The 72,089-nt window shown below is 30.3% G+C and overlaps 6 protein-coding genes across 19 annotated transcripts in view; 4 read left to right on the top strand and 2 right to left on the bottom strand.

Moving 5' to 3' along the window:
* The first annotated feature begins 12,817 nt into the window (after nucleotides 1-12,817).
* On the top strand, nucleotides 12,818-15,273 carry LOC137836903 (gibberellin-regulated protein 6-like). The gene is made up of 4 exons (XM_068645683.1): nucleotides 12,818-13,008; nucleotides 13,144-13,188; nucleotides 13,342-13,375; nucleotides 14,929-15,273. Exons 1-4 carry the CDS (start codon nucleotides 12,937-12,939, stop codon nucleotides 15,108-15,110), a joined length of 333 nt encoding a protein of 110 aa, XP_068501784.1. The 5' UTR covers nucleotides 12,818-12,936; the 3' UTR covers nucleotides 15,111-15,273.
* A 2,111-nt stretch (nucleotides 15,274-17,384) lies between these two features.
* LOC137836905 (TMV resistance protein N-like) lies at nucleotides 17,385-21,479 on the bottom strand. Its single transcript, XM_068645684.1, has 5 exons — nucleotides 20,829-21,479; nucleotides 19,521-20,634; nucleotides 19,044-19,334; nucleotides 18,154-18,954; nucleotides 17,385-18,062 (listed from the first exon to the last, which is right to left on the bottom strand). Exons 1-5 carry the CDS (start codon nucleotides 21,323-21,325, stop codon nucleotides 17,535-17,537), a joined length of 3,231 nt encoding a protein of 1,076 aa, XP_068501785.1. The 5' UTR covers nucleotides 21,326-21,479; the 3' UTR covers nucleotides 17,385-17,534.
* A 2,709-nt stretch (nucleotides 21,480-24,188) lies between these two features.
* LOC137836906 (structural maintenance of chromosomes protein 4) lies at nucleotides 24,189-36,999 on the top strand. The gene is made up of 28 exons (XM_068645685.1): nucleotides 24,189-24,447; nucleotides 24,951-25,040; nucleotides 25,168-25,269; nucleotides 26,336-26,512; nucleotides 26,604-26,734; nucleotides 27,188-27,266; nucleotides 27,334-27,491; nucleotides 27,585-27,660; nucleotides 27,771-27,899; nucleotides 27,980-28,124; nucleotides 28,721-28,851; nucleotides 30,152-30,304; nucleotides 30,394-30,583; nucleotides 31,513-31,646; nucleotides 32,179-32,337; nucleotides 32,681-32,989; nucleotides 33,083-33,259; nucleotides 33,409-33,492; nucleotides 33,574-33,783; nucleotides 33,929-34,018; nucleotides 34,087-34,208; nucleotides 34,285-34,440; nucleotides 34,533-34,640; nucleotides 34,730-34,790; nucleotides 35,450-35,584; nucleotides 35,830-35,917; nucleotides 36,013-36,085; nucleotides 36,614-36,999. The coding sequence occupies exons 1-28, from the start codon at nucleotides 24,310-24,312 to the stop codon at nucleotides 36,732-36,734; spliced, it is 3,726 nt and encodes a 1,241-aa protein (XP_068501786.1). The 5' UTR covers nucleotides 24,189-24,309; the 3' UTR covers nucleotides 36,735-36,999.
* A 3,084-nt stretch (nucleotides 37,000-40,083) lies between these two features.
* LOC137836907 (granule-bound starch synthase 2, chloroplastic/amyloplastic-like) lies at nucleotides 40,084-48,584 on the top strand. Its single transcript, XM_068645686.1, has 8 exons — nucleotides 40,084-40,841; nucleotides 42,121-42,628; nucleotides 42,992-43,056; nucleotides 44,627-44,704; nucleotides 44,792-44,902; nucleotides 45,251-45,295; nucleotides 46,005-46,178; nucleotides 47,348-48,584. Exons 1-8 carry the CDS (start codon nucleotides 40,506-40,508, stop codon nucleotides 48,302-48,304), a joined length of 2,274 nt encoding a protein of 757 aa, XP_068501787.1. The 5' UTR covers nucleotides 40,084-40,505; the 3' UTR covers nucleotides 48,305-48,584.
* Nucleotides 48,585-57,084: 8,500 nt separating this feature from the next.
* LOC137836908 (uncharacterized protein At5g19025-like) lies at nucleotides 57,085-58,572 on the bottom strand. Its single transcript, XM_068645688.1, has one exon. It carries the CDS (start codon nucleotides 58,030-58,032, stop codon nucleotides 57,304-57,306), a length of 729 nt encoding a protein of 242 aa, XP_068501789.1. The 5' UTR covers nucleotides 58,033-58,572; the 3' UTR covers nucleotides 57,085-57,303.
* Nucleotides 58,573-66,551: 7,979 nt separating this feature from the next.
* Nucleotides 66,552-72,089, top strand: part of LOC137836909 (putative B3 domain-containing protein At4g03170) — a 6,808-nt gene continuing 1,270 nt past the window's right edge. Inside the window, exons 1-6 of one of the 14 annotated variants that reach the window (XM_068645693.1) lie at nucleotides 66,552-67,032; nucleotides 69,062-69,292; nucleotides 69,383-69,591; nucleotides 69,702-69,883; nucleotides 70,002-70,154; nucleotides 70,292-72,089. The exon at nucleotides 70,292-72,089 is cut by the window's right edge and continues 1,270 nt beyond it. In XM_068645693.1, coding sequence (XP_068501794.1) covers nucleotides 66,617-67,032; nucleotides 69,062-69,146 — 501 coding nt within the window. In that variant the 5' untranslated portion in view covers nucleotides 66,552-66,616 and the 3' untranslated portion in view covers nucleotides 69,147-69,292; nucleotides 69,383-69,591; nucleotides 69,702-69,883; nucleotides 70,002-70,154; nucleotides 70,292-72,089. Of the gene's footprint in view, nucleotides 67,033-68,679; nucleotides 68,980-69,061; nucleotides 69,293-69,382; nucleotides 69,596-69,701; nucleotides 70,155-70,249 lie in introns of those variants that run through there. The other 13 variants (XM_068645699.1, XM_068645701.1, XM_068645692.1 and 10 more) reach the window with 13 other exon arrangements.

The following is a 72,089-nucleotide window of genomic DNA, read 5'->3' on the forward strand; positions in this document are numbered from 1 at the left end:
CCACATTAGGCACCAAATATTGAGAAGGCTATGATATAATCTTACATTGCCACGTTCAAAGATTTCTTTAGCTTTAAGGGAAATTATAAATAGGTCTGAGCAATGAGCTTTCATTGCATTTGGTTTACAATAACAATCAATTCTTCCACCACATATAGCACATGTATGAGGAAAACTAGTTAAGGAGTTAAGGAGCATGTTTAATGCAAAGAGTTAATGATGAATAGTGAATGGTCATTCTCATTTTTTATTGATAGATTTGGAGGATTCATGAAAGAATTAGACAACACTGTTGCTCAGAAAATTTGTCAAACTGACAACAGCAACCACTTCTGTCTCCCTCTGCTCAAAATAATTCAAATTTCTCTCATCTTAATTGATGCAAGTAATCTCATCATTCATCATCATGTGGAATGTTGCACTCTCTTCCACACTCATTAACACCCTCCAACTTCCCTCTCTACCTAAGAACATGATTATTATTTGGTAATGTCATTCTCAACTTCTTACAAAACTAACCACTTAACCATAAAACTTTTCCTTCTTAATCTTATAAAACCATAAAATCAGTCATAAAATAAGGTTTACACCCAGTTATATATTATAAAATAGCTTATTCTTTAGTATCTGTGAGATCTTTAACAAGTTTTCTTACGTTGAGACTGACAACTCGTGCCTAAGACTATACATTCATGTATAGTATTACAACGGTCCAGTAACGGGTGATTAATAAGTCTAATAAACTCTTTGTCAATGAAAATCCAACACTTCTTCTAGAATTAAAACAGCACATGTGTGTCACATGATTATTTTGAGTGCAGAAAACCAGTTAGCAAGCACCAGATACAGTGTTCCAAAGAACCAAATATTCCCACTTGATGAGTGAAAAACAGTGGTTACAACAAGTGATTGAGAGGTGAGAAGGTTGTGAAAATGATGGGCCATGAGTTGAAAATGATTTCATTGAAAGAGGTCCAAGAACAGGTAGACTGGGCTCTAGCACACTGCAACACTTCACATATATCCTTATTATGGCATCTGACAAATCCACCAACTAGTCTCTTTCAGCTCTGCAATTCTCAAACTCTGAGTTAATAAACAATAACACCCTCTCAAAGTGACAATTGTGCTCCAAAGATCACAGCTATTAGTGAGAGTTCATTGCATTGGTGCAACAAAGTCCATGCCCCTCTTGGACCCTACTTGCCTCTCTCAACCACTGCACCATTTAGTGAAACTACTCAATTAATTAACACTCATAATCCAGCCAGCAAAGGGTTTAGTGTCATAACATAGGGTGCAATGTCACTTCCACAACTGGCAAATTTGTTCCTGTGCTTCCAATCATTGATGCAGATGTGTAGTAGAGGTTGTTTATCCAAAGGTGTCAACCCTAATAGGGTTTGTGTTGTGCCTTAACTAGCTCAACTATTCTCCCCCACATAACAACACCCTTGTAAACAACCAACCAGAATTCAGATAACACAAACAAGAGATTCACCATGTTAGACCTACATCTTTATAAAAAAATATATGATTTTTTTCCTACAAAGTTTAAAATTAGTTTAGATATAAGTTAAAAATAATTTCTTTTTTAAAAAAAAAGTTACACGAGAATGTTTTTTATAAATTAGTTTATCAAAAAGTACTTTTAATTTATAAAAAAGTCAATTACATATATTAAAAAAATTATTACAGATAAACTAGTCTAAACTTTAATGAAAGTCGAAATTTTATTCTTGAGAAGACTATATATTAAGATAGTAATAAACTAATAATTTAGCACTTGTTCAATATAATAAGTATTTATTTTTATGTAATTTACTATGTTTTAATTACAAAATATAAGAAATAAATATTTTGAAGAGATTCTTGTTTGTATATATTGTCATCGTAAAGAAATATGCTTTCAACTAATAAAAACTGATGGCTGACAAGAATGTAAAGTGATTATTGAAAATTTGATATTTTTTAATCACCAAACAAGTGGAATATAGTTTTTTTTCCTTATGATAATAAAAAATAAAAAATAAATTTATTAAGAAATATGTTCATGTAAAACAATTATAAAATAAATAATTTTATTTAGATAGCTTTTTATAATGAGTAGTTAGTTAAATTTTAAAAAAATGATTACAAAATTTAAAGGATAAAATGGTAAGATCAATGTAAACTAAAAAAACAGTTAAAAATAAAAATCTCTTTATTAATATTATAGATAAATATAATTAAAAAAATAAATAATATAATAATTATTAAAATAAAATTATTATAAATAATTTTTTGTTATTAGTTTTAAAATATTATAATTAGGTAGTATTTGAAGATAATTATTATTTATTATAGATAATTTTTATAATTAATAAAAAGAGTTATAATAAAAATAAAATTAATAATAAATTGTGCACACTAAAAATATTTAAAAAGTTCTCTTTATTAGTAATAATAGATTAGCAAATCTTAAAATCAATGGATTGATAATGGGTGTGTTTTGGGGATCAAAGTTTTTGAGTAGTGATTGGATTTGGTCTGAATGCATATTTGAAAATTTGTAGCTTGAATCCATGTTTAGGTATGACACAATCATGTGAGCACTGAAACTGCAAAAGAGAGTTAGGTTACTGCTCCTCAACAGGAAACAGTGCATGAGGGAGAACATCATGCTCTATTATTTATCTTCAAATTTTGGCCATTTCTTCAGACAAAAAAAAAAATATACTTAACTTATTAATCAATTTAGTGATTGCTTGCTTGAAATTTTGAAAAGCTTGACACATACTTCAAGCAAAAATAAAGCACTCAATGAAATTGTTTTCATCATCAATTTTTAAAATGGATTGTAATTTGTGGAATCCTTGTACAATCTAGAATGTATTTTCAATAAGGAAAAAATGGTCATTTTACACTCCATGGAGGTGAAAGTTGAAATCCTGATAATGAAGGAAGAAAGGGCCTAGAATATATGGATGATGGCCCAAAAACAAAAGATATACAATAGGTATCTCCACAAACAAACAAAATTTAGATCAATAGTTTTTTTCTTTTCAAAATTAATCTAAACCGACATGATCATCTCAAAGAAAAATAATCTATGTAAGAGGGTATTACCATTTCCTTTCATTTTCTCTTTTAGTAGTACTTTGGTTCCTCCCTTTCTCAAACCTTTTTCTCTTCCATTTTTTATACTTCTTTTCTATAAGTTCCTTTCACCCTTCTCATTTCAACTAGATCTATAATTTTGGTTCATGCTATCAATTTGGTCCATTTGAGTTTTTTTTAATGTGAAAAGATCTAATTTTATGTAGTAATACCTTATAAAATAATTCTTTAATCGTGGATTAAGAATAACTGATAAGTGTCATAATTTAATAATGTTTCATACAAAATGATAGACACTTATGGACTTTAATTCATAAATAGTTATAATTTAACCTCTAATTTAGGAATTTAAATTTTTTTACATACTTTTAGATTATAAGATGAATATGAACGATTTATTCCCAAATTTGTGTTAATTTCAGGAATTTAGGGGAAAATGGAGATAAAAGGGCTCAAGGATAATGGACAAGTTGAAGACAAGATGAAAAGAAAAATTTAGAACATTGAAACTCGCTCAAGGCTTGCTTAAGCGAGTTCACTTCATTTAAGTTGAGTTTTTTCTCGTAAAACTCGCTTAAGCAAGTAATAATTCGCTTAAGGAATATATCACTTAGTCCAAGCCCAATTAGATTAAATAGAAGGCGTGATGCATAATCCTAGACATCATTGGGGGAACCAAAGGAAGGAAACTTTAAAGGAGGCAGTCATCAAGGAGAAACACTTTGAATCTTCTTTTCTTGTTGTCCATGCTTGTAATAGCCACCATGAGTGGCTAATTCTTTTCTTTGGGATTAAGAGTAATTTGTTCAAACTCTTTTGTATTGAGGTGAAATTTATCTATAATATTAAGTTCTTAATTGATGATTGGTATTATAATTTTATTCTTAAAACTTGAAATGATTTTGATCCTTAGATTTGATGACTAGAAAGTACTTCTAAGCACCTGACCTAAATGATAATGTTTAACATATTTGAATGCTAGGAATAGATTTAAAATGTTAATTGCTTTATAACATCTATTTGTAATGATAGTTTTTATCGATATGCGACGAATCGATATTTAGGAGACTCTTGTGAGGAATCGATATGAATGATTTTATATGTGCATCAATGTCGATCAAGATGGAATGATATATGTTTTAAACTACAGACGAGTGAGAAGGATTAACCCTTTTTCCAATTTTCTTAATTGAATTATTTGACTCATTTATTTTGTTTTCATTTAACTTTCACACAAACTATTGTCAATATCAAATCAAATCAAATTATTGCACATATTCTTATACTTATTAAATGCTACTATTAGAATTTTAAATAATCGTTCTTTGTGGGTTCAACAATCGTCCTTAGATACAAATTATTACTTCTGACTTAGTACACTTATATTAAAAAAGTCATTAGTAACTCCAAAAGCTAACCTAATATTATACTCCTTTCAATATTTTTGAAACTTCTATTTCCTATTCTATGTCATTTATTTTAGAGTGATATATTCATTAACAAATTATCTTCTATGATAAACCAAATTTTCTAAACTTGCATAAATATCATGTTTTTTTTATCTCAAAATGATTATAGGAATTGACATATTTTCTCTATTTTGTTTCATTCCTAGTAGATGAAAAAAAAATATAATTTTTATTTACCACTTTGAGAATTCAAAAAGATTTCTTATATTTTATTGCACTTACAAGTATCAAATAAGTATAATTACATCACTACAAGAAAATCATGAAATAGAAACCAATTTTTAGAGACCAAAATAATTAGTTACAATAGGAACTAAAATAGAGACCATTTTAGAAACTAAAAAAAAATTGGTTTCTAAATTAGTTACTATTATTTTCTATTATTGTTAAATAATTTCTAAATTGATATCTAATTAGCAACTAAGGTTTTAACTACCAATTATTTAGTTTCTAAATTTGGTAGCAAAAACCTTGGTTGCTAATTAGATACCAATTTAGAAACTATTTAACAATAATAGAAAATAATATAAACTAATTTAGAAACCAAATTTCTTTTTAGTTTCTAAAATGGTCTCTAATTTAGTTACTATTGCAACTAATTATTTTGGTTTCTACAAATTGATTTCTATTTCATGATTTTCTTGTAGTACATCTTGTAGTGACATCAAATCTCAAACCAAAGCTCATATGTATGCATGTATCATGACATATTTTTTGAATTTAAGAGATCATGACATATTCTTTGAATTTAAGAGTTCTTCCAGAGAATTTATTTTTTTATCAATACCTTATTTCTTTATGCAATTAAATATTCTAAACCAACACCCGTGTGTGTGGTGGTTTCATTTGACAAAAATTAAAAATCCTACTTGTCAATATCCATTTCTTAAGCAAATATAACCTTGGTAACATAGATTTGGTGCTTGAGCGTTAAAAGTTGGTGTTGAGTGGATTTAAGATAAAGAGCACCCAAAAAATTGCACCTCATTTCACTTGAGTGTAGATTTTGCGTTGAGCGCATAGAGCTGTTGCTTAAGTGAAACTAGAGGCAAAAAGCACTCCACAAGTGAAAGATAGCCTAAATATATAACGTATTGATTTTTATATACAAGTATATCTCATTTAAACCACAATTTGACAAATAAATCCAAGACTTCAACTTTGAAATACACTTCACAATCAAACTAAATAGTTAATCACTTTTCAAATTGTTTAAACTGCAAACCATTTTTATCAAATAACATCTATTTCACTTAACAAACAAACACTTCAGGAGAAATTTGAAACTTATGACCATGTCACCTTCACATGTGGATCATCTAACTTATGGTACTATTAAAAAGTAAAATATAGTTTCCCCTACCTGCAATTTCTTATTCTAGTGAAAGTTCCTAGTACTCGAAGAGAAATTTGAAACTTATGGTCATGTCACCTTCACATGCAAATCCTCTAACCTATGGTATTATTGAAAATCAAATTTAGCTTCCCTTATCTATAATTTTTTATTCTAATGAAATTTCTGCTCAAGCAGTGGAACCACTCCAAAGCTTAGAGACTCGAAGTAAGGTATCCAAACATCACCAAATTTTAATATGAATCAAGTTGAATGGAATTTTTTTTTCAACTAACTTCATTTATATTGATGATAAAATCATAAGAAAAATGAGAAAAAAAAGATATTTAAAATAAATAGAAACTTAATCTATTTAAATTTTGATTAGATAAGATTGATCCAGATTTCCACATAGTGCAGATAGATTTTGAAATAGATAGAGATAAAGAGTGAACCAAATTAGAAAGAAAAAAATTGGAATGAGAGAGAAGGGAACCATGTGTTTTGTTTTACGGCTATCATTAAATAATTTTTAATATTATTTTTTATTGCATAAACTCTTCCAGAGTTTATATATATTTATCCATCTTTAATTAATAAATTGTTCCATTTAATAGTTTTTGCTTTAGTGTATACTACGGAGAAAGCTACCATCAATTAAATAAAATCTCAATATTAAATTTTGGTTTATAACTCTGAGGCAAATACTTTTAATATTAAGAGTCTGTATCTAAGTCACTGGGTACAATCCTTAAAAAATGTCACTGGGCACAACAATTTAGGACTTAATCACAAATAAAAAACACATGATTCATAATGGTTCTTGCCTCCTTCAATTTCAATTTAAAGTCTGTTTTCAGAAGTTAACTTAAACACTTTCATAATAAAATAATTAAAATAAGTTTGTACATAAACTAAGTTTAGTTTATACATAAGTCAATTTGTAAATTATTTTTATACAAACTTTTTAGACTTTTTTCTTCATAAACTCTTCTAAAAAATAAATAAAATTAATTTTTATAAGCTAAAATTTGTGTGTGTGTGTATATAAGTTAAAATTAACTTATTACAAATTGAAATAGAAAATAAAATAAAACTATAAGAAATAATTCCTATAAATTAATTTATAAAGAAACTATTTTTTCTCTAATAAAAGGATCTTACGGAGAAACTTATTTATACAAGTTTATAGTTATCAAGAAATTCATCTTAAACAAGTTTATAGATTTTCTAAATTCTTATTTTTAATTTGTACATAAACTAATCTAAAAAGAAGCTTTTGTTTATTTTTAATTTAATTTTTGTATTAGAATTGTTTACTGAATATATACATACATATATATTATTTATTGTTTCTATTTCCTTCCATCAAGCACCAACAATCCATGGAGAATATTTGAAATAAAATGTTAATATACTCGTTATCAGAATACTTATCCTTCTTATTTATAAATTTCAAATTAAAAATGGTATTTATTTATTTTATAAGAATTCATAATAAGAAAATATATTAATAAACATTTAGAGGAGAGAAATAAGAATAATAATACTAATGATAATTCAAAAAATATGAATTTAGGATCATTTCATTATTATTTACAACTCATTATTATAAAAAAAACTACTAAACGTTATAATTTCAGACATATAATTTCTCCCAATAAAAGTTCTTCTCTAAATGCACAACAAAATATCAAAATCTTATCTAATTGTTACATATTAATCATATTGCATGCATCATATTGATTTATTAAAGGGTCTTTCATTAGTTATTGTTCTTCGGACAATATTTAAAAAAAATGAATTGAAAATCATATATGTGAGAATGTATTAAAAAGTTATAGATTAGAATTTTGGTATTATTGAAATATTGATGTAGTTGATGTTTGTGAAGTAAATGAGGAATGTGATATTGTCACATGGCATTGGGTATTGTAAATTGAAAGTTATTGAATGTTGGAAGTGGGTGTTTCCAATTGGGAAGGGCACAAAGAATCACATGGAAGAACATGGAGCCCCATTGCCCTACCTTTCTTTAATTCTATCCATTTAATGTACCTCATCAATTTAATTGCAATGCACCAAACCATATTCAATGCGATTCATTGGCTTTGCTTTTCTATTCAATAGAGATCATTTCAAAAATAGTAAAAATTAATTTGCTTTTTTAGAATATAGATAATTTTGATCGATCATAATTTATTTTTAAGTAAGTTTTTTTAATTTATATAATGACACATTTAATAAAAAAACAATTGAGAGTAATAATCGACATCGTAGATGTCGTTTTTATTATTTTATTTATTCATTTTTGTAATTTTGCATTTCTTCTTCTCTTCTCACTCTCTTCTTCATCTTTTGTTAATGTTGTATTCTTGTGTTTTACTATGTCTTGCATTGATTGGGATTCTTTGGTGGGGTATATACTTTTAGCTTGTTTTTCATTCAGTAACATAGTATGGTATTTATGATTGATATGTTTATGTTGTTTTTGTGTTGGTGGTGCATGATGGTTGGTGTTTTGTGATCGTTGGTGGTATGTTAAGGTTCGCGACTTCGTAATGGTGGTTTACAACTTTGTAGTGTTGATTTGTGCAATGTGTGGTTCATGACTCATCATGGTTCATCTTTGGGTTTCTATTGTTTACATTTACAAATTATTGATGATATTTTTTGTTTTTTTTTTCGATAGTGATAATTTAAGTCTATGTTTGTTCAATTTCTTGCTAAATGACAACATATGTGTTTGCCTAATATGTGATTATTTCAAATCTTAAGACATTTAAAAAATTAAACATAAAAAGTGTAAAATAATTATAAATGTGGTTCTAGTTTGTTTTGGTAACTCATATATGTAGATTGGATAGTTTATATTTAAATTATAAAAAGTAAATTGAGACTTTCACAAGTTTTTTTATGCATTCTCTTATATTTTGTTTTGAATTTTTTTTTATTGATAACTCTTAAGGTTAAAATTGTATTATTATATTTTTGGGATGTTCATAATTTAAAGGTTATGTTGTTAAAATTTAATAATTTTATATACATTAACTGAATGTTGGTGTCATGTTCGAAATTCAATACTAAAATTAATTAATATATCTATTTTAAATGTCTTTATTTCTTCTATATAAAAGCAATAGAATGTGTTACTGACAATCGTTTATTGAATCTTAAATTGTTTGATTGAACAATTTGAGAAAATTAATAATTTTTATTAGTTTATTAATACATATATTTCAATAATATTTTATATATTTCATAAAATTTAAGTCAATTACATTTGTTGTTGATATTATAAGTGTATATTTGGCACAACAAAAATTTGCATGAGTGCAGAGGAAAGAAAATTTAGTTGTTTGTGCTTTAATTGCTTAAATGGAAGAAAGGTGGAGATTGAAGAAATTAGCACTACAAGGAAAATCATGAAATAGAAACCAATTTTTAGAGAACAAAATAATAATTGCAATAGTAACTAAATTAGAAACCATTTTAGAAACTAAAAAAAAATTGGTTTCTAAATTAGTTTCTATTATTGTTAAATAGTTTCTAAATTGGTATTTACTTTGCAACCAAGGTTTTAACTACCAATTGTTTAGTTTCTAAATTTGTTAGCAAAAACTTTGGTTGTTAATTAGATACCAATTTAGAAACTATTTAACAATAATATAAACTAATTTATAAACCAAAATTTGTTTTAGTTTCTAAAATGGTCTCTAATTTAGTTACTATTGCAACTAATTATTTTGGTCTCTAAAAATTGGTTTCTATTTCATGATATTCTTGTAGTGTAGATAACATCTTTTATATCATTAGATTTTTAAAAGTTATACAACATGGACATGACATGGTGAATTGTTAGATTTGTCAAACATCAATTAAATCAACAATTCAATTGATCCAAACATAAATGATCACTTCGGGGACATGGTTCATAACGTAGGAGCAAACTTGTTTGCACAACACATATGTACAAAGAAATAACTATTGAAGCAGAAACTTCGTTTTATCCTAATTTAACTAAGTTCACACGTTATCAATGTGTAAAGTTAATAGATTTAAAAACAATTAATGAATGAACTAGTATAAACTTCACAAAATTACCTCATTTATTGATAAACATGTTTCTAAATGTAAGTACTTTGTCTGATAGACATTATACATGCATGAATAAATATTATGTAAAATAAAGTTTTAAAAAATTAAAAAAAAATGTCTTGCAAGCTTGCACGTGCCCTTAGTAATTAGTATGGGTGATGAATGAAGTGAGTATATTGGAACTCAGCATAAAGATGAAACTTGTCTCAATGTGTGAGATATCCATGAATGTCTTTATGAAGCTCTTTCACATTAACCATCACCAATGTCTCACCATTCTTAGCTTTCACATATTATAATCAATTTTATTTGCTTTCGATGTCTTCTCACATGCAAACCTTTGCTTTGTTCAAACTACAACTTGACATTTTTTAAATTATATTTTAATATAAAAAGAATACATGTGAAGTAAACTTAAGAACAGACAAATCTAACAATTTCTCTGACATTTTTCTAAAACAATCTTTATTTAATGACAATTCAATTTTTAATATTTTTTTCATACCATCAAGTTTTAGTTTGGAATATTTTAGGTTTCGTTGGGAGTCTCTTCAAGATATGATGATGAAGCTACACCAAAAATTGAGTATGTGTGAAAATGTATTTGTTAAGTTTTATTTTCTTTCCTATTTACCATTGATATTTGGTTTTCGAGTTTAATATGCCTTTATCATATTTTTTCATTATTTACCATTGAAGTTTATTATGTTAATATATTTTCAAATTAATAAGATAATATTATTGTTTTATCTTTATTTATGTAATTATAGTTTATATATATATATATATATAAGTGTAAAGTAAAATTTTCATGTAGAAAACATTGAGTTAGGACGAATCTATAAAATAAGTACTGAAGATATAAAAAAACTATAACACATAATTATATTAGTTTGTACACAAACTAAGGAAATATTTATCGTCTACTTATTTTTGTAGAAATTGTTTTTAAAATTAAAAACATAAATTAAACTATTTTTTCATACGAACTATAAGCTATGCTCATATGTTAAAACGAGTTATAAAGAATTTATAAATATATATATGCATTGTTTTCATAAAAAAATTAAATATTTAGTCAACTATATATCCTATGAAATAAATTTAAACAAATAATAAATAAGCTCTTATGACTGAGTCACATTTCGTTTTACAGAAAAATTAGTAACACAAACATAATCAAAATTCCGCAAATGGTGTACAGAACGCACAGGGTGCACTTTTGTGAAAAAGGCGCAACTTCGACTAACGTGCTTTCTCTGTCCTCGCACGTGTTCACTGACAACATGTCATTAACTATTATGCTTTCTTACCCCGTCATATGTGGCCTATGCTTAAATTTATTTCAGAAAATAAATTTAAAAAAATAAATTTAATTTTAATCACAAAAATAAATTTATAATAATGTGATAAATAATCAGAATAAATATCACAAAATACAATTTTAATATATGAATTTTGGTATCATTCAATAAAAAGTAATTATTATAATTAATATGTATTCAAACTAAGCATATAAGTTAACAGATATATTGCTATATATTTTTATTTCTCAGTTTTAGAGAGTATGTGAGTATATTAACATACACATCAAATTTAATAAATTTAAGATATTTTTTTAAATACAGTTAATTTTGTTATTTTAATTATCATTTAAAATAATTAATTTACAAGACTCATTTCAAAATATAAAAGTTAAATACTTTTTTTTTTTGGTTTTAATTATCATTTAAAATAATTAGCTTACAATACTTATTTCCAAATAGAAAAATTAAATATATGTGCGTATGAGTAAAATATAGATAATTACAAATTCTTTATTATTTTTGAAAAAGTAATAGTTTAAAAGATGTTATAAAATAACGCAGCAAAAATATATTTGTATACTATTTTATATCTTAATTTTCATAGTAATAATTTACTATTTTTCAAAGGTTTCATACATTATTTTGAATTTAAACTCGAGAAAAATTAATTGAATATTTAATTATCTATAAAATTATATTTTCCACTAAAAAAATTATTAAATAAAATTAGTTATCAAGTTTTAACTATCTTAATCAAAATCTAAATCTAAATAATTGACCGTTGAAAACTGGGTAATTAATTATGAATAATTTTTTTTATTAATAATACAAATTAATTTAAATATTAAAAAAAATTCTTAAATAATTTTTAATTTAATTAATATAATAACTAATTATTTATTATTTTTAAAATTAATTTTTATTTAATTATTTTTTTAACAGTCTTTTATGATTCTTAGATATTTTTATACCATCATTATCCATCGTATAACCACCACTTTTGTTTTTTTCCCACTTTGGTAGTATTTAATTTCAATGGAACAAGCAATTTGCAATTCTGCAACACTAAATGAAAAGTAACTTCACACATTTAAGAACAACCTAACTACCAACTTCCAAATTCCAATCCGTATTGTGGACCGTACGATGAAATCTCATACATCATTAAAAAAAACAAATTAACTCAAGTTTTCACTCTTCAATAAAATACTAATTTTGTTCTTAATCCATCTTCAAATTAACCACTTAATGAATTTATTGAAAAAGCAATTCTATTTTACTAAAACTCTTCCAAAAGCTATGCTTATAAATCACTTTATTAGTTTTTAAACTATTTCTAAGTTAGTTTATGAGAATATACAATACTATGTTTGCAAGAAAAACTTGGATTCATAATGAAGCATAAAACTTTGAAAGTAACATCATCAATGCTAACACACATGTGTCGTTCTTGGTATGAAGTGAAACTCTGAACAATAAATTTTGGTGCTAATTAAGGTATCACTTGCAACCTTCTTCTATAAATGCTCCTTCATTCATCTCTCTCATTCATGCATAACTCTTCTTTCTCTGGTTCTTCAGTTTGCACAGTAGTTGAATAGGGCTTTCTTGTTTATGTTTGCTTCCAACAATGGCTGTCACTGCTAAGTTACTTTCTGCTTTCATCATTGCCCTCATTGCCATTTCCATGCTTCAAACAATGGTTGCTCTTTTAACTACACAAACACAAACACACACATATACATACACATATATATACATATATAGACACACACTCTTCATTAATATGGTCAAATATTGTTGAGGTTCTGATTATTTTTCTTGGTTTTTTTTGAAGGTTGTGGCATCTCATGGACATGGAGGTCACCACTACAATGACAAGGTATTATATGTATATACATACATACATATATATATATATATAGGATGTTTCTTAGTTTGTGTCTTTCTCTTTTTGTGTGAGTTTTGATTTGGATCAAAGGGTGAAGAATGATTATAATAATGTTGATCTGCATAATTATTGTGTGTTTATCAGAAAAAATATGGACCTGGAAGTGTGAAGAGCTATCGTAAGTGAAGTTCTTTCTGCTTTTCATTCTTTTGATTGTTCATTCATTTTTTTCTCTTTGTTGTGATATGTTGATTACAACTGAAAAACAAAATTTGTAATGTTAAAATGGTGTTATGTTGATATCACAACTAAAAAAAGAAGTAATTTATTGTTGAAATGGATAATTTTTAACATTTTGCTTATGGAAAAACAACTTGATTCAACTTTGAACAAAAATAAATCATTAGAAATAATGAAGAGAAAAGAAGCATTACCAATATAAATTATTACGTAAGTATAAATTATTTTTATATAATTATTGCCATTTTTTTATGATGTATAACAATTTGTGGAGAGGTAATCTATGCTGAAAAAAATTACTTTCGGATGCTAAAATTCATTGAATAATTTATGAATGGATTTTTTAAATGAAGAGTGAGATTTACATTATTTGTTGACTTAGATCTCCATATATTTTAAGCAATGGTATTTGACAAAATTATTTTACTTTGAGTGTTCTTATTCCATTCAATTTAGAGTTTTGGAAATCTATATTCTATTAATATATTATATACTTTCAAAATAAACTTCAATTTAATTAAATTTCAAAGTGTGACAAATGTGTAAGTAATTTTGTCTTATTTTTTAGTGAATGTTTAATTAAATTGTGATAAATTTCAACTTAATTTAATTACACATCTTAATTATACTCACTCACTCCCTCTAATCTTATGTAATATTCACTTTTGGAAGCAATTTCATTTTTTCTTATTTGTCATTTTTAAAATTTTAAGGTAAGATAACTTTTTCTATTATATTATTATTTCCATTTTTATCGAGCAATAAAATTAGTAACTACACCAAAACCAACCCTATCTAACTTTCAAAGGGCCACGAGTGTGTTTGCTTTGTTCTTAGGTAAGCGTGTAAATGAAAAAACAAAGAGTAATTAAGCACTTTCTGGCTTCAGTTAATTTTTAATACACACTATTTCCAAACACGGTCTTCTCACTTTACAATGGTCAAATATATTTTGCCGTGAAAAGTGCATCTTGTCCATCTTTTAATCTAACCCTTTGACTTTAACTTTATTGAAAATTAATTTCTCATTTACCAATAACTACTGATCCAATCTGTAACAAAAAAAAATTATTAAATTTTAATCAAATATTAGCAAATGAAAATTTAATTTTAATTAAAGAATAGTATTAATAACACTATAATAATTAATGTACTTTAGTTTTATTTTTATTTGTGCTTATTTTTTAAAATGAATGATTATTTTAATAAATTAAGCAGTCTTTTTAATGTATGTTATTTCACATATGTAAATGTAATTTTAGTGATATCATTTATGTCATTTTTAATATAAGAATTACTATACAGCACCTTCATTCATATTTTTAATTTCTTATAACATAAAATTGTATTTAAGACATAAATTTATATCAACATATTTTAATAGAGATACCATCAATGAAATGTCTTTTATGTTTATAAGAGTAGATTCAATTTGTTTAAAAAAATTGATGAGAATTTTTTTTTTCTTTTTGGGATTTGTGATATGACCAGAATGCCCATCACAATGCACAAGGAGGTGTAGCAGGACCCAGTATCACAAGCCATGCATGTTTTTCTGTCAGAAGTGTTGTATGAAGTGTCTGTGTGTACCTCCGGGGTATTATGGGAACAAAGCAGTGTGCCCTTGCTACAACAATTGGAAGACCAAGAGAGGAGGGCCCAAGTGCCCTTAACCTCTTCTTCTTCCATCAAGTTAACAAAGTTATATATAGCTTTAATCTCCCTAAAATATAATGTCCTAGGTTCTTATATGTCTCAACTATTCAAATGATAAAATTTTAAATGTCATTTTTATAAGTGTTTACTTCAATAATCTATATTAACTTTCAAGGTTAATCTTTCTCATGGACACTAAGTGAAACTTTAATTCTAATTGAAAATAATACTAAAAGATATGTATTCAACAATATATGAGATTTGTCCTTAATCAAATACACGTTTGGTCTTAGAAGTTTTTGTTTTATCGAAGTTTTTGTTTTGAGTAATGTGTGAAACTCCTCCAAATATTACTTGTTATGTTAATTTTGCTTTTAAATAAAGTGTATCTAATATTCTTGATGTTATCTATGGAACTTCTCATACTTAGCTATCATACTTTTAATTTTTTGAATGAACAATGACAATAGCTGCGTTAAAAAGAAATGTGAGTCCAAGATATTCTAAAAGCAACATGATTTTTTTGTCTAACATAGTATTTTGCCATTAGCTATAGGATCTCTATAATCTTACCTTAAGGGAAAGAAAATTAAAGAAGAAAATGTGCTAAAAGCAGGAACAACAACATTTAATTTAATAATTTTCTATCAATGCTTATGGTCATAACTCAGATCGTGTTGTTAGAGAATTTGGAAACACATATCATGACATCCTATGACATATCTTATCATGAAAATAATGAGATTTATCTTAAATATTCACATAAATATATGTGTGTATATAAGGTTAAAGAGAGTCATAGAGGAAACATAAATCTATTCACATGTCCAAATTCAAGAGTGACTTAGCATCATAATAAACATTATTATTTTAATTATACAAAATTTCACTAATATTAAGTAGAATGGAGCAAATGGTTGATGAAGTTCTATGATAAAATGCTAAGTAATACATTTGCAAAGTGAAAAGGTTTGAACTAAAGATGTATTGATTGAAATATTTACAACTCTCCTTTCCGAAACTATTAGAACTTCAATAAACATGCCTTCTTTTAGTACAAGACCAAATGAGTACATACTAACAATGTATGGTATAAAAACTAAGATCCATGTAGTCTACAATAATAATTTTGTTGATATAATTAGAGATCTTCAACAATATAACAAATCCATTTCATAGTAGAATTATTGTTTATCGTTGCCTAAGGAGAAATAAATGACACAAGATCCTTTGACTACATCACTAGTTCATATGAAAACTCAAGTTTGTCATAATTGAAATCCTGAATTACAAATCAAATATATTTTTTTACTTTTTAATAAAGAATTACACAAAGTACGAGATCAAGCTAAAGGTGCTTAAGATTTTGAGTACATCTATATAGGTATGAGAGACGTGCTTATGTAGAAAATTACAGCAAAGATTTTACAATATGATTGTGTCTTCACCTACATGAGTGTGAGAGACACACTCATATAGAAAATCCCACCAAAATTTTGACCACAAGGGTGCATCCACATGTGTGTGAGAGATGCATTCATAAAAAAAATGCACTTAATGTTTGAATAGTGGGGTTTGTGTACCTCCACATGGGTGTTGTAGACAAATTCATCTAAAAAATTACACTGGATATTCTATCATAGGACTACAACTGTGTATAAATGGACATGGGAGATGCGCTCTTATAGAAAATTGTATTGTAAGTTTGATCACAAGAATGTGGTAAGCTCATAAGGGTGCGAAAGGCATGATTATATAGATATTTTTTTAAGCCAATACATATTGAATCTTTACCTTCATAAAATATTTAGAAGAGAGTGTAAGTTCTTTTATTTATGCTAAATATGTTCTTACTAGAGAGAACATCTCTAGACAAGTTAATGGAAGGGTGAAACTCTCACGTTAAGTTCTAGACTTCAAAAAGATGAACTCTAAATGAGGTCATCTAAGTACCAAATGAGATTTTGAGTATCGAATGAAAGTTCACTTGCAAAATACTTCTCAATGTTCAAGTCACTAAAAGATTAAAGAATCGTAGTAGTATAAAAAGTAATAATGAGTATGAGATAATTCTCTATTTAGTGCATATTACTAAATAAGCTTCCATTAAGCTATTATTAATATAATAAAAGATAAATAATATATTTCTTAGATTATGTTATGATTCATATTATATTAAAGATAAAACATAAAAAGATTGAATTATGGTAACTAATTTATTTAAAGATTATTGATAAAATTATTAGCTAATTTTAGCTCATAATTGATATTTGAATAATTTTGATACACCATTTAAAAATAGGTCAAGATAATAAGGTAATTAAAATCATACAATGATTGTATTATTTGAGGGAGATGGGGAGGAATGAAAATAGTTACATGCCAAACTCAAATCATGAGACCATAAAAACTATACATTGTTGTTGTAGCATATATTGTGTCTACAAATCTTCCATGTCCACAAACCTATGCTTTTTTAGCAATTGTTGGCTTTGTGATTTCAAGCTATTGAGATTATCTTCTAATTTTCTCTTGCCATAAGGATCAGAAAACCAAATATCCTTCATGCTACTTTCTTGTTTGAAAATACGAATTCCACTTTCTTTAAGAATTGCTGTCTCTTCCGAATCTACAAATTTAACTTCTGCATGGTTCCATTCATTTTCAAAAGGAATTTCATATAAATTTTCTTCAAATCCTATCATTTGAATATCAATAATATATGTATGATCCCTTCCTATCATGTAATGGTCACTACCACGAAAACATTTGTTGCCATTGATGATTACCATAGGCAAAAACATTCCACAGTCATCTGCAATAGGTCCAATTATAAGACAAAGAACCTTCTTAGGGAACCTATTTTGAAACCAAAAAGAAATTGAAGGTCCATTGCACTGGTGATCAAACCATTCCGGAACCCTTTCTCCTGGTAAATAAAATTGAGTTTTTCCAGCCTCATGTAGTTCCTGTTAGTCACAAAGAACTCATGAGTTTTCCAATATTAAGTACACTATATATTGTTAAATCAAGTACATTAAAAACAAAGAAAAACCAAACCTGATTTAGGAACATGCTTATACTTGAAGAAGTCAAGGATTTACAATTTGTTGCTAAGAAATGTTTCAAGCTTGGTGGAATCCCTCTAATTTCCCGAAGAAGCTTGCAATCATTCACATTAAGCTTCCTTAAAAATTGAAACTCTTTGATGCATTCAGGTAGGATTGTGAAATTATTCTTTGATAGGTCTAAGTCTTTCACATGAGCAAATCGCTTGAAACCAATTGAAAAGAAATCATCACACAGGTTGCATTCTGAGACCCAAAGGCATTCTACATTTGAAGATACTATAGATGATCCTTCTTTTTCTTCATCCTTTTCCTGTTTTATCCATTGCCACCCTTTCCATTTCCAACCAATAAGATCAATCAATTTTGACATCATAACAATGCTACTTGGTAACTTAACAACTCCACAGTTAGACAATTGTAACCCTTCAAGTTGTGTAAGATTTTGAATAGAAGATGGCAATTCTTTTATGGCAGTGTGCTCCAACTGAAGTGACCTTATGTTTTCCATCTTCCCTAATATTTCTGGAAAACTTTCAAGACTATAACAACGTGAGAGATTGAGCTTTTCAAGGGCAGACAACTTGATAGGTGGAAAACTTACAAGTTTGCTGCAACCAAAAGCATTCAAAATTTCCAATTTATGCAAAAATCCAATGGAATTGTGAATTGTAGTTAAATTTTGACAATGTTGAAATGAGAGTTTCTCTAAATTTGGGAGACCAGATACATCAGGTATCTGTTTTAAATATTTGTTTTTGTCCAGATTTAAAAATCTCATACTCATGAACTTCTGTAGAATAAAAAAGGAGAATTAGATGAACAATCATAATGTAAAATCATTAATTGACATGATGAGAAAAGTGAACTATTTAAACTTGCCTTCAATAAGTCAACCAACTCAAGTGATGTAAAGCAACTCTCAGGCAACTTGCACATGACAAGTTTTTTTGAAAGAAAATCGGATGGTAAACCATGTGAAGGATACCTCCACCATTCTAATACTCTTAGACTATTTGGAAGATATTTGGGACCTTTGGAAAAATTACCACTTTTAATAATTAGTGTTTTGAGGTTTCTCATCTTCTTGAAGGCCTTTCTGTTCCATTCTATCATTCCTTCTTTGTCAAGTAAGGGAAAATCCAGACGCATGATTTCAATTTCTCTAGTTCCCTATTAATGCAAAAAGTCACATATCAACTACCAAAAATTTAATTAGAACACATTGACAATGCAAATAGGATCAAACTTGCACATTATAAAGGAAAAACAAACAACTATAACATGAGGATAAAATTGTATGTTGTATGAATAGATAAACAAATATTGGAATCTAAAACAATCATGAATCTTACTCACAGTGTTGTCTTCTAAAACTTGAATTATATCCTCATGCAACCATAATCTGCTACGTTTCCCTGGATCTTTTGGTGACTCCTTTCTTACAATTTCTTTACCCATGTCCTCTACCAAGTCATGCATTGTCACCTCCATACCATTCAGACTAAGCTTTAAGAGAGATTTATCAACCAACACCCCAATATGATACTTCATGCAATCACCGTAATGACCATGAAGTGTATCTTGAACCTCTTCCAATTCATATCCTTTGAAGCAACAAGCAATGTCAAGAAAAACACTTTTCTCTTCTTCCTCCAAAGCATCAAAGCTTACTTTAAGTACTTTTAGAATTTGATTATTAGGAATTCTTTTATATTGTTTGATAGCAGATTTCCATTCTTCTATACTTTTTCCAAACAAGTTGGAGCCTATTACTTCCAAAGCCAATGGAAGGCCACAAGCATAAGCTACCACACTATTCAAGACCTCCTCATAACTTGGATCAACTTCATCAGTTCTAAAAGCTTTCCATGTAAGCAATTGAAGAGCCTCATTCTTGTTCAGTTCCTTCACCACATATGTTCTTTTAACCTTATGAGATGCTAGCAGCTGCTCATCTCGAGTTGTTATGATGATTCTACTCCCGGAACCAAACCAGTCAGATCTGCCAACAATAGCCTGCAATTGCTCATGCTTGTCAGCATCATCTACTACCAAGAGAACCTTCTTCTGTTGGAGCCTATGTTGTAACATTGAAATTCCTTGTTGCACACTTGTTATGTTCATTCTCTTTTCTTTAACCAACTCAGCAAGAAGGATGCTTTGGAGATGTTGTAACCCATGTTTGTCTGAGTTTTCTCTCACGTTTTCAAGAAAACACAAACCATCAAAATGGTGAGCTACCAAATTATAAATGGCTAGAGCAAGTGTTGTTTTTCCTATCCCACCAATTCCATGAATCCCAATCATGTGAACACCCTTATCATCACTTCCAACATCCAAAAGTTTCATTACTTCTAACATTTGTGACTCTAGTCCAATTGGGTAATCCGCAACATGTAAAGGACTTCGATTAATCTTGCTAGAGACCAACTCAACAATCCTCCCAATAAACTCATATTCATATTCATGTCTGTTTAACACAAAAAAAATAGTTTATGCACTAATAATATAAAGAGCTTTCCACTATCATTATCTGTTACATACTTAGTAATAATTTGTTGACTTCTAAATCATACTAACATGATTTCTTGCAAACATTTTCATTAGACAACTGAAACTTAATCAAACAAAAATCATGAGTAAAAAGTTTGGTAAGAGGGGTACCCTGGTTTGAAATGATAGCCAGAGATGTTAGCCACATGATGCAGAGCCATCTTCCATTTCTCCAACCTCTCCTTGTTATGGTTGAAACTTTCCTTCTTAACTTTGAACCTTTCCTCATGCTTTGTCAATGCTTCTGCATAACTACCTTTCTGGTGTCTCACATCAGAAGGATCTAAGTTGTAAAAAACAGGCAAAACCAACAAGCCTTTCTTCTCAGCACAACCAATGATATTAACAAGTTCATCTAAACAAAATGATGAAGAAGCATAGTTGTGAGAGAGCACAGTGATCGCAATTCTAGACTCTTCAATTGCCTTCATAAGGGTAGGTGTTATTTCCTCTCCTCCCTCAAGCTTCTCATCATCAATGAAAGTGTGGATTCCCTTGTCCTGAAGAGCTTTGTAAAGGTTGCCAACAAAACCATGGCGTGTGTCTGAGCCTCTAAAGCTGAGGAACACATCATAGGAGAATGCAATGGAACATGACATTGCAGCCATGAGAAGAAAACTTGGTAGGATTAAGATGGTGTTTTGTATCTCTGGAATCAAACTATTAATGTGAAACTATTGAAAAGTGAGAGACATGTGGTACCAAACAACAGTTGCAGAAGAACTTTGTGGAAAAATATCTCAGTTTTTCTCTTCCTACTGTTCTTAACTTGTGGTCTAAAAGCAATCATATATACCTTCACTTTATATCAGCAATTATTATTTTTCACTTTTGGCTTTCTTTAAATTTAAATTCTTATTACTTCAAAAACATAATTTCATTTTATAAAATAATATCTGAGACCTTTTAGCATAACATTTTTCAATATCAGCATAAGAATAAAATATATTGGAAAATAAATATCTAATACACTTAAGATTCTGGATGATATTAGTCTTTATTTTTTATGATGAATAATATTTACCAATTTAAAAAATATATTTTTCTTTTCTTGTCTACTATTTTTTTTAAGGACATAACAGATATTTAATGCTGTCATCCTTGTATTGTATTAAAAACAATTCTAATATATTTTATTGTATTAAAAAGTCAACTTTCATTGGTTTATAATTTTCATATATTTTATGATAAAAATATTTTTTTTATCAAGTGTAAGTTTCAGTTTTGTCAATGTAGTTGACAAAATATAACAACATTAATTAAAAGGCTAATTTGATTGATAAAATTAAATAAAAAACATGCCACTTGTAACTTATCTATCTTTAGTTTTAAGAGTTGAGGTTTGTACATAACCTAATTCTAAAAGTATGTTGATTTAATTTTCATAAAGTTAAAAGTATAATTTGGGCCAAAATTATTCTTTTTATGATCTTTTATTTTAAACAAAAATATGACATCTATATCTTTAATTGTATAATAATAATAATATATAATGAAAATTTCCTTATTTAGTGTATAAAATTGTTTTTCGATTTTATTCATAATAATATTTTTAAATTACAATATAAATTTAATAGCAAAAGATAATGATATAAAATTAAATAAATAAAACATATGGTAGAAAAAAATAAATGACAAAATAAGCTAACAAATTATTGAAAAAGACTTTCACGTAAATTAATCAAAATAATTATCTATACTAGATACAATTAAGTTGTAAGTATTTAATTTTATACAATTAAACTTTTTATTATAATATAACTTTGATATAATATATTTAATTATTTATATTAGTATAATAAATAAAAATCACATTAAAACAGTACACACAAGTGAGTTAAAATTTCAACTAAGAATATGTTAAAAACATTTTTTGAATTATTCAAAGGTTGGAAACCTAGTTTACGACATCTACGTGTTTGGGGATGTCCATCAAAAGTGAGAATTCATAACCCACAAGAGAAGAAACTGCACTTCATAACTATTAACGAGTATTTAATTAGATATGTTGAAAAGTTCAAAGAATTTATATTTTATTGTCCATCTCATAACACAAGAATTGTGAAATTAAGAAATAAAAAGTTTATTGAAAATGACTTGATTACTGAGAGTGATCTAATTCAAGATATTGGTTTTGAAAAAGATCACTATGAAGCTCAAAATGACTATGAAGTTATATCTTCATTCGATGTTGAAGAAAACATCATGGATCAATGTATCAACTAGAAGTTTAGTGAGAGTAAAATTTGTTTTCTTATTTTCTAGGTAGATGATACTTTTTACTTGCAACGAATGAAAAATATGATATATGAGGTGAATTAGTTTCTCTCCAAGAACTTTGATACGAAGGATATGAGAGATGCATATTATGTCATAGACCTTAAGATCCATAAAGAAAGATTTTGAGGTATTTTGGATTTATCTTAAGAGACCTATAAACAAAGTTTTAGAGAGATTTAACATGAAAGATTGTTCACTAAGTGTGATTCTCATTATGAAAAGTGAAATACTTGGATCAATATTCGAAGAACGATCTTGAACGGTAACACATGAAAATATTTCATATGCTTCGGTTGTTAAAAGTTTTATGTATGTACAAGTTTGTACTAGATTAGACATTGCATTTTCAGTTGGGATTTTGGAAAGATATAAAATTATTCAAGTATTGATCATTAGAAAGCTACGAAAAAGGTAATGATATATCTTTAAGGAACAAAAAATTTCAAGCTTATTTATATACATACTAGTAGTTTGGAAGTGATAGGCTACTCTAATTTAAACTTCATTGGTTGTATTGATATCAAAATATCTACACCTAGTTGTGTTTTTATGTTAATTTGCCGATAAGTGTCATATTTAAGTAATATTTCATATTAAAATACATGCACATATCAATGTTTATTGATAAAATATGTTAGCCCATAGTGGTGTAAGCCTAGTCAAACATGACTGTTCTAGGCGGTACACATATATACTTAAAAAATATATTTAAAATGAATTAATTTCTTAGCTATTGATGAATATTGCTTAAGCAAGAGATCCTCACTTGAAGAATATTCTTTAGTGTGAAAAATTGGTATTGAATTATTCTCACTCAAATAATAAATTATCGTTCGAGTGATAAAACTTGTTATTCAATAACTCATTGCCACTTGCGCAACATTCTATTCAGAGGAAAAATAATTGATATGTTATATACTTGAACAACGAGTTATTACTTAAGCGTTAACATTTATTACTCAAAAGAAACTATATCACTTAAGAAAATAAGTATAAAAACATGACTTAATTTTTCGTATATTCCTTGAACAAATAACCTATTGTTTAATATATATATATATATATATATATTTTATAATAATGCTTAATATAATAATTTTTATAAAAAAATATTTTTTCTTTTATTGGTAGGCATTATTTTTTATGAAATACCAAAAGCTAATTTAAGTATTTATTTGGTGAGTCGCAATTGCGAATTTGAATTCCCGCCAAAGTCCCTTTTCTCTTTTCTTGGATTTTCAAAATCCCAATCTTCGGTCTCTCCCACCTCCAACTTCCAAACCTTTCACCTCCGAGTCGACTCACTGCGCCCATGGACCCGAACGCCGAGTCCGCGCCCGACTCAGCCACGCGCCACCGCTCCGCGCGCCCCAGGCTCTTTATAAAGGAGATGATCATGCGCAACTTCAAGTCCTACGCCGGCGAACAGCGTGTCGGTCCTTTTCACAAGGTTAGGGTTTCTTTTTCACTTTCAAATTTCGATTTGCTTCGGGTTCTCCTGCTGATTGTTTCAATCTCAACTGCGAACTTTTAAATGGCGCGTTTACATAATGTTTCTGGAAGCTCACGAGTTTTGGAATTGGAATGTTCTTTCTTTCTTCCTCTAACTTGTTTAGTGTTTTTGTGCTTAGTTTGATTTGCTTGGTTTCACTTGCGAAACTTTTGAATTGCTTCAATTTCACTAACGAACTTCAAATCTCTTCGGTTTCACCTCCAAACTTTGGATTGCTTCTGTTTCTTACGAACTTTGAATTGCTTTAATTTCACTTGTGAGCTTTTGAATTGCTTTGATTTCACTTGTGAGCTTTTGAATTGCTTTGATTTCACTTGCATACTTTGATCCGCTTCGGCTTCACTTACGAACTTTTTACATGCTTCGTTTGACTTGCGTACTTTTGACCTTTTGAATTGTTTGTGTTCAATTTGTGAACTTTTGTATTGCTTCGATTTCAGAGTTTCTCTGCAGTGGTGGGACCTAACGGGAGCGGAAAGAGCAATGTCATCGACGCGATGCTTTTTGTGTTTGGGAAGCGAGCAAAGCAGGTGTGTTCACAGAATGATCAAGAAACTCATGAGTTTTGGAATTTGAATGTTATTTCTTTCTCGCTCGATATTTTTTAGTGTTTTTGTGTTTGTTTTTTTATTTGGAAACTGGTTTTGGTACTTGTAGATGCGGCTGAACAAAGTTTCGGAGCTGATACACAATTCCACTAATCACCAGAATTTGGAAAGTGCGGGGGTTTCTGTTCATTTTCAAGAGATCGTAGATTTGGTAGTTTTTCTTCTTCTTCTTCTTCTACTTCTTCTTCTTCTTCTTCTTCTTCTTCTTCTTCTTATTATTATTATTATTATTATTATTATTATTATTATTATTATTATTATTATTATTAACCTTTGATTGAAGATATGTTTATAGTAATATTAATTGCAAAAATGACATGTTTTTTTAGCTCTGAAAATGTAATATAATAATATTTCTGAAAATTTGATATTTAACTGAGTTGAAAAGTGTGGTCTGATCTATGTAGCAAATCATGCCTAGTGGATAACGACTCCCGTTTTCAAGAATTTACAAAGTGAAACTGAAAATTAAAAACAAACTATAGGCACCAGCAATGATGCCAAAGAGTTCCATATCGTGGCTAGGTTTTGATTGTTTTTGTTCTTTTTTATCTTTCCTTTATTTCCCCTAGTATGAGCTTTTTTTTGTGAGTTGATCTTTATGCCTCAGTGACTAAAGAGCTTTCAGTCTTACGGTTCTATTTTATGAAATGAGAATTTAAGCCTATCTCAACCTTAAGAAGTTGGTTTGGTAAGATAAGGTTTGTACCTACTTATACGCATAAAAACACACATATATATATATATATTACATTTGGCTTCAACATATCTTCTCACTCCGAGGATTGGACATCTTTAAGTGTGGGACTAGGGGGAGTACTTGATAATGAGTAACATGAGGCCCAACAAACTTGACTAGAATAAACTTTGAATGACCCTAATACAAACTTAAAAAAGTAAAATTAAGGTGACACGATAGACCCTAAGATGGTGTCAAAGCCATTCAGAGTTTATTCTAGTCTAGTTTGTTGGGTCTTGTGTCACCCGCTATCAGGTTTACTCTTAGTTCCATGCTTGAGATGTTCAGTTCTGGTTTAAGAGCTCATATCGACTAGAGATAATGTCAAATTATAGTATATAAATAAGTGCAAACTTCTTCTTAGAAGCTAGTTTTGCAAGGTTTAGTTAGACTTAAATTTTAATTTCTTAAGAGAGCCATTTTTTATTTCTATATTTTCTTATGAAAAAGTAAGAACTAAAAGTATCAGTGGTTGCAGGAAGATGGAACTTACGAGGCTGTTCCAGGAAGTGATTTTGTGATTACTAGGGTGGCTTTCCGGGACAACTCTTCTAAGTATTACATTAATGATCGTGCAAGTAACTTTACTGAAGTTACTAAGAAATTAAAAGGGAAAGGTGTTGACCTTGACAATAACAGGTTTCTAATCCTTCAGGTCTGTTATTTGTTATATGGTGATTTTAAGTTTTTCTGGAAGTGTTTCTATTCCGTCCACCTCTTTTGATGTTTGATCTACTTCTTTTCAGGGTGAAGTTGAGCAGATTTCACTTATGAAACCAAAATCTCAAGGGCCTCATGATGAAGGTTTTCTAGAATACCTGGAGGATATAATTGGAACCAACAAATATGTGGAAAAGATTGATGAATCACAGAAACTGTTAGCACTCTTTCCATTAAGTCCCGAGAGAAACAGGCCATGCAACTTTCTCAATCAACATTACTAAATCATTTATACTTGTTTGCTATAGCGGTCTGATTTTTTTTTTTAAAAATTATTAAGTATTTAGTATTTTAATGAATTGATTTTGTTTTGAAAATAGCTTATAATCAAAACCGTATTAAGAAGGCTTTTGAAAAAACACAGCAATTCTTCCCAGCTTTGATTATTTTATATTTGTTCATGACTTTCTTGGGAAGCTTTAATATGGGCTGTTTATGAAATTAGCCAATCTCAATACACTTTTATTTTAGAATTTAAATTACCCTTCTATTATTCTTCCCATTTTCATCTTTTATAGTATCATTTTTTTGAGTTCACTGTTGTTGAAGTAGTTATTTGATTTCAATTTTAGAATATTTAGTTTTTGAAACAATGTTGTTGATGTTTTAGGTTAGAATCCCTGAATGAGAAAAGATCTGGGGTGGTGCAAATGGTTAAGCTAGCTGAGAAAGAAAGAGACGGCTTGGAGGCATGTAAAATTGTTGGTTTACGAAGCATTTGATATTTGTCCAACATTTAACATTCTTTTGCTGCAGGATGTGAAGAATGAAGCAGAAGCATACATGTTGAAGGAGTTGTCTCTGTTAAAATGGCAAGAGAAAGCTACAAAGTTGGCCCTTGATGATACAAGTGGAAAAATGGACGAGTTACAAGGGAATGTTGTCACTCTAGAAGAAAATCTCAAGGCAGAAAGGTAAATTTGGATTACATAGGGTAATTTAATTGTTTCTTTATTGTTGAATTTGTATTCTTGTCTCATGAAGGACTTGGTGATATCATATTTCAGGGATAAAATCCAAGAAAGTAAACAAACTCTCAAAGAGCTTGAAACTAAGCACAACAACTATATGAAAAAACAAGAGGTTTGGATGAGATGGAAATCAGTTTTCATGGTTATATTGCTGTGCAATTATTCTTAATAATAATCTTTTGAGGTGGTAATCTAGTCATTATTAACTTCTTTCATTTTCAGGAGTTAGACAATGATATGAGGAAGTGCAAGGAAGAGTTCAAGGAGTTTGAAAGGCAGGATGTTAAGTATCGGGAAGATTTTAAGCACATAGGTCAGAAGATAAAAAAGCTAGAGGATAAAGTAGAAAAGGTAGAGGGAAGTCATAGTTTATTGCAATGAAACTATGTGTTCAAGAGACATCTAATTCTTTTGTTTCTACTTTCTGTCAGGATTCATCCAAAATTGAAGCCCTTATAAAAGAGGGTGAGGAATCAACTAATTTGATACCAAAACTTGAGGACAATATTCCAAAACTGCAAAATTTGTTGCTTGATGAGGAGAAGATCTTGGAAGAAATCACAGAGATTTCCAAAGGTGGACTTTTTTCATTTTTATTAATTTATTTCCAATATATTGGAATGTTCTTTTAATTAAATTTGCTTCGCTGAACTGGTGATGGATCTCCAACTCCAATAATTATACTTTAATCAAAACCTCTTTAAACCTTTTTTATTCTTAAACATACTTCTTTGCAAGTTGCTACATTTTGTTTTTCGTTCTATTTTAACATTAAAAGTGCTTAATTTAGTTAGGTTCCTTATTCTAATGCTTAACAGATAGTCATGGCTTTCTTCTGCTGCTTGAGTTGAGATTAAGAAACACCGTTAGAGTGAACACACATATTTTATTGACATTTATGTATATTTCAAGATATACTCTGCTATTTTTGTTGGAGTGAACTGCATATAGTTAGCCCTGAAGGTCTTTATATTTCTAGTTATTGTCTGGAATGCATCATGCTGGTTTTCAGTGTTTTTTGTAGTGGAGGCTGGTCTTTATTTTTTATTTATTATCTATCCCTGTACACAAATGGAACCGATATCCCATATTGAATAGATGGTTTTTAGCTACTTTGTCGTTTATATTCTCTTTTTTCATCTTTTGTGTCCCTGCAATTGATTGGTGAGCAGGTGAAACTGAGACATACCGCTCCGAGCTTGCTAAAGTTCGTGCTGAGCTTGAACCTTGGGAAAAAGATTTGATTGAGCACAAGGGAAAACTTGAAGTTGCATGTACAGAAAGTAAGCTTCTGAATGAGAAGGTGAGAACAACTCCTACTTTTACGTGCTATTGCTTCCAGTCTCAGCTTTAAAGAAAGTTATTTATTTTTTTCTCTTAATTATTTTTGTATATTTTTTGAAAATCATAGTAAATCCGTAACGTTAATTATTTATGGTGATTATAGAAGGATACTCTCTAACGGGCTTTGCTTCTATCATTTCCTAAAAATTTTCTGTGCTGTATAATTTGAAGGGTCTTTTTGATTAGCTAAACGGTTAAAGACTGGACAGAACAAAAGTTATTGTTCTTTGTTTGATTTTGGAAGAGATCATGGAACTACATGAAAAGGGATGAAGAACAGGACAAAAGTAAAGAAGTTTATTACATAGTAAACTAAAGAGAAACATTTGTCTAATGGACAATGTAGAAAGCAGTCCAAATGCACTACCTACTTTGGTACTTAATCACTATACTAACTCTTAGAAAGTGGATTTAAGCCCAATTTAATCTTACAAAATTGGTTTACAAGTTAAAGTTTGTGCCTATTTATATAATATAATTTGGTCCTATATCTATTTGATATGAGATTTCTAACATACTTCTTATGTTGAAGACTAGATATCTCGAGAGTGAGACTAGATATCTCTGAGTGTGAGACTAGATATCCATGAGTGGTTTCATAGCGAGTGACATAATATAATCAATAGATCTTGTTACGATAAGCCTAATGCCCTCTTGGAAAGTACAATAAGGTCTAACTCAATCTCTCAAAAACTGACTTTTAATATGAAGTTTGTACCTATTTATATATTATAGTTTGACCATATATTTAGTTGATATGAGATCAATACTAACCATCAACTAGCATGTCAAAATTATAATTACTCCCCCAACCATTGCCATCACAAAACCAACATTGACCTGGTACTGCTATGTTTGCGTTGTGCATCAAGTACCAATCAACAGACTAAACAAAGAGTTGTATTGTGATGTAGTTGTTTCTTTCTACTGTGTTGTTCTACATTTGCAGCTCTTCAATTTGCATCAAACACACCATTTGATAACATAAGAAACTGAACATGGACACAAATTGATTCTTTATTCTCCTGTGAACTTTTTATGTTTTTTTCATGCATGTGAACTTATTCAGTAGCTATTTTGACTTAGACGCTTATGCGTCCCCTGCACTTTAAATTAAAGGGCCCTTTCTGACATGCATGCCCAGGATTCATGGAGGGTGCCCTTATTTATTTATATTGAATTGAGGTACATTTGTGGAGCAGAGTCCCTTTATGTTTTATAGTAGGTGGATGTTTAATAGAAGACTATTTAATTGGCAGCATGAAGGTGCTTCTCAAGCTTTTAAAGATGCTCAAAAGCAGATGGAAAACATTTCAGAAACAATTAAATCAAAAACTGCCAGCCTTTCTCAAATAAAGAGGGATATAGAAAAGAGCAAGCATGAAGCTTTAGAAGCTCACAAAATCGAAGAAGTTAGCAAATTTTCTTTCTTATTCTCAATTCTGTGTCTTTAACATTTTCTTTTCTGAGGCTTGTGGTGATCTGGTTGCTCTTTTTAAAGGAATGCATCAAAGAACAAGATGAACTGATTCCTCTTGAGCAAAGTGCAAGACAAAAGGTTGCTGAATTGAAGTCTGTTCTAGATTCTGAAAAGAGTCAGGGATCAGTTCTAAAAGCAATCCTGAAAGCTAAGGAAGCAAAACAAATAGAAGGAATTTATGGCCGCATGGGTGATTTAGGCGCTATTGATGGTGAGGTTCTCTAATAACACTTTTAGCTTCATGAAGATCCATGCCTTTCAAATTATGGCACTTGAATGCTGCAAAAATTTTAGGAATGTGGTTTTGGATGCTCTTGCTTCTATCTAAGATTAAAATTTATGTTCAAACTCAGCACAACAAAACATTCAAAAGACAAACATATCTTATTCTATATGAAGAAAATAAATAGGTTTGGTAGGCTCTGCTCAAAGCTCATGATTATGGAAGTTTTGAACTACTGATTAAAGACCAGGCTTGTGCTTCAGTCTATTCGTTATTTGGTTCTTGTTTGAGAGTAAGTAAACACATGATGGAGAGACCAATCTCATCTAAAAAACTGAAAAGGTTACCTCAAAAACCATATTTAATGAGCACGTGTAAATTAATAGAATATAATGATAATATACCTGCAATTAATATTCAACATTCCAAATGCAAATCCTAGAATCAATATAAAACGTATTACTTGTCTCTTGTTTTCAGAAGCATTCTTTCTAGTATTGGGAGAATGATTATATTCTTGATGGCCTTGCAGGAATTAATTAACTGCAAACCGCCACAAACTTACGATCAAGCAGGAATTAATTAACTGCAAATTTAGTACTTAGCGTACAGTGGTCATTTATACATAATTGAAAAAGGGATCTGTGATTTCTTCTGATTTGTTTATTATTAGTTAACACAATCCTTATTTTCTTATTACAATACATTAGTCAGTTTTTCTTCAGGGAAACAGGGATTTTCTTGAGTTTATAATTTGTTGGTGTCATAATCCAAATTTTCTTAGTACACTTCTTTTGTTCTTAGACTGATATTACCTTAGATTAAGACTTTTAAATTTATTTATCTTTATCATGTGACACTCTGCTTTGTATGTAATCAATGGATGCCCTTAGATTAACTTCTTATAAATTTTGCAGCAAAATATGATGTTGCGATATCAACAGCATGTGCTGGACTTGATTATATTGTGGTGGAAACAACAAATGCAGCTCAAGCATGTGTTGAGTTGCTTCGTAGAGAGAATCTTGGTGTTGCTACTTTCATGATATTGGTATTTTATTATATTATTCAGTTTGTTGTTGTCTCTAAATGACTGTTTAATATTTCAAAAGGCATAAATTAAATTTCTTCACTTCTACTTCTGGGTTATTGTGAATGTATAATGGCGACTGGGTTTATCCTCTAGCACGTTTCTGTTATAATGTAAGGTATTAGCACATTTTTGGTATTAGGAAATGCTTTCCATTTCTATATTTTTTTTCACTAATAGTTTACAAAAATGTGGTAACATTTTTACTATTATTTTCACAATAGTTACTAGAAATGCTGAAACCGTACATTAACTTTCAACTAACAACCTTAGTTTTTGGCATAGTTGGTCTTTAATTTTTAAATTACTTTAAGAACACAGTGCCAATATAATGCGCTTAATTGAATATAATTTGTAAATGATTGTTAGAGATATGTTTGTTTTCTCTAACAATGATTGATGCTCTGTTTGGTTTTGTAATGTTTTTGATGTGCCAATAATACTCAAAACAGATATTTGATAAATATAATTAGAATACTGTTTCTATATTCAGGAGAAGCAAGCTGATCTTCTTCCAATGATGAAAAAGAATGTAAGCACTCCAGATGGAGTTCCACGTCTTTTTGATTTAGTAAAAGTTCGAGATGAAAGAATGAAGCTTGCTTTCTATTCGGCACTAGGAAACACTGTGGTTGCTAAAGATCTTGACCAGGTCAGTGGTACTTTTGTAGGATACTCCATTATGACGGTAAATATTAAGGATTCGTTATAAAATGGTATTTATCAGATATGAAAATCATCATGTCCGTGTTTAGAATTGTTTGATGAGCAAGTTTCTTGATATGGCTTTGTTTTGAACTATCGAAGTTTATTATCACATTATGCCTATTATCTGGTCTGTTTAAGAAACAAAGGCACACTAATCAGATTATGGGGCTTAACTTATTTACCATTTTCTTGCAATATGTAATTGTAGGTTTGTTGCATTTGCAATTGTTCTCGCCAGTAGAGTTAAACTGTCAGATAGTAACATTTTCTTACTCTGTAAAATGTAGGCTACACGTATAGCATATGGTGGAAATAATGAGTTTCGTCGAGTTGTCACCCTTGATGGTGCGCTCTTTGAAAAATCTGGAACAATGAGTGGTGGGGGTGGTAAGCCCCGTGGTGGGAAGATGGGGACATCTATTCGAGCTACAACCATTTCTGTAGAAATTGTAGCCAATTCTGAGAAGGAATTGTTGGATTTGACTACTAAATTGAATGACATTCGCCAAAGAATTGTCGCTGCTGTGCAACGTTACCAGGCCTCAGAAAAAGCTGTTTCTGCTTTTGAAATGGAGTTAGCTAAAAGTCAGAAGGAGGTAATGCACTATTTCTGAGTCTGAGAGAAGTAAATTATAATTTTCTTGGAGTTGTTGATGCAGTCATTGAGATTTTTTCCCCTTCCACTACAGGTTGACAGTTTAAGTTCACAATTTAATTATATTGAGAAACAACTTGATTCCCTTGAGGCAGCATCAACACCACAGGAGGATGAGCTTGAAAGATTGAATGAGCTGAAGAAAATTGTTTCTTCCGAAGAAAAGGAGATTAAAAGACTAACTAATGGATCTAAACAATTGAAGGAAAAGGTTTGCTCGAAATTCATTTTCTTTTAATTCCTTTACAAATTGAGGGTTGCCTGCATGTCTTGCATTTATTTTTATTTCTATGACTGTTGAAAATAAAGGTTATATTTGTATTTAAGTTTGATAGTTTAATTAATGTTGGACAATCCCAGGCTTTGGAGCTCCAGAGAAATTTAGAAAATGTTGGGGGTGAAAAATTAAAATCTCAGAAGTCAAAGGTCCAGAAAATTCAGTCAGTAAGCATCTCTTATATCATGAACCTTCAATTATATTTGATATTGGGGATTGTTTATTACTAATGATTCCCCTTTTACTAGGATATTGATAAGAATAGCTCAGAAATAAACCGCCACAAGGTGCTAATAGAGACGGGACAAAAGATGGTCAAAAAGTTGACTAAAGGAATTGAAGATTCAAAGAAGGAGAAAGATAGGCTTACTGAGCAAAAGGCGAAGTTAACTGGAGCCTTTGCAGAAATAGAGCAGAAAGCATTTGCAGTTCAAGAGAATTATAAAAAAACTCAAGAGGTTATTAATAGCCTTGTTTTGGATTGTGTAAAATTTGTGCCTTAGTAAATGAAATACATTAAAAATGTACAGTGCAATGCACCTTTTGAAAGTTATGCATATAAATATTGGTTGGGTAGGGTCACAATTTATTTTTACCGTGCAGATAATTGACAAACATATGATTGTCTTGGAGGAAGCAAAATCTCAGTACAATAAGATGAAAAAAATGATGGATGAATTACGTGCATCTGAGGTACTGGTTTGTTCATTTTCACATCGCAACCAACTTGGAGCTTTCTCATTACAGTCATTATTTTTCAGGTTGATGCTGACTTTAAATTAAAAGACATGAAGAAAGCATACAAAGAATTAGAAATGAAGGGGAAAGGGTACAAGAAAAGACTAGATGAGTTGCAAACTGCTATTCACAAACATCTCGAACAGTATGTAATCAGATTTCTGTTTTGGAATACAGGGTTTATTATTCTGAAGTTCTTATAGATTGTAAATGGTATGCAGAATACAGGCTGATTTAGTGGATCAAGAAAAGCTGCAAGCTACATTGGCCGATGAACATCTTAATGCTGATTGTGACCTAAAAAAAGCCTGTGAAATGGTGGCTCTTCTTGAAGCACAACTGAAGGAGATGAATCCTAATCTTGATTCAATTTCAGAGTATGAGTTTTTCCAATTTGTTGCCCTGTTGTTTATCTTTACTTTTTCTGATGCTGTACTAATAAAGATTCACAATTTCTTATGATTATCAGATATCGAAAGAAGGTATCTTTATACAATGAGCGAGTTGAAGAACTTAATTCAGTTACTCAGGAGCGGGATGACATAAAGAAGCAGTATGATGAATGGAGAAAGAAGAGGTGTGCATGATATATTTTCTTTTTTATAGGTTGAATTTATTTTATGCCTTGCATTTTGGCAAAAATGTTATCTGACTGTGTTATGGCAGATTGGACGAGTTTATGGAAGGGTTTAATGCCATATCTTTAAAGTTAAAGGAAATGTATCAGGTTTGGAATCTCACCTCTCTTAGAATTCTCCCTTTCGTTGCCACAAACACATGGAATTGTGCTTCTCCAGTTTTATTTATGGATATTTTAACACCTTATGGGTTCTGTCACCTTTCTTAAGACCTTCAGACCAGCATGTTGGCAACTTGGTGTGACTATGATGCCAAGTTAAATTTGCATTACTGCTTGTAAAATGATGTTGAATTGAACCGACGATTTATTTTTTAAAATTTTAAGGGGGTTAATCTTGTGTAGAGTCTAATTTTAGGAGCATAAATTACTATAATCCTCTAAGTTATTTGCTTAAAGAGTGCGAGTTTCAATAATAATCATGAAATTGGTAGTTTGTGGCAGCAATAAACATTTGCTCGAATCTAGTGGTAATGAAATGGATTCACCATATAATTAGTAAAAATAATTGAAGAAGGATCGCTATTCTTAAAAGTGGATTCAACTTTCCCATGTGAACCATCTATTTTTTATGTTGCCTTCTGAAGATATGCCCCTTCTAAAGTATGCCGTCTTTTACAGTCTCCATTTCCTAAAACCATTGTTAAGAATGAAAACTAAAAAATTGTGTCTTAGTCCCAGTGGCACCAAATTTGAGCTGTTGTTTTTCCTAGACTTGTGGCATGTATAACCACTTTTATCATTTGCAGATGATTACTCTTGGAGGTGATGCGGAACTCGAGCTTGTGGATTCTTTGGATCCTTTCTCTGAAGGTGTTGTTTTCAGTGTCAGACCACCAAAGAAAAGCTGGAAAAATATTGCAAATTTATCGGGTGGTGAAAAGGTTATCTCCTCTTCTTGTCAGCATTTGCCTTTGGTTTGGTCTCAATTCTTGGATTGCAAAGCATTATATTATATTATATACAAACAAGAATTGTATTTTCTGGGTTGAACCTGCATATGAGCAATTAGGCATTATGCTGCCTGTGCTTAATCATTTTCTTAGACATGCAGAAAATGTTAAAATGCGTTCATGGACACCATGATCTTTTTTTCTTTTTTTATATACTTTTTCTATTTCTTTTGCAGACTCTTAGCTCGTTGGCCCTTGTATTCGCTCTTCATCATTACAAGCCTACCCCGCTTTACGTAATGGATGAGATCGATGCTGCCTTGGGTACTTCCCATTAACTTCGAACCTAAATTCTGTTATTGTAAATGCTATTTAGGTATATGCAATGCATTAAACTCCTTTGCTATATGGTTTTACAGACTTCAAGAATGTTTCTATCGTCGGGCATTATGTGAAAGACAGAACCAAAGATGCTCAATTCATAATCATCAGGTGGGTCTTTTTACCCGGATTATCACTAGTAAATTGCATAAGAGAAATAATAGTATTGAACTCATTTGAACATACTTATTATGACCTAATTGCATTTTTTTTTGTCATAAATTTTGTAATTTAGTTTTTGAAATGTTAATGGTAGCAATTATGCCTTCTAGATAATGTAATTGTGATTTTTTAATCTTCTAGACACATCTCTCAACTCAAGAAAGAACTCAAATCGTAGAACTATGATGCCAAGAAACTTTGATGTAATTGAAACTTGAGAACTAAAATTACACATATGCTTGACATATATGGAACTGAGGGATTAGGATTAGACCATTAGTACATTTGAGGGATTAAAAGTGCAATTAAGTCATTTATTATTTATTGAAGATTTTAAAACTAATTTCGTAAGTTTCATTTGTGATTTTATAACTTTGAATAAATTTTTAACTAGTAATAATGTGTTGTGTGTTTGTATTACTCATACTGTGTATTTTTTGTAATACTTGCAATGGTATTTGATTATTCCTCCTGCAGTCTTAGGAACAACATGTTTGAATTGGCTGATCGACTTGTTGGGATATACAAAACTGATAATTGCACAAAGAGCATTACTATCAATCCGGGAAGTTTTGTGGTATGTGAAAAGGCTGCTTGATGGAATTTTCAACGTTTTGTTGATGCTAATTTGAACAATGCTTCCATAATTATTACTCTCTTGTCCCATCTGGATTGTCACTAATTTATTTGTCTTTTATGTTGTAACTTGTATATAAAATTATGGTGTTTCTGACTTTTTATTCTAGTATAGATACATAGGGGGAATGATGAGATATATGTAATTAGGTTTCTCTTCTATGTACTTATTTCTTTCTGTCACAGGAATACTTTAAAAAGTTTTTAATTTAGATTAATTTGTTTCAGTAAGTGATTTTATATTTTAAACTAATTGTAAAAAAAATAGTATTGGTTCCAAATTTGTTTGAAATTCTTCAAAACTTTGATTTGGTTTAATTATATTATATTTAGTAGAATATTTAGGCCACAATGGTCAATGTATATAATTAAAGTTTAATATCAACAACTCATTTGTTACTACTTGTTTCAGAATTGTATATTTAAAGTGATGAAATTCATCAGATTTGTAATTCCAAGTCAATTTCTATTCATAACATTCTTTTTGCCTATAATCAACTCTAACATGATTGTTTCTCCTTAAATATTAGCAGTCAATTTAAAATAGATTATGTTTAGGACATGACTTAATCTAAATTATTCTTTATTTTTTTAATTCTTTTTTATTGAGTAGCTAAATCCTTAGCTTTTAAGTTGTATGGTAGGATATAACTGAACTCAATTTTCTGGCTCACCTGAACAAAGAGAAATAAGAGAAATTTGATTCATATGATTGATCTATAGGTGTTAATCTTCATCCAATTTAAAACCTTAACAATTTTGGATTAATTATATTTGTTTTTTCTTAGAATATGTCAAATTTTATTTCTATGTTTTTATTCTAAAACATATTTTCATTTACAAAACATATTTTATTCTAAAACACATGCATAATTTGTTTATAATTTCAACAAAAATAACTATATAAAGGACTTATATCTTTTAATATTAATTTGTGTAATAATATCTATCAATATTTTTTTTAACATACTATATTATATATACATGTTATATATTTATAATTATTGTGACACAAATCTAAATTATATTGCTTAGTAAACATTAAAATTAAATAATTGTATTTAATATTAATTATAATTTAAAGATAGGTGAGATCTTAAGGTGAGCAACTTATTTCATACATGGTTTTGTTTTATGATTGAAAGATAGGAGAGAAACTGAGAGTAAGACAAAAACAATATATTACTAAACTAAATTATCATATAGGTGATTAAGATAATTTTTTTTTCATAAATTGGAAAATAAACTAAAAAAATGTTAAAATTAACTTGTATATAAATTAAAAGTTATCTTTTAAATCATGTAGTCTGTGTTATGTAGTTAGATGTCTCAAAATTGAGTCTGAACATTACACAAAGCGTTCGGATGTTTGAAATTCAAAAGCTTCTTAAATTAGTGATTTGGATATAAGAGTCAAGCGTTATTGTTCCTTTGCTGCAACCACCTTCTTCTTGTTGCACTCATCATAATTGTTCTTTGCTGCACCCACCTTCTTCTTGTTGCACTCCTAATTGTCCTTCTCTCCTTGTTCTTTTCATTCTTTTTTATGTATTGTGTTTTGTATAAAAAAGTTTTTCAATTATACGATTTTAAAAAATAAATAAATTACATAATTCTATTTTTTTTCTTCTAAATTACATAGTCGACAAGTCGGATTTTATAATACTAAAAACATCATTAAATTACACAATTAAAAAAAAACTTTTAAATTATGTAATATATAAGTTTTTATTTTTTTTATTTATGCCTCTCATACTATACCATCCATAAGTGAAAAAACTTTTAGACCGTATAATTCTGAATTTTTTTGTTTTGAATTATACAATTTAAAAGTTTAAATTACTTCAAGATGTTTGAATTCAAAAATTCTTTTATATCAAAAGTAACTTTAATATGATATGATTTAAAATTACTTTTAAGGACAAATTGAAGTTTTTTTTTATATTTACGAGGATTATATGGGATGAGAAAAGAAATCTTTTTTTTATCAATTTTTTTTAGTTCGTTGCATTAAACGTGTATTGCTCGCCCTTTCCCTTGTACCAAGGTAAGAACCATTCGGATAAAGAATAATTGAGAAACAATTTTTTTTTAACAATGTTTTACGAATTATGCATTTTATTCCATTTAAAATTAATTTAGTCAACAGTTTAAATATATTAACAATTTAAAATAAATCCATCACTAAACAATATTTTCTAAACATTCTTGTTATATTTAAAGTTTTCAATTTTCATCATGATTAAAAAAAAAAACAAAAAGCACCTCTTTTATTTCTCTTTTTTTAGCAAATTCTATTCTTTCTTGTTAACCTATCCTAACCTTGAGGGTGTCCTAGATTTGTTCGAATTTGTGACTATAATAAATAAAATAAAATAATTTAATTTTAATATTATGTGAAATAATTTTAATTTTTTATTGTATAATATAATTTTGTAAGATTTAGTAAATATTTTTCTTCACTTTAATTTAGGATTTATTTAGATTTAAAATATATTTCTCATTATTTTAAAAAATTACAGATAATAACATATATTAAATAATTGAAAGTGCCCATTTTAAATATGTTAGACTTTTTAATTCAAGTAACAAATATTTAACCATTTCTTATGATAACAAATATTTTAATTTTAAAATAAGGACACTTGAATAATTTCTTACAACTATTAGTTTATATTATTTATTTATTTTTCACATCAATAAAAGCATTTATAATTTTTTTCCTTTGCTACTCTCTTATCTTAAAGAATCTCATATTCAACTTTATTTTTATTATTTTCTTACACTAGTGTCACTTTCTACACTTCTAAGATATATCATAAGCTTTTGTCATGATATGTGTGAGAAGGTAGAAGAACAGTGGACACTTTTAAAAAATGATGAATTGATATTTTTCTCTCCAATAATTGAAATCTATTACATCACATAAAGTAATCAAGTAATGAAAACACATTACATAATGTAACAAATAAAGATAAAAAATTGTATTAAAAAATTACACTGTACAATTCCATTATTAATTTTATTGGAGATAAACTATTACTCAAACTCAACCTCACAAACACAAATAACAATATCAGTTAATTTTCATAAGTGACTTATGACAGATAGAGATTTCAAATTTTAACCCTTTTGTAAAACAGAAAATTCTATACAATTTTTAAGGATCTGAAAAAGTATTCAACTTATTTATATTTGTCTGAAATGGTTTATTGCATCTTCAGTTTCTCTTTTGTTGTATAATTTCTATGAACAAGAATTTATGCAGTGTGTGCAAAACTAATCACTATTTTGAACTGAACTTGTTTAGCAGAGTCAAACGTACCCCGATACAAAGTGAAATATTTGAGCAAGTTTAGTTCCTATTTCACAAGAACATGACAAGTGTACAACGCTTCGCTCATTAACCGACACCTCGATGAAACCACGATGATCATGATGGACTTGTTCGTAAAATTTCACCTTTATAATTCACTATCCTTGTCACTCAAACTACACTATCAATGGGACCCTTTCATGTCACCATTTTGTTGTCATCTTCTTAAGCTCTGCTCCAGACAAACCATCACTGCATGCTCTTTTTTTTCCTTCACCATTTTCAGTTCTGAAAGAAAGTTCTCACCTTTTCATCACACTCTCACTCTTTTCTTCACTTTGCTCCACCCTTTTGCACACCCTCCTCATTGATATCTCCTTTTCGTCACATAAACTTGTTCCTCTGTATCCGCTGGCGATGGCATCGATGGGTTCTGCACCCTTTCTCGTGGAGGCCAATGCTGACTCCACTTTGATGATGAGGATGTTTCACCACAGGAATCTCAAGCTTTCTTCTCCTAAGTTTGGCCCTTTGAGTGGTTCATCGTTTGGACATTCGGGGGCAAGAGGGTGGGGGCGTGGAAGAGTGAACCATGGGTGTAGCAGGGGTTTGTTGTGTTTGGTGGAGAAGAATAGGAGGATAAAAGCTTTGGGGAAGGGTTCTTGGATGAGTGAGGAGTCAGAGGAAATACTTCAGGGCACAATTGAGAAGAGTAAGAAGGTTATTGCTTTGCAAAGGGAGCTGCTTCAAAAGGTATCATTGTGTTGTGGAATGAGTGTGTTTTGCAAAGGGTCTTGATTACACCTTTATGTTGTCCCCAAAAAGGTTTATGTTGAGACCCACGTAATTGTTGATTTTTTTTAATTCATACTTTTTTTAGACTACATGCATCTAAGATAGGAGTTTTAATTATAGTTTTTGGTCTTTCATTGGGTTGATTTGTTGTGATTGGGAAATTAGGACTAATAATTTATTTTTCTCTTGGAAATGTGAGTTTAAGTGGAGTAAAGCAATGACTAATAATCATGATTTGTTAAAGGTCCTTGGTTACACAATTGATCATGCTGTAGCATTGACAACTTTTTGCAGATTCACTCATTGTGGATCTTCCGCTTCTTTGATCTATTTTTGAGATTTTTGACCATGTTTGCTTGCGAGGTTCTGCATGCAGTTTGTCCTATTTAGGATGAAGTGCCAAGGAATTAATATTAACTAGGTAGAAGTGACAGAAATATGCTTAGAATTGTAGAGACGATTCCTCAAATCAACTGAAGGGCATAATAGAGTGATCCTTTCATTTTTTTAAAGTAAACAACTATGTGCTACTGCTTAAATTAGAACTTTCTTTATCTGTTGTTGTGTTCTTTTATTTTTTGTAATGCTTATCTTATTAACTTTACCCTTAAATGCAGGATGATGTTACTACTACTGTCTATTGAATACAAGATATCACTTCTGAAAGTTAATTAGTGTAAATTCAATTGGATGCCAAATAATAGAGAGGATTCAATGAGACTGTTATTTGAATTGATTAAGCTGGTTATATATATATATATATATATATATATATATTCCTAAGTATACATGCTTCTATGTCTCATGTGTATTGGATTTTCATAATTTTTTTAAAGGCTTGGATACTTTACTGATCCATATGTATTATACTATCATCAAGTATCCAAGAGTATTAACATCTGATTCATATCAGAGACATAAAGGAAATTAATTATTAGTGCTTCAGAGATTCTTACTATGTTTAGAGCACTTTTTAAGACTATTCATGCCCAAACCAGTGGCCTGAATTTAGTTATAATAATTTATAAGAACATAGTTACTAGTAAGGAACTTATGGGTGAGTTATTGGGATTTGAAGTTCTAAAGTTTCTTCGTTATGATGGTGGAGTTGATTGTACAAGTTATAATTTTCTGTGTGTGAGCATGCTTTGTTTGCTTTCTTATATGCTTTATCAATCGGACATATTATTATAAGCATACATGTGGTGATATTACTTAGCTTTATTGTTTATTGTAGATTTCTGAAAGAAGGAAACTGCTTCATGCAATAGATAGTCAAATAAACAGTATTTCAGATGAGCACAGCAATGAATCCCTATTAAGTACTATTGAGAACCAAAATGGTGGCACTGTTTCAAGCAGTTACGTCCAATCTAGTGAGAAGGAAATATCGAATGTCTCGAGTTTAGCCACTGATCGTGGTTTTGATAAGGGTGAAGAGGAAGATGATAAATTGTCTCTTGCTGAAAAGGCTTCAGCTACACAGTATTTTGATGAACTTTTGAATAGCAATAGATATGAGACAATTGCCCCTGATACCCTGCCAATGGAAATCCCAAGTGGCACCAAAACCACCAGTCAGATTATTGAAATACTGGAAGGTATCGATGAATCAAGTTTTGATGAGGTTGCTGATAAAGCTGACAATGTTGAGAGTGAAGGTGAAAAACCCCCACCGTTGGCTGGGGAGAATGCTATGAATGTTATATTGGCGGCAGTAGAATGTGCTCCCTGGTCAAAAACAGGTAACCAACATTATTTCATGTAATGTTTTCTTTGAGGAATGTAGGCAACTGAACTCCTTTGTGAATTGTGACTTTAACTCATATAGGCATTATTGAAAGAAATTTGACAAGTGGCTTTTTTTGGTAACCTGTTCACTAGCCTGATGATGCTTAAATAAAAGACAGAAAAATGAAAGACCTTTTTTGGGGGGTTTAATATTTTCTTTTAAATTTCTATATTAATCATTGCATGCCTTGTTCTTGAATTACCATTCTTGTGATGCAACTTACATGAAGCTACCAATTCTTAAATCTCTGGATGTCAATCTGTGCATCTGCTGTTTTGTCTTGCTGTCATTTACAAACTTATACCTGAACTAATAGGTGGGCTTGGAGATGTTGCTGGATCATTACCTAAGGCTTTGGCTAAGCGTGGACACAGGGTTATGGTAACATGCTATTCCCTTAATGAACTGACAGCATTACTTAATTTGGGAAGAAAACTTGCTCTTTAGATATACTCCTTGCTTAACAAATGTGTCAAATTGTCTTTTGAGATGGAAAATTTACACTATAGAAGAAACAGAAGAATCTCTATTAATAAGAAAAGAGTAAAACTACAAATAAGAAATCTGTATGAAGTTTTTATCTCTTACAAGAGTGCTCTCTAAGGAATTTGTATACTTTTTTTTGAATGAACTGCTACAATATCTCTGCACTTATTTATACTAGAATGCAAGCAAAGCAACACAAGCCTTCCGTTAATGGTTAATATCAACTAAACCATTAAAGTAATTAATCTTATAATTATTTACTAAATATAGAAATTCTTTATAGCCACTCATCTTACAAGCTAGTTTTGAGATATTGAGTTATACTTAATATTTACTCACTTGTTGTATAGCCAACGTCAATCATAAATGAGTTGAATCATTTATACCATTGCCTAGGAGACTACTTCAAGCCATTCAAAGACTTCTTCAACAAACACACGTGATCTTGTTTTATAGGTTTGATATATCCCTTTGGTTGTTGCAAGTACATCCTTTCCTCCAAATCACCATGGTTTTCACATCTAGTTATTCTAACTTCTGAGTCATGCAGGTATGGATGGATATAATCTAGAGTCGCTTGTGTTCTGTGAACTCCAATTATAGATTGTACTCTTCATTGTTTTCAACATAATGCTTGCAAAAATATAGCTTTCCAATCCATTGTCCACCAAGCACATCTTTCTTACTAAGCTCATCCATTTCACACTTGCTCCAATGGCATAACTTCATATGCCATAAATAAATTATTTTGGGCACTTGTAGAAATTCTTGGGATTCACCTTCAACTCTACGTACAAGCAAAAGAGTTTACATTTCTAAAAAAATTAAATTCTTGTAGAGTTCAGCCCTTACATCTTATCAGTCAATGTGCTCATGATACCGTCAACCATATTGATTTGCATTGTACCTTTGCCAACCATGCTACAACTACCATCATATTGAAATTGACAGGGACTTCATCAAAAATAATATTGATATGGGCCGAGTGATCACAACTTTGTCCCTAAATGATTTCTGATGACAAACATTTTCTTTAAAGGACTTCCTAAGGGTAGATTCCAGGATCTTGTAGGCAAGTTGGGAATGATTGATATTCATTTGCCAACTTGAGAGTGTTGTAAATAGCATATTATTTGGATAAAAAATATTCTTAATATCTCCATAGTAATTAGGAAAAAATATCTTCAGAATCTTTCTATTCATTTGAGTATATTTTTATTTTCTTTTAAAAGGTTGACTATTACAAATAGAGATGATGAGAATGTAATTTGTGTGATTATTATCAATAAAATAATTCTTTATTTTCTTACATAGTTCAAGTGAAATAGATGACTGTCTGTTTCATGTATCAGCAGATTATTATTGGACACTTCAATGAATTTCAACTACCTTTTTATCAGTAATATCCTTTTTATCAGCACATCATAGTTCAAGTCTTTTTTCTTTCTTTACATTTTCTTTGTAGGTTGTAGCACCTCGATATAGTAATTATGCTGAAGCAGTAGAGATTGGAGTACGGAAACAGTACAAAGTGGATGGTCAGGTTTGGAGCAGCAACTCTATTCTTGATCAGTTATAATTTGTTGCTGCTACCTTGGTTTTGTAACAAACCATTGTTTTTGCTTTGCAGGACATGGAAGTAACATATTTCCATGCTTTTATAGATGGTGTTGACTTTGTTTTTCTTGACAGTCCAAACTTTCGCAATTTACAGAATAACGTATATGGTGGAAACCGAATGGTAATAATATAATTTTGTTGAGTTGCATTTGAACAGTAATAATATGTTTATGTTGAGTTGTAGCCATCATTAAGTGCTTCCATTGTTTTAAACGGTAATATTACTCCTTTTCAAGGGGTAAAAAGTAGAAAAAGGGGGGACCAAACCTGTCTTATTTTTGTGATTTGTTTGTTTCCTCCATTAGTAAAATTAAGAGACGAATTACCAAAAGGCTGTGCTCTGATTTAAGGTATTCTAGTAACTCCATCTTGCATTATCATATATTCAAGACGGCCCAGTTACCTGTAACTATTTTCTCTGCTCATATTAGTTTCTTTTTTACTCAGTTCATGTCTTTTAATGGAACAGGATATTCTAAAACGCATGGTGCTGTTTTGCAAGGCAGCTGCAGAGGTACATGAACTAAATGATTTAGTGACTACATTATTTATGGGGATGCTTGGTTGACAGCTATATACCCAAAAATCTTTTTATCAGAATGCATATGCTATTTTTTATGAAGTTAACCAAATGCATCTGTATCCTTGATTTTTTATGTAAATAGTATGTTTCAGGCAAGTTGACAAATATCAATCTGCATCACATGGGGTGAAAAAAAAATGTTAAAATAAGAAATGGCTAGGGTACATTTGTAGTTCCAGGCTATGTGACTAACATAAACTCTGGTATTTTAATGAAACAAAGATGCATGCCATACTAAGCTTCCAATGATGACACTTGGGGCATCTCCCTCTTCATTTGTGAGAGAATACTAATTTTGAATCTCTCGTCGTTATCTCTTTCAATAATTTTTATGTATGCTTTCATGCATCACTGGTTAATGGACAGGACTGCCACAGGAAATATGTGAATATACCTTTAGAATTACTTAACCCTGGGGTCCCCAAGAAAGTTCTGTGAAGTTCTTACCACATGATAAGGCCTATAAAGTAGGATGCTTGTGAGTAACAATTTGATAGAATTATTCTCAAAATACCAGAATCGTGGACATTGTTTATCCAAATAATTTGTAACTGTCAAAAGTTTTTCTGCACATATATTCTATATGAAAATCCTTATAGTTGTCTACTTTCAATGGATAAATGACGAAAATGATTTTCAGGTTCCATGGCATGTTCCATGTGGTGGTATTTGCTATGGAGATGGAAATTTGGCCTTCATTGCAAATGATTGGCATACTGCATTGTTGCCTGTGTACCTCAAGGCATATTTCCGTGATAATGGTTTAATGAAGTACACAAGATCTATTCTTGTGATTCATAACATAGCACACCAGGTCCATTCTCTATCTATTTATTTAGTTAATTACATATTTGTTGAGTGTTTGGGTGGATTTAATCTTGGCTATACAATTGTTGGAGATCTCATATCGAGTTGGGATATACCAAATTATAGTATGTATGTGAGTGCAAACATTACCTTACAAGCTAGTTTTGTAAGATTGAGTTAAACTTGAAGTCTACTTTTTGTGATATCTTGTTATGTCTAGTCCTTGACGTGAGAGAGTGTTCAAGATTTCACATCGACTAGAAATATGACTAAATTATGTGAGTGTAAACTTCACCTTACAAACCGATTTTGTGAAGTTGAATTAGAGTTAAACTCCAATTTCTAAGAACAACCATAAATGGATTGTGAAGATTATTTTCCTAAATTTAACCTTTACACTCCAATTGAATTAAATGACAAGAATTATTCCTCTTGTTATAATTATAGAAGTTATAGAAATAAGGTGCAAATCCCTTACTACCAAGAATATCTAAATTGTATACTTATATATTAGGAACATTTCTATTTATTCCCATATCATATCTTTATTATTAAAGAATATTAAATCTCCTCTATTTATTGTACTGATTCTCTTATCAATAAGAATAAAACACTCGTGCTGTCTCAAAAACACATTGTTTTAGTTTTATAGTTTAATATAATATTTAGAGCTTTTTCTTTTTCAAAATTGTGTTGTCTAGTAGACCCATTCTCTGTGGAGACTTTTATTTTTGGTGAACCTTTCTCTCAAGTTTGCATGAAAAAACGGCTTTGGTTCAGTACCTTTATATGTGTCTGTCACTCTTCTGGATGGTTTATCCATTGTTAGGAGGTCCTCATTGAATATAATGAAATGATATTCCTTAGGTTCTCCAATTAATGGATTAGTCTTTTGGGTTGGGCTGTGTTTTTGTGCTCAACTCCTAACATATTGTCATATGTTTGCACTCCAACCTTCTAAATATTATGTGAATGTGAGTTTGCATGTATACTGTCTTGATGATTAAGGTCAATGCAAGAAAATGTTTCCTCATCTGATGCATTTATGTTTGCTTCGCTTTTGGAATGTGGATTTTTGTATCTAAATGCAATTATTTTATCTTTAAACAAGAAAAACTAGCCAATCACTGATGCTAATTTCATTTTCATATTGGTTGGATTTTATTTTCCATACAGGGTCGGGGGCCACTTGATGAATTCCGTTACATGGATTTACCGCAGCATTACATAGACCTTTTCCAATTATATGATCCTGTTGGAGGTGAGCACTTGAATATCTTAGCAGCCGGTTTAAAGGCAGCAGACCGGATTGTCACTGTCAGTCATGGATATGCATGGGAGATCAAAACTTCTGAAGGTGGTTGGGGTTTGCATGGGATCATAAATGAGAATGACTGGAAACTGAGGGGAATTGTCAATGGAATTGATACCAAAGATTGGAACCCCAAGTTTGATGTTCACTTGAAATCAGATGGATACACTAACTACTCGGTTGAGACCCTGCAAAGTGGCAAGCGTCAATGCAAAGCTGCCCTGCAAAAGGAACTCGGTTTTCCGGTTCGTGAGGATGTTCCGTTGATCGGATTCATTGGAAGGCTGGATCATCAGAAAGGCATCGATATCATTGCCGAAGCAATTCCATGGATGGTGGGCCAGGATATGCAACTTGCCTTGCTGGGAACCGGAAGGCCTGACTTAGAAGATATGCTTAAGCAAATTGTGTCCCAACACAATGACAAAATCAAAGGATTGATTGGTTTTTCTGTGAAGATGGCTCACAGGATAACAGCAGGTGCAGACATATTGCTCATGCCATCAAGATTTGAGCCATGTGGATTGAATCAACTCTATGCCATGAACTATGGAACAATCCCAGTTGTGCATGCTGTGGGTGGACTGAGGGATACCGTGACACCTTTTAATCCATTTGAAGAGTCTGGCCTTGGATGGACATTTGACAGTGCAGAACCTAATAAGCTAGTAAACGCATTAGGGAACTGCTTGATGACCTTTAAGCAGTTTAAGCAGAGTTGGGAAGGGATCCAACGGCGTGGGATGATGCAGGATCTCAGTTGGGACAATGCTGCTCAGCAGTACGAGGAGGTTCTTGTTGCTGCCAAGTACCAATGGTAAAATCTTGGCTTCTACTCTACCAACCACACTCATCAATATGACTGCATTCAGGCTGCTGAGTTATATCATGGTCTGTGCAAGGGAAAGGACCAGGTCATTTTGGCCAAGTTGTTACAACTTTCTTGATGCAGGTCCTGGAGGAAGATTTTGCCCCTAATCTAAGGTTTATGTAATAATCACTTGTTATATATGTGGCACATGTAGCTGGAAAGTTAATCAAACAACTTTATTGTTCTTTTTGAATAAAGAAAGAAAGCAAAAACAAATCTATTCTATTCTATACCTTTCACTATTGCAATGGTGTCTTTACAGCTATATTCCGTAGCAGTAGCAAAATAATGAAACTAGATAGTAGATGCTAAACTTTAGAATGAAAATAGTGTCCTTAGCATGTCTTTTCCTTTTCTGTTTCAGCTAAAACTTTGTTGTCTTAATAAAGGTATGAATATACAATGATTTGATCTCAAACAAACTTAATCAAGCACTCTTCATTTCTTCTAGTTTAGGAACACATCCAAAAGTATGTAATTATAGATCACAGTTGAAGATAGAATCTCAAGGGACACACACTGAATGATGGAAGGAAGAACACAAATGACAAAAAGGCTAATGCCAAAAACTAATCTGAAATATCAGTTTTTAGATCAGTTTCTGTATATTATAAATATATTTGTTGAAGGTTGTATAAAAAGAAAAAAACATCTGATAAATATATTTTATCTTCCTTTCAACCACCATCTTGTCCATTATGATCTATTTGTCCTGTTTGGGGTGTCTAGAGTTATTATGACATTCTTAAACTATTACCTAGTTGTCTGAACAACAAAATATAAAAATATTTCACATAAATTCTATATGCAAATTTGGTAACTACTATATTCTCATGCATTTAATATGTGGTCAACAATGCTGCCATATGTATGCTTTTGGTTTGAAAGGAACACTTTTTAACAGTGCAACAGCTTCATCTAGTTGGCCCTTTCAACCTAGTAGTTCAATAAAACATTCACAATTCATTTTGATTTCATATGATCTCTTCCAACTATTTTCTGATCATCCTGAATAGATATAGCTGCAATAAGATAATAGGATAGGGTGGTTTTTGCATAGAACATGTATTTTTAAGATGAAGAGATGTATAAAATAAATTAGCTATATGAATATTTTATTCATAAACTCTGCATAGGAAAAGTATAGCAGAAAACTCCAAATATTTTATAATAACTTCTTAAATCTTAGTGATAAGAAGATCATATTTTTATTTTATCCGAACAAAATCTTAAAATTTGAAACATAGAAATTCTAGAAAACTATTTGTTCAAATTCAAATATCAAATATTCATGCACATGTTTTCAACTGATAGCATAAAAAGTGACAGCTGGGAATCAGCATTCCTTCTGACAGCATCTGTTCAAACATTTCTCCTGCCTATTTCCTTGACTACACACAGTTGCCATATGCAACAGTCATTGCATCCAACATATAACATTTGTAAAATATAACATCTTTTAGAAATTTTTGTCCCTCTTATTTGACTTGATTTGTTCAAGTCTAATATTTATCTAACATGGTTTTTCTTTTTTTACCTTAATAAGCATTAACTAGATAATCTATGTAATCTCTATGACAAAAGTGGTACACAATTCTAACATAACATGTTATAAACAAAACCATGAACTTGTTTTTCATGTTCTATAGAAGCCAGTCTTACACAGTCAGTGGTGACAAATGACAAAAAGGAAGAAAAAGTGACAGAGTCCACTTAATGCAAATGTGACAACAACAAGCACACAACTTGCCAGCCACAATGAAAATCCCACATTCCAATAGTCTTCTCTTTTATTTGGTGAGAAAACACATTTAGTATCTTCAATGCTTCCACACTTGCCACACATGTCATGTCAATCACTGCACATTACCTTTCCCTTCAGGCAAGTGCTTTTTCTTAGTATCAACCTCTTTGCATTACCAAAACAAATGCCTTCATTAACCAATTATCTTAAACCACATCTTATTTAAGAGGGCATTGAAATTGTTATTGAAGACAAATGGTGGTATGTGCATTTGATTGTAAAAAGATGAGCTTTGGAAAAAGTTTGCATAATTGGTCCACTCTCATAGCAGCTTAGTTACATTGGAACATAAAATGTTGCCATTTGAATTTAGAACCAAAAAAATAATTGGAAATTGGAGAGGACCTACACAAGAAAATTTACTTCAATAATTTGAAATGACAAGAAACATTTTTTTCAGAAAAAAAAAAATACCATTTCCACTAGGCATATATCTTTAGTAAAAAAGAAAACTAGACATTTTCTTCATGCATTTCAACAATCTTAGTCTATATTTTTCTGCCAAACCTTCATTTCACATTATCTAATCCAAAATATGCAAGAGGGTGTAAAAAATAAACAAAAAAACTATAAGATATTATGAAGCAAATCTTGTTTTTTTAGATACACATTTATTTATATATTCAAAGTTTGAATTCTAAATTACAGAATAGGCTAAATTAATTTCACGTTAGTTAAAACATGCAATATTTAGTTAAACTCAAATAAAATTGATATTGTTAGTTGTAAGCTTAACCATCATGACTATTGATGAGCTAAAGAAGAAAGAGTTAAATATCAATAATTTATAATAATGTATAATTTCTTTTTCAAAATTATCCTTAAATATAATTATTCCTTCCGCTATAATTCTTAATTTTTCTGTAATATTTTCATTCTGTTTTTATCTTTCAATAGTTCAAACATCGAATACATAAAGAAGGAAAATTAAAATATATTTTAAAAAATATTCTTTCCCTATTTTTTTTAGTTATAATATTTAATAATAATTCATACTCTTTTTTTTTTTTTAATTTTAAAGAATGCAACTGCACAAGCACAAAAATACCTGTGTTTGGCATAGTGGTTGTGGTAAGTTTTCAATATTCTAAATAACTTGATGGAAAGACAAAAATTTAGAAACTTGAACATATTAGGACCAATATAAACAAATTACCAATTTAGTTTTATTTTGTTCTTCCTTTTTATGTTCTTAAGTCTTACATGTGGGTGGTGGACTTAGAATCATTTAAAGGTGGAGAGTTGCACCCCTCACTTTTGTAAAATTATAATTAAATGTATTATTTTTGTTTTGTTTTTTATTTATTTTTGGCACCGTCTCAATCTATATATTGAATCCACACTCAGATGACAAATCTATACATTAATATGAGAGTGTAAAATATTTATAAATTGAATAGTTTAAGTTTTAAACTTATTACTTAAAATTTATTAACCAAAATATAAAATTTTAAAAATGTATATAAAAAAAACAATAATTTCCCTTGTCAAACTCATGAAAATCCTTCAGATACTTTTGAGCATTTTAAATGGAAGAAAGTTGAAATTATGACCAAATTAACTTAAAAAAATTAAGAGGCAAAAATAACTACATTATCCAATCTAAAATGACTAAAATCACAATTAAAGCTAATTAACAGTTACTCTACCAATACCATTATCCCTATCACCTACTGAATTATCATTACCAAATCCTTCAATGTTGTTCTTAATCTCCCTTTTCTCTTCTTTATGCATGCCCTAATCACACTATGTTTTTTCTATCACATTTTTCTTAATTACTACATCAACCATTCCCAACATGTGATGATTTTGCACCTTGTTTTTTTCTCATATATATAACAAGACATTCATTTTAACACTCATTTCTATGACTCTAACCTTTCTCAGAAAGGAAAATCAAAATGCTAAAGAAGGAATTCACAATAGTGATGCAAGTTTAGTTAAATTATCAATACATTTTTCTCTTGGTCAGAATATTTTAGTGGCTTATCTTAAACTATTTGTATGAATATATCTTGGTGTTGTTTTGTCCCCACTTTAAGATTCGTTACTTGTTCTCTCAGTTGTATCTATCTATTCCTAGGTTATAATTTAACCAAAATATTATTTATAGAAATTTTGCTTTGATTTCACCGAGACCATAGTAATGCTAGTGCTAGTTTGTATGACTATTTGCTATACAAATATTATTTTGATATCTATGCTCCACATCTTATTCATACTTTCTCATATTTCTTATGTGCATTTAAGCACACAACGGCTTTGATCTATAGCTGTCTCTTGATATATGGTGTTGGCAAACTTATTGAAATGGTCACGTTTCTTGGTACAAAGCTGCGAGCACCTGCAGAAATTTTTGGTGCCATGTATTAACATTAGATTCTATAATAGATTGTAAAAAACAGGAAAAAACAAAAGGTTGAAGTCTGTTTTAATAACTTTTTGAACTTTTCCTATAGTTTAATACTCCAATAGTTTTACAAATGTCAACGACATTTTAATAAGAATTGTTTGTGAAGAAAATATACCATACACAAGTTAAGTTGAACAAATTTAGTTGTTTAAAAATGTTTTTCAAATCTTATTTTTATAAAGATTCTCCTTAAAGTAGTGCGGATAATTAATAACATGCAATGTAAAAGAGTTGAAGAAGAGTTGAAGAGATGAAGAAATACACAACATAATTTTACTCGTTTGACGAAACATACTATGTTCAATTCTAGATCAACAAATTGAATTTCACTAAGCAGACTAATGTTCCAAAGTACAAACGACTATTCTTTGGACTCATATTCACTCCTGGTTAACCCCTTTGAGTATTTTTGGAAACGTAACCACTCTTAACTAACTCTTTGAGTATTTTTTGGACTCGTAGCCACTCCTAGCTAACCCCTTGAGTATTCTTTGGACCACATCTACTCCTCACTAAAACGAGTATTTTTTGGAAAGTAGTCACTCCTAGCTAAGATAGATAAATTATCTGATTATAGGGTTGCTCACCAAAGAGGAATATCGTCTTTCTACGTATACCAGGTTCATGCACCAACTTCTAGTTTGCTAAATGAACACGAACAATGTTCTCTATGAAGCTTCTAAAGGCACAAAAATTTGAGCAGCATTTAAGTACTATGCAATGTAGTCTCTTGCCTTGTTCTTCTTGATGAATGACTTTAAAAAGGTGCTGAAGAATATAGTTGTTGCAAATCTGTTTTTGGCCGTTGAGTAACTTTAAGTCACTTGAATGTCTTTGTTGCATTTGATGAGCTTGATTGTGAATGATGCTTTAAATGCATTCTATACAACATTCATTGCTCTTTTCTTTTTTATGTAACATATCTAATACCTGGACGTACTTATTTCTTCTTGAACAATGTGCCTTGTAATTGAATGAATCTTCTTGGCAAAAGAGAACAACGGACATTCCCTGTAATATAAAATAAAGATATAGATGTTTGTGTAGTTCAAGATAGATTAGCTTAAATCTATGTACGTAATGTCTAAGCATATCCATACTTTATCAGACGTGAAACTATCGTCTTATAGACGAAGTATGACCATGATTTGTTGTTGAACTAAAACTATCGTCTTATAGACCCATGATCATGTTTTACACTTAATTGTTTTAAACACTTAATCTTAATCAAAATCATAGGTATTGAAATTTTCCTTAACATAGATATATCCACATATTTTGAAAAATTGAGAAGGGCATTATGTTGCCCCCATAAAATGAATGATCAAATATCATCTCATTATTGCTGTACATGCATTTGATAGGTGCCAATGAAAGAGACTAAAATCTAAAACAAAAGCAATCAACATTTACTTTTGCGATCAAAAGAGAGAAAGGCATATTTCTATAAGCTCGTTTCCCTTAGCCCTTAAAAATTGTTTGGCTGTAATAAAGGGTACCTAACTATGTTGAGTAAGAAACATTTTCCAGCCATATTAGTTTATGTTAGTCGTTTAGCTAGCATATTATGCCCTCCTTTTTTGAGCTCAAAAGGTGGTCATCCTTAGTTTGTGATATAAATGATAATTCCCCCATAATACATGGAATGACAGTAGTAGAAGATGCATATTACGAGACAAAAGTTTAAGCATTCAATTAAATTTTCTAGAACAGAATTTTTTTAAAAAAAAGGATCCTTTGGAGTTTCTTGATAGAGTTTGGTTTTCTGAATCACCCATCAATAAAACATTCATTCCTTGACTCTAAATTACAACCTTGGGTAGTTTCTTTCTGAGGAAAAATGAGAGGTCACAATAGTGTTAGGGGATCCTTTTAGTTTCCTAAACCATGGATTAACACTAGGGCAAGAAAGAAGCCCACAAAATGGTTCATTAGGTTTAATCAATTTTCATATCGGGTTTGGCCATTCTTTATAACTTCAATTCAGCATTTACAGCAAACAGTTCAATGCTGCAGAATATTTGTCCAACATATTTTTATGTTGGAAACAATACCACAATATTAAGCTAAAATGCATTGTTCTATCTTGATTTTCTCATAATTTAAATGGCCAAATCAGTTTCTTAACTTTTAATTAATTCTACCAATCAAATGTTTGTGTGGGGGAAAGATACTGAATTACATGATTACTAAAAACTTAGCAGTTAAAAGAAGAAGAAATCCTAACCAGCTTTGGTGGGTCTTAAGCACCCAGGACAAACAAAATATGATACAATGCATTGCAGTAACAAATGGATTGGTCATTGGTGGCATAAATTTTTGAAGAAGTAATCTGCTGAACTTGGATGTGAATTGTGAGAGACCTAAAGTAAAATTTGCTGCAAAAGAAGGTCTAGCTAGTTAAATTGTTGATGGTCCAAGTGCCAAGTGTTCAAATAAAAGTTAGTAATTCACTCTAAGACATTCTTTATTGTTAGGAAAAATTTACATGAGGCCTTCTAAGTATGAACTGAGATCAGTAAGAACTGCGTCATGCAGTGGAATTCAAATGAGCTTCACTCAACAGAAGAGATTGAAGAGTGAGTTGAAAATAGTACTTTAAAGAGTGCATTGGCAGCATTTCTCAAGTTTATGCTGATGGAGATTAATGAATTTCACCAATGAGATATCTAATTGAAAGAAAGCCTTAGAACTCTCCACTTAAAAAGATATGTTGTTAGAGTTTGTGGGATTTTCTCCTCATCCACCTAAAATGTTTTAGTTATTTGCAATACAACAGAGAAAATATACAATTGGAGAACTAAGAGAACATCTTAAATCACAGAAGATACGACCATTCAAGCAGGACACAGACTAGAAAACTGCAAATGAGACAAGATGGCTACTAGAAATTGTTAATTTCTACTAGTGAGATAGACTGAGAGTATTCAAATTGATTTTAAAATTTGGTATATTCAGCATTATAACTGAATATAAGTTCATATACACCTAAGAAAAATGTAGAAATAGAAATCAAAAGTTGGCTCAATGCACTACAGATGAACATCTTACCAATATCGCTGTTCAAATCCCGTCACTATTCATATGAGAATTGCATGTTTTTCCCCCAGATACTCATCAACAGTAGAAAAGAATCCCCTGTGCAATAACCTTGATTTAAAGTTATTGCAAATAAAAATAAATCAAAGTCATACTCAGTTTGGTAATAGAATCGAGATACAAGTAATGTATCGGAGAGCTGATATTATGAATCGTAAATCGTTTCGTATAGTGAATTGTAAGATTCATAATCATTAGAAAATTTAATATATACTTAAATATATAAGATATGTATACATGCAAGATACAATAAATTATATATATACCACACAATTTCACCAAAACAACCTCTATGGTGCATACATGTTATTAAACAAATTATGTCTCTCTTTTTTTATTTACTCAATTTTTAAAATCCACACTGATTCGCACAATACGGAATCGTTTCGTTTCGGGATTTAGCGATTCTTTGTGCGAATCGCACGATACAGCTAAGATTCAAGAATAAAAAAATTCTTCACACGATTCGTATCGTGGGAGGGCGAAACCGTATCGTTTCATACGATAGGTATCGTGAATCGTTAGATACTAACTACTAGCACATTTGCATGCAGGAAATGAATGGTCAGATGCAATCACAAACTTTATTTACAAACAATTAGTGTATCTGTGGTCTTACAAAAGTAAATTAGAATCAAACTAACTATAAAATATATAGAAAATTTTGGGTTCCAGCAGTGACACAAAATGCTGGGGTAACAGATAGAAATATAAGCCAAGTGGATTTCTTAGGGAGAAACAAAGGAAGAAATGGAAAAATATATATTATATTTCAGGATTCAAAATAGTTTTGTTCTGTTTATACAAACACATAACAAGATGAATAATTAGAACAAGATGCAACTGACTTAGTAAAAGTCTGATAATCGTACACAATATGATATACAAAAGGAGACATCCACATAGTAAAAAATAATTCTAAAATTTATCACCCAACTGTTTTCTCTATTAGCAAATGAAAGAATTCAAACAGAACCAGAATCAACGCTTTCTTCTACCTGAATAAAAAGATGATGCCATGTGCTTGAGGTTGAAGGTCTATTCCACAGTTAACATTTCCAGACATCTTCTGCTATAAGAGTCTGCCTACAATCACAACACAGGACAATGGAAATAGGGGAAACCTTCCCTCCCTGTTTAGCAGTACAATCGAAAAACAAAAAACAAAACATTAACCTTTAAATGAATTTTTCAAGATTGAAACAAACTCAGGCAAAACTCAGATTTATGTTCAGAACATCAAACTTAATCTATTCATAACCTGCAGCACATAGCAAGATTGAGAACTTATCCTACATTTATCATCACAATAACACACAAAATAACAATAACCCCAAGAGAGTAAAATTCAAAACCATGATGCAAAATCTTCTCAGAACTATATATAAATCTTGAAAACTCAAGAAGTAAATTAAAATAAAAATGTTTTTTATATTTCCAGGTATAACCAACTAAGTGTGTATGACCCATAGTTCCTTACAACTTATTGCCAAGGGGCTTATTTAAAGACATCCTAAATTCTTACTAGATCAATGAACACAAGGACAACAAGTACACATTCTCTATTTTATCCAATTATCCCTTTCCTTCTTTCCTTCTAATAAATCAAACAGGATTGTTGCAGCTGCTGCTACTTCTTGATCTTTCGATGCTTCCTAGGTCCAGGCACCTCTAACCTTCCAACAGAACATCCACACCTTGCTCGGAGCACAAGAACAGCCCTTCCATTAGGCGGTGCCATCTTCTTGAGCTCAGCCTCCAGCTCCCTATGGTGATCACGGGGCAATTCAAAGAGACCCTTCTTCACTCCACCACTATCTTTCCCGGAATTTGTCGAGGTAGAAGCCGAATTCTTCACACAATCTTCAGTCTCCAACTGAATGTCAAACTCGGCAGCCTTCTTCAGACCCTTGCAATTGGGATTCCCACACCTCCTAGTGGTGCAAGCCACCACACCCCACGTGGCCAATGCAGCACAGACAACACTCAACCCTATGGAAGCATAGATCCATGGTGCCACCGAAACCTCTTCCTTAACCAAAAACACAACAACCTTAATCCCATCATAGCACTTTGTAACCAAAAATTCCATGTAAGGGAAGAACAAAAAGCCACAGGCACAGACAACAGCAATGAACATCACAACATCCACCATGGCCGATCGAGATCGATCACAAAGTGGAATCTGAAGGGAATTCGATGACGCTGAGGATGAAGAACTAGGGATTCTCCGATTCTTCTGAACATGATTGATTTGCCTCGATTTCGAGCCAAAATCCGCAGAACAAATTGAATTCGCCATGGGAGATGATTGATCAACGGACTTGCAGATAGAGATTGAACTATGGAAATATACCATTTCAAAAAAGGACACAAAATCTTGAATCGGAAATTGCCTAATTATTTCCTCTTTTCCTTTTTCAGATCAAACCCGCAATTATTTGAACGAAATCGGATCGACCCACCTCGCCAAAAGTCCAAAAGATTGCAACTTTGGCCCGGAGAAGATCGAAACTTGTCTGTGACCAACCGGGTCAAAATTCACAAAAAGATCATTTTTTTAATTTTCTTAATTTCTTATGCAGGGTAATGAAATTGAATATGTGATTATCTAGAAGAGAGTATTGAAGAAGAAGAAAAAAATTAAAGTTTGGGCTGATGGGGTTTTTGCAGGCTTCAAGGGATTGGTGATGTTGTTGTTGTTATTGCAGAAAGAGTAAGAGAAGATGTTGAAGAAGAAGGATAGAGAGAGGACAATGAAAGAAGAATCATCATTCACTGCTTTATTATCATCATATGAAATCAGCAATCTTCATTTATTTATTTATTTACTTATTTTATTTATTATTTATTTATTATTACTTGTAAGGAGGGAGATAGATACTAGTTTAAGTTACATGCACTCTAGCCATCATAGTTGAAGGAAAGGACAAGTTTTGTTTAAGGTGGGCTATGAAATGGAATGGGCTTTGGATGATGCAACTCTTTTGGAAATCATGTATGAATGATTTGGTGGGGCATCAACCACCTCTCTCTTGGGAAAATGCCATTTTGTTTGTTTAATTATTGTATTTGTCACTAAATTGCATCAAGGAATATGTACTTACAGTGATGTTATTTTTTTTTGCTATGAATGATTTCTTTTTGTGAAAAGTAGTTTTAACTTATAGGAAAAAGGGTAAATATACTACTAGTAGGGGTGTAAAAAGTTATTTTAAGAGAGAAAATTGTCTTAAAAATTGTTTATAGTTTTGTATGGAGAGGTTTTTACAAGAGAAGTTAAAAAAAATTAAAAAACTAAAGAATCAAGTATTTTGGTGGAGATTCAAAACCACTTATTTATAATTAAGCTATAATTACTTTGATCAATTATCTTAACTAATAGGCTAACTTAAGAAAGTACAAAAATTTTATATATATTTTTAAAATATTTTGTACTTCTAATTTTATAATAGGCTAATTATTTTTGCATCAAAAAATTAAATCTCACATCTCATAATAAGATAAAATGAAGAGAGAATTAGTGTGTTTGGTAGGAATGATGAGGAGGGAGGTTAAAATATTTTCTCTTTCTTTTATTTGTTTAAGCTAATGAGTTTTTTATTCAACAAATTTGTACATCTATTAATAAAATGTTTATTAAACAAATTTGTGCATGTATTAATAAAATGATATTTAATGTCAAGAAAATTAATCAGTACAAATATTTTGTCACTAGTAATATATTGATAAAAGAGAGGCTGATAAAGAAGAAAAAAAAAATTTTAACCCTCTATATATTGTAATGAATGTTTTTGTTGCTGTATATAACAATAAATATATACTTATTTTGGAATATTATAGGTAAATATCAACAATATACCACATTTTGATAATTTTTTTTTTATAAAACTGTTATATTCACGTTATAGTTAATTTATGGTTTTAAAATAAAAAACTTTAAACAATAAAATAACCCATTATAATATATCATAGTAATATGTATTGTTCCAAACTTATAGTAAAAAGTTACATTAGTCACTTTCAAAAAAAAGATTATATTCCAATGAATCAATACTAATACTTAATAATATAATTTAAAAACTTATCTAAGTAATTTGTTAGCCGTGAAACATGTTTTATTATTAGGGTATATTCACGTAAGAATCAAACTATAAAGAGTGAACTGTAATAAAAAGAAAGAACTAAAGTGAGAAGAAAAGAATAAGAGAAATGATTCTTGCAAATGTTGACAAGACGCAATGTTAGTTATAAAAAAACTAAAAAACAAAGTCATGTGAGAAATCATGTTCTTATAATAGCTTTTTAATGTAAAAATGATGAGAATATTGATTGTGTTAGTGCACTAAACACATGCAAACATTTGCAGAAAGTGGAAGTGTTGAAGCCCTCCAAGTAAGTATATTGAAAACTGTTCAAGAATGAACATCTTTTTGATGAAGATGGAAATTGAAATTTATGTGATAAAAGGAGGAAGAGAACACAGATACTTCTCCACAAAGCTATAAAGAATATTTAGCTAATTTTCGTGTAACTTTACTACTTGTATCACGTATTCTTTAATAATTTGTCATTAGATAGTTTTATTTTAAATTCAATCATTGGTTAAAAATTTCCTTTTATAAAAAAATATGTTTATAAATTTTATATTATTTTATATTAGATTTCAATATATTAAAATTTACATAATATATGTTTAAAATATAAAAATATTATCTATTTAACTATTCCAAATATAAAAAAAAAATTAAATAGAAATTAATTTTAAAGATTAAAAATAAGTAGTTACTATATTAACTAGATATTATTTTAAAGACTAAAAAATTATTACCATGTTAAAATGTTCATAACCTTGTTGGAAACACAAGTACAGCTTAAATATTTCAATTTATTAAAACAAGGTTTCAATCGGTTTAAATCCCGAAGCTTTTGTTCATAATCAAATTTTTTACGTTTCAACTAATTGAAATACGAATCAATCAATTAAAATCACTAAAGAAGTAATTGCAATTGATTGAATTATAAATCAACTAACTGAAATGTGCTTAGGAACTCAATTTGTTATGTTTCAATTGATTGAAACAAATTTTCAACTTACTGATTTTACCTGTTCAAGAAAATTGATTTTTCTCTTTTATCTTCAAATAGAAAACTCGAAAAGATTTTCAAATACAACAGTTTTATGCATTAAAATCCTACTTTGTTGTTTGATTTGTTTTTTTTAACTCTTTTGGAAAATTTTTAAGATCAAGTTTCAAGTGTTGCATTTCATTGTTGTTGGAAAGTCACCTACCTTTGTTTCTAGATGGAGTTAATCTTTGTACTTATTATCTATATGATTTTGTTGCAATTTGTTTTCTCTATTGTTGATTGCTCTTGATTAAGGTTACCAATAAGGTTTTCTTGCAATAAGATTTCATAAGAGGTTTAGGAGATATTGCGGTGTTCAAGATCTTGTATTGTGTTGTATTTCTTGTTTTTTTTTCTTATAGGGTGTTTGTAAAATCTTGAATTAGTGAATTGAATTAATTGAGGTGATTAAGCAACTAGATATAGCTCTTTTGTGAGACTGAACTAGTGTAATTCTTGATCTTATTCTTTTTCTCTTATTTTTTACAACTTATATAAATTGAATTCATATTGTATGATTATGGAAGATTAAAGAGCATTAAGAATAACATTTCTTGAAGCTAAAAGTGGTTTTTTTCTAAAATATTTATCAATTCAAAGTAAATTCTTCATTCATTAGAAAAAGTTTCTAAATTTTTTGAAAGTTCAATTGACACACCCTTTTGAACTTAATCCATTTTTCTAATAATGTATAATGAGTTTTCTATCATTTCAAACTTTTCGAGACTCATCTTTCATAACTTAGTACCAAAATTCATCCTTTAATGTTTGCGACGAGATTATCTACTTATCCTTCCCCTTGATATGTCCAACTACTATTCTCTTAACATTCTTTCAAAGACATGATAATTGCTAGAAAATATTCAAGAAAAGAAATTAAATAATATTTAAGAGTAAAACCTTTTCTAAGATATGATAACCTACGAATGATCAAACAATAATGTATATGGTTGAAGGGTGATGATGAACTATTAATTATTAGTTCGAGTAATAAATTATTTTATTGCAAAAATAATAAATAAAACATTCACTTATCAATTTAATTAATAAATAATAAGTTGTACGGGTGCATCAATTATTTTGTGACATATGCCATATAGAACAATTTGCAATCGAATCGCGACCTTCAGAATCCTACGCTATTAACTAGAACGTTATACTCTAATTATCAATTATAACTTGTGACTTAGTGGTAAGTGTTTGACCCAGATTGACACAAGTTAAATTCTCAATGAGACACTTATTGAGGAGGAGATTGTTGTATGTGACATCATTTATTCTTGTGACACAATCAAAGAGTTTGATTCTTAACTGAACAATTGTTGAAAGAAAGATTCTTACAGGATACATGAAGTAGGCCAAACACTTGGACTACTACATTCTTAAGTAGAAAGAGTTCCACCATAACTATCAATTATGTTTAGTTATTATATCAAAAAATATTACAATTTCATATGATTTTTTTAAAAATTAAAATATTATATAATTACACATTGTAAATTAACTTTTTTTTACTGTTAATAATTATATTTGAATAATTGATCAATTTTTATTGTATTTATAATTTTACATTTCTGTCTGAAAAAATAAGTATTTGTGTATTATAATTGTGTATTATTAGCTGTAAGAGTCAAGATTTATTAGGTCAAGTCAATATTCATTAGGTCATTCACAATTAGAAGACAACAAACATTGAGAATATGCTGCAACATCTTTTTTTTCCCCATCTTTGACGTGTAAAAAGCTTTATAGCACTATTATTTTAGGGAGATATTTTCATGAGAAGATTCTACATGAACCATTTAATTTATAAGTTTTGACTTGTTTGGCATTTCTCCTTATTACCATTACTTTTACAAATTGTGTAGAATCAAGAATAGCCTAAAAGTGCTTTTGGACCCACTTTACAAGAAAACAATGATGTCATGATCATAGTATTAAGTATTCATAATCCTATTTATTATTCTATTTATTATTGTATTAAGTAGAGATCAATTGAAGAAAGTGACTCTTTCTTCCCAATTCCACCATATACTTTCTACTTTCTCAACTACAAAACTTGGCCACACTTTTATTTATTTATATCTATATTTTGCTATAGATAATTCAGTTTGAAGTATTAAAATTGTCACATATGACAAAACTATCTCCTAAAAAAAATTAACGTGATTTCGTATTAAAATTTGAACTCAGTTTTACTTAATAAACTAGAAAATTTTAAACTATTTAATGCATTATTTCAATGACTTAATTAACAATATGTTGATACAAAATTGGAGAGGTAATAAGGGATAAATAATGTGTTGAGTCTTTTGTTAACAAAATTATATATTAACAATTCATATAAAAAATATTTATTAAAATAATTTTTAATTTATCATTATCTTATGATTATTATTATAACTGTCAACATTATTATTAGTTTGACTGGTATTGGATGATGTCATTAATGATTCCTTCGATATTAGTAACAACAATGAAGTTAATTACTGTAGTCTTAAAGAAAATTGATCTAATAATTAAAATATTTATAAAGAAATAATTGAGATATCTTAAAATATTAATTGTATTGTATGAATATCTAAATATTTTAATAAAAATCAAATAAAATATTACGGATTTGATATTACACAGATTTCAATAAACATTTAATAAATGTTTTAATCAAGCCTTTTGTTTTTGAAATAAAAGTAATTATTATTTTTTCTCATATTTCGTAATAAAATTATATATTTTCACTTGAGGTGACCTCTCTCTCTTATATGTATATAAATATATAAATGAAAAGAAACTAAACTTTTATTAACGTCTAAAAAAAATTGTCAATAACCTATAGTTGTAATATTAGTACAGTGTATTTACCCTATCTCTAACAATTAGTATTTATAAAAAAAATTACAAAATCACTATTAGTAAGATTTTTCTAAAAAAATAAAAAATGAAAAATTATCATATCTGGCTCTATTTTGTATCTTCTCTACAGGTTATTATATTATAGTTTTAGAACATATAAAACAAGTATATATACATATTATCGTATTAAATAGAAATATAAAACAATATATATAAAATATAATTCATAAATATATAATTATTATAAAATTAAAAATCATATTATTAGATAAACATAGCATTACTCAAGTTATTACGCAATTTTATGTAGTGCAAAAGTTACTATATAATCATCCATCTTTTTTATAACTTTAATAAGAAAATAACTATTTTATAACTTTTGTAAATAAAACCTATTTATCACTTTTTATTCACAACAAAAATATTTAATTTACTTGTATACTCACTCAGGCCTTAAGTAACAATTCTATATTTTTATTTATTTTGTCATATAAATATTTTTTGAAAAGTTGGATAAAACATATTTAGACTCATATTTAATGGGTATTTTTTTTATACACCCCCATAAAACTTATTCTGCACTCGTTTTTGGTGATGAAGTTTATTGTACTGAAAGTTAAGCCCATATTTCATACGTAGAATAGTTATACCCAAATTTAGCTTGGATATTTCTTTCTGCACCCGACAAATTTATTCCTGCACCCCATCAATATCTGAAAATACAATTTTATCATTTTTTAAAGAATTATCGAGAATGTGTTTTCTGAAATATATTTTTTAGAAAAAGTTTTCCAGAATAAGACCCGATTAGATGTGATATTTTAATTAGACCATGTGATTAATAAAGCCTTCTTTAACGTCTTCTTATTATCATTTTAGAATTAAATTTTGATAATTAGGAATATTCTAATTTAATAATTCAACTCATAAATTATAATATTCCTAAAATAAAATATATCACTTTAATTAATTTTAATAATTTATATATATATATCCTATGCAAAATTATATATTTATACGTGCTTCTATATACCTATCAACATATTTTTTTTTTAGTAAGATTATAACTTTATTACATATTTTAAGGAAAAGGCTAGTCAATTGGCATAACGTACAATGAATTAATATGAATAGATGTTACACATAGATAAATTTTCATAAGTCATGATCTTTGTCATCTAAAGGTTTATTGTATTATTCTAAATATCTTTGCTCCATTGTAGACCAAAAAATGTAACTTGTATTATAGGGAAGAAATGTCTGATAATACAAAAAAAATGATACAAAGTCATAGAAGAAAAAGTTAAAATGATTGATGTGAAAATCTCACACGTAGAGACAAGAAAAGAGAAAACGAAAAGTCTCGAAAGAAATAAGAAAAAAAGAAAGGAAATCTTGGTAACGAAAAACTTTTAGTTACAAAGAGAAGATATTGTATTTATAAAAAAAAATAAAAAGAAGAAAGACGATCTGACGTGACGCGTGAAGGCAAACGAACACACAATAGGTGAACCTTTAGACAATAAGGAGATAGTGTCTACCAGAACAAAAGAAAAACAATTAAATGATTTATCAAAATCATATAGGAGATCATTAGATGATCTAAAGGATCTGTCTAACAAAACCAATAGACGATCCAACTGGATCGTCTAAGCATATCATATAAAAACATATGAAAACATGAAGTTTATTATATATGAGGAAGTCATATATACACGTATGACAATGTGTGTGATGTTTAATTCAAGGTATATGAGCATCGTTTGAATAAAATGTGCTTGTAATTTAAGTAAAAAGAAGAATAAATGGTTATAGAATTCATGGTAAATAAAAACATACAACATCTTAGAATCCTTCTAATCATCGTGGTTCTAGTGTGTATGGTGTTCAAAATGAAGACAGAAAAAACAACTTGGAAGCTTGAAAACATCTATGTGAGAAAACAAAACAAACACAAAACAAAGAGATTATGCATGCTCTTATAAAGTCAGTAAAATAGTTATGCATGCTCATATGTTATCATATAAAATGTTGTAAATAGTTTAAATTGTTTTGAAGAACTCAAACATAAGATTATTCAAAACTAAAACCAGTGAAAGAAGTTCATAGGTAAAATTAGTGGATAATTACCTATGAATAAAAATTATCCACAGCAAACTATCAAATGAGAAGAACTTCTATTTTTCATTTCGTAAGGTGTAGGAAATGTTTAGCCTAGGAAACAAGAAAAGGAAACAATAAAGAAAGAAAACATTTTTATTATAGGACTTTTTATATATATATATATATATATATATATATATATAATTGTTTTATTTTTATTTTGATTGGTGTCTATGGTTTCTCTTTTTTTCGCTTTAATTGGTTTTGTTTATAATTTATTTGACAGGATTAGTTGAGTAGTGAAAGTGTTGGATTGTATGATTATCTTAATTTTTATTTTAATGGATTGGATTATTCTTAAAATTCATAATGGTTCATAAGTATATATTATTTTTTCTTATGAATATATATATATATATATATATATATATATATTAAAACTTACCTAAATAATAAATCAAAATAAAAATATAAATAGATTGTTAATGGTTAAATAATAAAATTAAAAATTGATTGGTTGAATTGTATTTATACCCATATACAGCCTGAAAAATTATATTCATAAACCTTCCATCCCAATAATAAACGCGAGAAAAAAACATAAAAGTAAACTAATTAATATATTTAAACTGAAACCACCTTTTATTTATAAAATACAAAGAATTCCTTAAATCTAAAAGAAATATTAAAAGTAAAATAATAGTTTTAAAATATTGAAATCAGAAATTAGAAAGAGTTACGCAATAAAAAGCAATTAGTTCAGGTGAAACATTCATAATGATTATTGTTTTTAACCCTGGAAGAAAGAAAACCCTAAAAAGCTCCACCAAGAATCGTGTTCCTATGTGGAAAAATCGATGGGTGGAAAGGACTTGGAATTGAACGACGAGTTGCAGGTGGAGTTCATAGTTGACGCAGGAATTGTGAAGGATTGTGAGTTGAGTTTGCCCTATGGGGTGCAATTGAGCAATGACAAGTGGAACCTGTTCTTGCCATGGCTAGGGTTTGAAGAAACCCTAATAGGGTTCTTGAAGGAGGGAGAAGATGTGAGTGAGGGGATTGAAGTGAAGGTGTACGACAAAGGTGGGCATGAATTTCAAATGATGCTGAAGAAATGGGTGAAAGACTCAAACCAGTTCTATGTGTTAAACAGAGGATGGTTCAGTTTTTGTAACCAACACTGTTTGGAACAAGACGATCTCATAGCTCTGCGTGTGTTTCGCCATGCCATAACAGACATCTTATCTTTCGTTGTTACTTTCAGAAGAATGAGGTAACAAAACATGTTATCTTTCTTCCTTTTTCAGATTTCACATCTTCTACTTTATTCTATTCGTTTCCTTCTTCATCATAACATGCCAAACATTCTTGCAAATGGATTCAGTCAAATCACTATAGCTTTTCTTGTTGATTTTTTTTTTCTTATGATAATAGTAATAATATAACTGTTATTATATTATGTTACTGAGTTTCTTTTAGTCAGATCATACAATATTGGTTATATTTAAATGAGAGTTAAAGGAAAAGATAGTGAGTAATTTTATTGGGCATTAGAAATTTTATTGGTAAATCAAATTATGGGGAGATTTTATTTTATAGAAAATTATTAAATAAAAATCAATTTTAAAAAAATATTATATTAATTAGATTAGATATTATTTTAGTATTTAAAATAATTTTTATTATTGATAAATTATTTTTAAATTAATATCTTAGAATCTAAATAACTTTTTAAGTCTCTAAACTATAATTTAGTAAATATAACAATTTTTTAATAGCAAACCGTGTATCATAAATAATATATATGACTTATTGGTCAAAATTTAATATTTTTTAATTTCTACATTATTTTTTGTAAAAATTATTTTTGCACTCCATTTTTATTTAAACTTTATATGTTACGTTGTGAGTATAGGGAAGTAGAACACAAGGGGAAAAAAGGTTAAAGGAAGAACTAACTAAGATAAGAAAAAACTATAATATCATTCTTTTCTCTTGACTACCATTAAGGCCATTATATTGTTTTTGCTAGTTGGTCTATAAGAGACAGATGTACCCTTGTAACAGAAAGCATAATAGAAATATATTCTTCCTACTCTAAAGTGACAACTCATTGCTTTCAGATGTAATATCTAAATCTGATGGGTTTTATTTTATTTCTAATGGGCCTTGCTTTCTTGGGTTGTCTATCAACTGTCTCTTCCTCTAATAAAACCTTGTCCTCAAAGTTGAGACATGGAATTACGGAAGTGGATGGGATCTCTTGGGTCGTGAGAGGGAGTGGGGATTGTGTGGCATAATGGGCTGGATGGGTTACGAATTGTTGATTTGGACTAGGGTCTGTGGTGTGAGATGGAGCCACTCTTTTGGGTTGGAATGAAATGGAAATGTTGGACTTTAGTGTAGTGGGCTTGGTACCGTGTGAGTCTAGAACCTTTTGGCTAGTGGGAGAGTTATTTGACTGGCTTACAGTTGGCTGTGAATTTGAAAAAGCATGGTGCGGTGAGCGATTTACAGCTGGAGTGACATTGGAAAATGGAGTGTCACGTGTTGGTTGGGAATGTGAAAAGGCATGGTTAGGTGAATGCATGCTTTGCTGCTAGATGGCAATTTGAAAGGGGTAGTTTTGGTGAGTGGATTCCAATTGGATGAGTATTGGAAAATGGAGTGTCACGTGCTAGTTCGAAATGTGAAAAGGCATGGTTAGGTGAATGTTTTGCTGCTGGATGGGAATTTGAAAGGGGTAGTTTTGGTGAGTGGGTTACAATTGGATGGGCTTGGGGAAGTGCAAGGTCACGTGCAGATGACGATGGTGACAGTTTAAGTGGAGCGTGAACTGTTGATGGGTGCCACGTGTCTGCAGATGCGGATTTCGTGAGAGTGTTAGGTGGGTTTGTGTTTAATGAGTTAAAAGGGATATTGGAAGTCTCAGAATGTAAAGTAAGGTTTGGGAAGAGAGTTAGGAGGTCGTGGGTTGGTACGGGTGGGTACTTTGGTTCGAGAGGGAAATGGAAATCCGAAGGAGGAGTTGAATCATGATACAGTTTTAATAGAAAAATGTGGAAGACTGGATGAATACGTGATGACGGAGGGAGGAAAAGTTCATATACCACTTCACCGATGCGGCGTTTAATGCGATAGGGACCAAAGAATCTTTGTCCAAGCTTATTGTGAGCTTTGGAAGAGAGTGATGTTTGACGATAAGTTTGGCATTGGAGAAGTACCCAGTCATTTTCCTTGAAATTGTAGTTGAGTCTTGATTTGTTTTCTGATTCGGTCATTTGTTGTTGTGTTGTTTTTAGCGTGGCTTTTAACTGGTGGAGCATTCGTGTGCGATCATGTGGTGTGATATCCAAAGTGGGTTTTTGGGTTATTCCTGGGACATAATCTGGAATGGAGGGAGGCGATCGTCCATACAGGGCCTGGAAGGGTGTAGTTTTGATGGCTGAGTGGTATGAGGAGTTGTACCAAAACTTTGCAAGGTGGAGATAACGATACCATGTTCGGGGATTTCCGTTGGTAAAGCACCTGAGGTAAGCTTCTAAACAACAATTTATAACTTCGATTTGACCATCAGTTTGTGGGTGATAAACCATACTGAACTTTAATTTCGTGTCTTGCAGATGGAACAACTCCTTCCAAAAATGGCTTTGGAACACTGGATCACAGTCTGAAATGATGGATTTAGGGACTCCATGTAATCTGCAAATTTCAACAGAAAAGAGGTTAGCTAAATGGGTGGTCGCGAAGGACATGGGTAGGGCAATGAAGTGGGCTGATTTGGAAAGCCTGTCAAAGACAACCCATATGACCATGTGCCCAAAAGATGAAGGTAGGTGCGTGATGAAATTTGTAATTAGTTCTTCCCACAGTTAGGTTGGTATGGGTATGGGTTGGAGTAGGCCAAAAGGTTTTTGATGTAAGGATTTGTTTTATTGGCAGGGAAGGCATTTATTGATATACTTTTTGGTGCCACGGTACATACCGGGCCAAAAAAAGGAGGTTGCGAGCCTGGCCTTGGTGGCCTTGATGCCTGAGTGGCCAGCGGTGGGAGAGGCATGAAATTCATGGAGTATGACAGACCAAATTTGTTTAATGGAAGGAACGTACAATCGTTGACCATGGTATAAAAGGTCATGTTAAAAACTATAATTGGTGTTAAGTAATGAAGTTAATCTGTGAACCTCTTCTTCTCCCCTTTTCGTCATGTAATAATCTTGTAATTCCTTGAACATGTTCGAGACTGATGAAGATATGGAAAAAATGAGAGATTGGGGTGGCCGGGACAAGAAATCTGCAGCTTGATTTTGGCAATCTGGGTGGTATCGGATGTCAAAACTGTATCCTAGCAACTTGGTAGTCCACTTTTGTTGTTTCGATGTGTGTTATGCATTGGTGAGTAACCCCTTTAAACTTTGTTGGTCTGTTATTACTGTGAAATGCGTACCTATGAGATAATGACGTTGCTTTTTGACTGCTTTTTGTTATAGCTAGCATTTCCTTAACATATACTGAGCTAGCTTGCATTTTAGGACAAAGTTTCTTGCTGAAGAAAGGAATGGGGTGACCTTCTTGGGAAAGCACAACGCCAATTGCTATGTTGGAAACGTCAGTCTTAATCATGAATGGTATGAAAAAAATTTGGAAGACTCAACACCGGAGCTATAGTTAGAATTTTTTTTCAATTTTGTAAAGGCCTCCTCTGCATTTGTATTCCATGTAAATATTGATGATTTGAGTAAATTCGTGAGTGGCGAGGCAAGAGTGACATAACTGCAGATGAACTTCCAATAAAATCCTGTAATACCCAGAAACGCACGTAGGGTAGTAAGGGATGTAGGTTTAGGCTAAAGTATGATAACTTGGATTTTATCTGGATCTGGAGCCACTGTGCCATCTTCCAATAGATGGCCTAGATATGAGACTGGTGGTGGCAAACACACATTTTGATTCCTTAACAAAAAAATTACGAGTGTCTAATAATCGAAGGATCAATGTGAGGTGGCGAATATGTTCTTGCATGGAGTTGTTGTAAATGAGAATGTAATAAAAAAAGTAGGACAAAGTGTCGTAGGTGGGGCCTGAGTAAATCATTCATGTTTGCCTGGAAGGTAGATGGGGCATTACCAAGGTCAAAAGGCATCATTAGGAACTTGTAGTGGCCATCAAAAGTTCTAAAAGCGGTATTGTGGCAATCTGTAGGACTAATTCGAATCTAATGGTAACTTGAACGTAGGTCAATTTTGGTGAAAACCTTGGCAGTGGTTAATTCGTCTAACAATTCATCAATAGTTGGGATAGGAAAAAAATCTTTAACAATAATGGCGTTTAGACCTCTATAATCCACACAAAAATGTCAGGTTCCATCTTTCTTTTTTATGAGGATAACTGGGGATGTAAAAGGGCTTGTGTTGGGGCAGATAATGCCTTCTTTTAGCATTTCGTGAATGAGGGAAGTCATAATGTGCTTGTGAGCGTGTGGGTAGTGGTAGGGTTTAATGTTAACTGGGATAGATTGGGGAAGAAGGGAAATATGATGGTTGTGGGGTCTGGGGGGGTGGTAGTCCATGGGGAGAAGAGAAAATTGAACTATATATTTTCAAAAGAGTGGATATAACTGGAGGGTTAGATAATTTGGCTGGGGTGGATGGTGATGGCAGAGGGAAAATAATGAGGAGGTGTAGAGAATAAATGGCATCTATGTGTAACAGGTGGCAAAGATGAGTGAAAGAAGCTTGACGGCATAGAAGATTTGTGGTGCCGTGTAGGGTAATGGGTAACCCATTGTGGGTAAACGATAGTTGCGGCTTAGAAAAATCAGCCATTAAGGGGCCAATGAGTGCAACCAGTCCATATCCAGGACAACATCAACACCTTCAATGGGTAAGAGGTAAAAGGAAATGGGAAAAGTGTAGGTATGTATAGAAACTAGGACATCTAGGCAAAAAGAGAAACACTAAATTTTGTTGCCATTGCCAATCATAACTGAGAAACGGGTGATAGGAATGGTGCAAAGTTGGAGGTGAGGGGCCAAAAGGGGTTGAACAATGTTATGGGAACTGCCTGTATCTATGAGAATGGTAATAGGAAGATGACCAATGTAGCCATCAAAGGTAAAAGTGTGGGTTGAGGGAGTTCCGCACAAGGCTTGGAAGGAGAGGTGAATGTGTGTAGGTGTACCTATGGGCGGGTCATTGAAAGTGTAGGATAGTCTTCTATAGTGTTTTCTACCGAGGAATCGTCACTTAGTAAGAGAAGAAAACAATAGGTGGTGCATTTATGCCCTGGAAAAAATATTTCATCATAGTTATAACACAAACCAACGACTCT

Source organism: Phaseolus vulgaris, chromosome 4 (genome assembly GCF_000499845.2).
Source record: "Phaseolus vulgaris cultivar G19833 chromosome 4, P. vulgaris v2.0, whole genome shotgun sequence".
Taxonomy (NCBI): domain Eukaryota; kingdom Viridiplantae; phylum Streptophyta; class Magnoliopsida; order Fabales; family Fabaceae; genus Phaseolus; species Phaseolus vulgaris.

Coding starts and splice junctions, on each gene's coding strand:
- LOC137836903 (XM_068645683.1), top strand. CDS start 12,937: ATGGCTGTCACTGCTAAGTTACTTTCTGCTTTCATCATTGCCCTCATT. Junction 13,009..13,143: donor TTTCCATGCTTCAAACAATG/GTTGCTCTTTTA, acceptor TTTTTTTTGAAG/GTTGTGGCATCTCATGGACA. Junction 13,189..13,341: donor GTCACCACTACAATGACAAG/GTATTATATGTA, acceptor TGTGTTTATCAG/AAAAAATATGGACCTGGAAG.
- LOC137836905 (XM_068645684.1), bottom strand. CDS start 21,325: ATGGCTGCAATGTCATGTTCCATTGCATTCTCCTATGATGTGTTCCTC. Junction 20,635..20,828: donor GGCTATCATTTCAAACCAGG/GTACCCCTCTTA, acceptor TGTGTTAAACAG/ACATGAATATGAATATGAGT. Junction 18,063..18,153: donor TAAGCATGTTCCTAAATCAG/GTTTGGTTTTTC, acceptor TGTGACTAACAG/GAACTACATGAGGCTGGAAA.
- LOC137836906 (XM_068645685.1), top strand. CDS start 24,310: ATGGACCCGAACGCCGAGTCCGCGCCCGACTCAGCCACGCGCCACCGC. Junction 28,852..30,151: donor GTAAGCTTCTGAATGAGAAG/GTGAGAACAACT, acceptor TTTAATTGGCAG/CATGAAGGTGCTTCTCAAGC. Junction 33,493..33,573: donor AGGTCCAGAAAATTCAGTCA/GTAAGCATCTCT, acceptor CCCTTTTACTAG/GATATTGATAAGAATAGCTC.
- LOC137836907 (XM_068645686.1), top strand. CDS start 40,506: ATGGCATCGATGGGTTCTGCACCCTTTCTCGTGGAGGCCAATGCTGAC. Junction 43,057..44,626: donor AGCGTGGACACAGGGTTATG/GTAACATGCTAT, acceptor TTTTCTTTGTAG/GTTGTAGCACCTCGATATAG. Junction 44,705..44,791: donor AGTACAAAGTGGATGGTCAG/GTTTGGAGCAGC, acceptor TTTGCTTTGCAG/GACATGGAAGTAACATATTT.
- LOC137836908 (XM_068645688.1), bottom strand. CDS start 58,032: ATGGTATATTTCCATAGTTCAATCTCTATCTGCAAGTCCGTTGATCAA.